The 72,089-nt window shown below is 45.0% G+C and overlaps 2 protein-coding genes and 1 long non-coding RNA gene across 4 annotated transcripts; all 3 read left to right on the top strand.

Moving 5' to 3' along the window:
• The first annotated feature begins 54,194 nt into the window (after nt 1–54,194).
• Nucleotides 54,195–55,988, top strand: LOC127333379 (malvidin galactosylase UGT88C3-like). Its single transcript, XM_051359774.1, has one exon. It carries the CDS (start codon nt 54,403–54,405, stop codon nt 55,837–55,839), a length of 1,437 nt encoding a protein of 478 aa, XP_051215734.1. The 5' UTR covers nt 54,195–54,402; the 3' UTR covers nt 55,840–55,988.
• Nucleotides 55,989–63,259: 7,271 nt separating this feature from the next.
• Nucleotides 63,260–64,439, top strand: LOC127330153 (transcription initiation factor IIB-like). Its single transcript, XM_051356474.2, has one exon. It carries the CDS (start codon nt 63,294–63,296, stop codon nt 64,287–64,289), a length of 996 nt encoding a protein of 331 aa, XP_051212434.2. The 5' UTR covers nt 63,260–63,293; the 3' UTR covers nt 64,290–64,439.
• A 1,396-nt stretch (nt 64,440–65,835) lies between these two features.
• On the top strand, nt 65,836–71,142 carry LOC127333378 (uncharacterized). 2 transcript variants are annotated; one of them, XR_007871092.2, is made up of 8 exons: nt 65,836–66,433; nt 66,529–66,894; nt 67,033–67,099; nt 67,572–67,733; nt 69,565–69,657; nt 70,014–70,054; nt 70,185–70,316; nt 70,650–71,142. It is a non-coding gene; the product is annotated as an uncharacterized lncRNA (long non-coding RNA). The 2 variants fall into 2 exon arrangements; XR_007871090.2 differs by having other exon boundaries at nt 70,014–70,090.
• Nucleotides 71,143–72,089: the final 947 nt, after the last annotated feature.

The raw sequence follows: 72,089 nt of genomic DNA, 5'->3' as shown, positions 1-72,089 counted from the left end.
ACTCCCTCCTCATCATGGGAGACAGCAATGGCGATGAAGATGGTGGTGGTGTCTATGAGGATGACTCCGGGGGCAATTCCCCGTCCCGGCGGCGTGCCGGAATAGATATTCTGTCCCCCGAAACTTGTCTTCACGATGGCGGTGGCTACAAAACTCTTCGTGGAATATCGCCGATTGTGGTAGGGTTTTCGCGACGGACAGAATATATAGGCGAAAGGGCGGAGTCGGAGGAGCCAGGGGGTGGCCTCCCCACCTGCTGGCGCGGCCAGGGAGGGGCCTGCGCCCAGGTATGGTGTGGGGCCCCCTTGGCCCCCCTCCGGCCCTTCTCTGGCTCTCCGGGTCCGTCTCGGCAAAATATTGACTTCCGTCTTCGTGGGTCCAATTCCGAGAATATTTCCTGTGTAGAATTTCTGAAACCAAAAACAGCAGAAAACAGGAACTGGCACTTCGGCATCTTGTTAATAGGTTAGTTCCGGAAAATGCATAAAAACGATATAAAGTGTATATCAAACATGTGAATATTTTCATAAAACTAGCATGGAACATAAGAAATTATAGATACGTTTGAGACGTATCAAGCATCCCCAAGCTTAGTTCCTACTCGCCCTCGAGTAGGTAAACGATAACAAGGATAATTTTTGAAGTGACATGCTACTATCATAATCTTGATCAATACTATTGTAAAGCATATGAGATGAATGAAGTGATTCAAAGCAATGGTAAAGATAATGACTAAACAACTGAATCATATAGCAAAAACTTTTCATGAATAGTACTTTCAAGACAAGCATCAATAAGTCTTGCATAAGAGTTAACTCATAAAGCAATAGATTCTTAATAGAAGGTTTTGAAGCAACATAAAGGAAGATTTAAGTTTCAGCAGTTGCTTTCAACTTTCAACATGTATATCTCATAGATAATTGTCAACACAAAGTAATATGATGAGTGCAATAAGCAAGTATGTAAGAATCAATGCATACAGTTGACACAAGTGTTTGCTTCTAAGATAGAAAGAAGTAGGTAAACTGACTCAACATAAAGTAAAAGAAAGGCCATTCGCAGAGGGAAGTAGGGATTACTCATGTGCTAGAGCTTTTTATTTTGAAAACATGGAAACAATTTTGTCAACGGTAGTAATAATTCATATGTGTTATGCATAAAACATCCTATAAGTTGCAAGCCTCATGCGTCGAATACCAATAGTGCTCACACCTTGTCCTAATTAGCTCGGATTTCCATGGATTATCATTGCATTACATATGTTTCAACCAAGTGTCACAAAGGGGTACCTCTAGGTCACCTGTACAAAGGTCCAAGGAGATAGATCGCATTTGATTTCTCGTTTTTGATAGATCTCAACTTGAGGACATCCATACCGGGACAACATAGAAAACAGATAATGGACTCCTCTTTAATGCTTAAGCATTCAACAATAGTTGATATTCTCATAAGAGATTGAGGATTAATGTCCAAGCTGAAACTTCCACCATGATACATGGCTTTGGTTGGCGGCCCAATGTTCTTCTCTAACAATATGCATACTCAAACCATTCAACTCATGGCAAACCTCCCTTACTTCAGACAAGACGAACATGCATAGCAACTCACATGATATTCAACAAAGGTGTAACAGTTGATGGCGTCCCCGGAAACATGGTTACCGCTCAACAAGCAACTTATAAGAAATAAGATACATAAGCGACATATTCTTTACCACAATAGTTTTTAAGCTACTTTCCCATGAGCTATATATTGCAAAGACAAAGAATGAAATTTTAAAGGTAGCACGCAAGCAATTTACTTGGAATGGCAGAGAAATACCACATAGTAGGTAGTTATGGTGGACACAAATGGCATAAGTTTTGGCTCAAGGTTTTGGATGCACGAGAAGCATTCCCTCTCAGTACAAGGCTTTGGCTAGCAAGGTTGTTTGAAGCAAACACAAGTATGAACCGGTACAGCAAAACTTACATAAGAACATATTGCAAGCATTATAAGACTCTACACTGTCTTCCTTGTTGTTCAAACACTTTTACCAGAAAATATCTAGACTTTAGAGAGACCAATCATGCAAACCAAATTTTAACAAGCTCTACAGTAATTCTCCACTAATAGGTTCAAACTACATGATGCAAGAGCTTAAACATGATCTATTTGAGAGCTCAAAACAATTGCCAAGTATCAAATTATTCGAGACCATATGCCAATTACCACATGAAGCATTTTCTGTTTCCAACCAAATAGCAATAAATGCAGTAGCTTTTAACTTTTTCCATGAACATTAAAAGTAAAACTAAGAACACTAGTGTTCAATATGAAAAAGCGGAGCGTGTCTCTCTCCCACATAAGCATGAATTTATTCAGAGAATGAAAATAACAAAAACGAAAATAAAAGCACACAACCGCTCCAAGTAAAGCACATAAAATGTGACGGAATAAAAATATAGTTTCACTAGAGGTGATCTGATAAGTTGTTGATGAAGAAGGGGATGCCTTGGGCATCCCCAAGCTTAGATGCTTGAGTCTTCTTGAAATATGCAGGGATGAACCACGGGGGCATCCCCAAGCTTAGACTTTTCACTCTTCTTGATCATATTATATCATCCTCCTCTCTTGACCCTTGAAAACTTCCTCCACACCAAACACAAAACAATCTCATTAGAGAGTTAGTGCATAATCAAAAATTCACATGTTGAGAGAGGACACAATCATTCCCAACACTTCTGGACATAACCCAAGGTTACTGAAATTTAATGGAGCAAAGTAATCCACTCGAACACAGTAAAAGAGGCAATGTGAAATAAAAGGCAGAATCTGTCAAAACAAAACAGCCCATAAAGACGAATTTTTTCGAGGCACTTAACATGCTCAGATGAAGAAGCTCAAATTGATTGAAAGTTGCGGACATATCTGCGGATCACTCATGAATTTTTGCAGATTTTTTAGACTCTCCTACAGAGAGATCAACTCAAATTCGTGAAAGCTAAAATTCTGTTTCTGCGCAGAAATCCAAATCTAGTATCAAACTTCTATCAAAGACTTTACTTGGCACAACAATGCAATAAAATAAAGATAAGGAGAGGTTGCTACAGTAGTAACAACTTCTAAGATACAACAAAACAGTAGCAAAATAAAACATGGGTTATCTCCCAAGAAGTGCTTTCTTTATAGCCATTAAGATGGGCTCAGTAATTTTAATGATGCTCTCGCAAGAAATAAGAGTTGAAGCAAAAGAGAGCATCAAAAGCAAATAAGATACACTTTTAAGTCTAACCCACTTCCTATGAAAAGGAATCTTGTAAATAAACAAGTCATGTAAGCATAATGCAACAAGCATAGAAAGGCAACACAAGCGCAACTTCAAGATTCTCAACATAAAGAGGGGAAACTTAATATTATTAAGATGCATATAACCATGTTTCCCTCTCTCATAATAACTTTCAGTAGCATCATTGATGAAATCCACAATATAACCATCACTTAAAACATTCTTATCATGGTTCATATGCATAAAAGTATCATTAATTTTGGCATAAGAAGAACTCTTCTCATTAATAGTAATTGGAGCAGGATCATTATCAAGAATTTGAACATGGTAAACAAGTTGCATACTAAGGGAATTGTTTTTGGCAATCCCATCATAACTATGACAAGTTTCATAAGGATAATTATAACCTATGTCATAGCATTCTTTATAATAATTGTCAAAGATTAATTGGAGGCATAGTGTCATCATAAGAAATAGAATAGTTATCTTCCACAGTGTGTTCATCTGTAATCATACCATCATTGTTACTAGAAGGAGATGTATCAAACATATAATCATCAGTAGCAAAAGGATTTTCAAACACCTCATCCCCAAGCTTAGAGCTTTCTATATCATTATGGGAAGAAGCATGGATAGTACTAATACTATGGCAATTATTAACATCATCATTTTCAGAATTAGTTTCCCAGAGATTTTCAATATCAAAAGTAGTGTGCTCTTCTAAATCATGATCACTAACGTAGGTAAAGGGCATAGGAAGATCATTGTACTCAGATTCATTATCATAATAATCATTAGGAGCAACATACTTACGGTTACCTATCGTTATCTCATACACGCGGGGATATGCCGTTACCTCTTTCTTTTTATTCCCCCTCTTCTTCTTCTTCTTCTTCTTCTTCTTCTTCTTCGTTTCCTTCTTCTTCTTATTTTCCTTCTCCTCGTTCCCTTCTTTAGGAGGAAGAGGCTTGAAGGGAGGCTTATCCACATAACCTGATTTATTTCCAGAAACAATAGAAGAAACTTGGGAGGGTTCCTCCTTTTCATTAATAAGTTCAAAGCACACAGCGGTCCTATCATATTTTGGCAAAGTGTCATCTTCTAAAATATTTTGTATGTAAGTATTTGTATGGCAATTATCAATGCAATAAGAAAGACACCCATGCAGGACACTATTAATATCAAGAGCACTCATATCCACCAAAGAAGTTTTTCTCAATAACTCTTCACACTCCAAAAATAATGTAAGTTCATCATGCTGATTATGAATGATTTCATCATCACAATACAAATTTGCAGCACTCATGGGGTTCGAATTATCATTGGAGGAGCATTGAAAATTAAAATGACCCACTCTATGGCAAAGTTCACAAATAAAAGGATAGAGGGCACAAAATTTTTCACCAAGATCATCTAGAGCCCTAGACCACTTTCTAGTTTTTTCATTCCTGTGATGGATACAATATTCTTCTTCAATTTTATTCTTTTCACAAGGTCTATGAACTCCACAAAAATTAACATGCTTATAGGAAATAGCATTCTCAGGAGTTTGAGCATGTTCATTGCAATCATTAACAACAATTTCATTTTCCATGCAAGTGTCTTTAAAAGGTTCATGATACATGTACCAATTTTCTTTAGGAACACTAATATGAGAAGCAAAGGCTCTATAGCAATCGACCATAATTTGAGGATCAAGACCATATTTAGCACTAAGCTCTTGAAAATCTGCGGTTTGAGCGAAAGACTTAATGCATTCATATTCATAGTTTATACCTGATTCTTTACCTTTGTCGTTCTCCCAATCTTCAGTATTCTCTTGAATCCGATCAAGAAGGTCCTATTTAAACTCTTCTTTGTTGCGCGTGAATGATCCAGAACAACTAGTATCCAGCAAGGTTTTATCTTGAAAAGAAATTCTTGCATAGAAATTATCAATGATGATATTACCAGGAAGCTCATGAATGGAGCATTTGAGCATTAAAGACTTCAATCTTCCCCATGCTTGGGCAATACTCTCTCCATCATGAGGCCAGAAATTATATATGCGGTTTCGGTCTTTGTGAATTTCACTTGGAGGATAGAATTTAGAATAAAATAGAGGCATAATATCCTTCCAATCAAGAGAATGCCTATTCTTCAGCAATTTATACCAATGCGTCGCTTTACCAGACAGCGACATAGAGAATAGTTTCTTCCTAACTTCATCCATAGAAATACCTGCACACTTGAATAACCCGCATAATTCATGTAAAAATAGTAAATGATCTCCAGGATGGACAGTTCCATCCCCTTCATAGCGGTTATCCACAACACGTTCAATAATTTTCATAGGTATTTTATATGGAATACTTTCAACAGGTGGATTTGGAATATCACAAGCATCATTCGAATTACCACATGTTGGAGACAAAGCATTATCAAGGCAAAATACTTCTTCCAAAGCTGAGGAGCAAAAAGGATTTTTAGATAAACTAGCTTCCCCAAGCTTGGGTTTTTCCATAGCATTAAAAATAATGGTGTCCAAAGAATTTATACTAATAACATTACTACCACTATTATGCAGACAAACTTCCATAGGTGTTTTAATTTTCTCTTCAAACACCTCAAGTCCTAACTCAAGATAGATACTATAAAGATCTCTAATTTTATTGTTGTTTTCCATTAAGCCTAACTAGTGAAATAAAAACAAGAAACAAAAAGATGCAATTGCAGGATCTAAAGGAAATAGCTTCGAGCACTCACACACCGGCAACAGTGCTAGGAAATAGCTTAGTAGTCGGAGGATGTGAATACCTTTTACCTTACCTCCCCGGCAACGGCGCCGAAAAATAGCTTGATGTCTACGCACGCTTCTATTCCTGTAGACAGTGTTGGGCCTTGATACGTCTCCGACGTATCGATAATTTCTTATGTTCCATGCCACATTATTGATGATATCTACATGTTTTATGCATACTTTATGTCATATTTATGCATTTTCCGGCACTAACCTATTAACGAGATGCCGAAGAGCCAGTTGCTATTTTTGGTTTCAGAAATCCTAGTAAGGAAATATTCTCGGAATTGGACGAAATCAATGCCCAGGGGCCTATTTTGCCACGAAGCTTCCAGAAGACCGAAGAGGAGACGAAGTGGGGCCACGAGGTGGCCAGACAACAGGGCGGCGCGGCCCAGGTCTTGGTCGCGCGGCCCTGGCGTCTGGGCCCCTCGTGACGCCCCCTGACCTGCCCTTCCGCCTACATATAGTCTTCGTCGCGAAATCCCCAGTACCGAGAGCCACGATACGGAAAACCTTCCAGAGACGCCGTCACCGCCAATCCCATCTCCAGACGACAGGCCGGCGGGGCCAGGCCTCCAAGAGCAGAGGTTTGTAGAATAGCAGCAAGTTTCCCTTAAGTGAATCACCCAAGGTTTATCGAACTCAGGGAGGTAGAGGTCAAAGATATCCCTCTCAAGCAACCCTGCAATTAAGATACAGGAAGTCTCTTGTGTCCCCAACACACCTAATAACTTGTCAGATGTATAGGTGCACTAGTTCGGCGAAGAGATAGTGAAATACAAGTAATATGGATGATTGTAAGTAGTAATTGTAACCTGAAATAAATATGGCACCAAGCAAACATGTAGCATAACTTGTTGGAAACGGTGTTTCAATGCTTAGAAATAAGGCCTAGGAATCATACTTTCACTAGTGGACACTCTCAACAATGATCACATAACTGAATAAATAAATGCTACTCTTAAACACTCTCTTGTTGGATAACTGTAACATCCCAAGTTTCAACAAAATGAACAAGAGAGAATTCAAGAATCCAAAATTTGGGGCCAACAAAAAATTTTTCTCATCATATAGGTTTATGCATATAGATCACCTTATTAATTATTTTGAGTGTGCAATTGCCATGATGTTGCTTATGTGTTCTCTCTCACTCTAAAACCCTAACAATGATCACTTGATCACCCTTAGCCAATAAAAATTGAAATATAAAAGAAATCCCAAAAATCCATTTCACTCTCACATAAGGCCTATGCCATTTTTGCAAATACTTAATCTAGGCCAATTTGGTTTGCACCATTACTTGTAATTGGTTACTAAACACTTTCTAACACCTTTGGAATCAAGCCAACTCTTTTCAAACCAAAATCAAACTCAAATTCCAAGTCACATGCAATATGGTCACTTGTGCCATTTTTAGTCTGATGGCCACTTTGAGCCCCTGGTTCTCTTCTTTCCACTTCTAAACTTTGTCAAACCTTTTCGCCTCATCCAAGACAACATCAAGCACTACAACTTTTCCCAAAACCACCACCCCAAATTCATCACCAATTTCAAATGACAAGCAAGCAAAGTCAGGACTTTGAAACAAATTTAAGATCATATGCAAAATGTGATTTTGCATCCCAACTCCATTTTGACCACCACCACCACCAAAATGCTCCCTCTAATATATGTTTCCAACCCACCAAAAAGAATTTCAAAATTCAAAAATAATTTTCTTTCGGGCATTTCCACAAACACTTGGCAGGCAGGGTATCAATTGGAGCCCATACTGCATTTTCTACTTGGACTTGGTCCAACTTTGACCTCTCTGCACCCTGGAGCCTCCCTCTCACCTCACCACACCATCACCACCACTTGCACTGACCAGGGTTTGGTTAAATCAACAAAAACATGCCATGCCGTGGCATGGCATGGCCACTTCATGCCATCTCCTCACCTGGTCACCTCTGGACTACACCACCATGTCCACTAGCTCCTTCACACTCACCTGAGCAAGACCCAACCCTGCCTCGACGAAAAATGTTAACGCAACGGGTAGAAAACGTCGCGCCCAGACGCGCCCAGGCACGCCCATGCCGCGCCAGAGCGCGCATGGCGCCAGCGCTGGACGCGCCAGAGCGTCAGCCACCTCGCGCCCCTGCGTCACCTCCGCCCTCACGCTCACCGCCAGTAGACGCACCACGGCGCCCTGCACCGCCTGGACACGGCCACTTGCCCGCGGGAACGCCGCAGGCGACGACCGCGTCCACGACCGTCCGCCACAGTGCCCACGGACGCGTGACGCGCGCCACTGTGCTTGACCACCGAACGCTGTTCCGAGTACACCGTGACGCTCCCTGAGTCTGCCTAGACACGACGACACCCTCGCCCACGCCGTTGATCGCCTGCAGCCCTGCCTCGCCACCGTCACCATGACCGCCCGCCCTGGCTCGGAGCCGCTATAAAAGGAGCACGCCGCGCCCCAAATTGAGCACGCCAATCGCCTCCACACATCCTCAGAACTCCCCCTGCCACCTCAATTTCATAGATACGCCGCGGAGACCGCCAATCGCAAGATCGACGCCGCCGCCGGAGCAGGAGGCCGCCATTGGAGACGCCGCTGCTTCCATCTGCTTCACCGTCGTCGACAACGTTGCTGTGCACCTCGCCCTCGACCGCCGGAGCTCCGACGAGCTCGCCGACCCCCTGCCGCCGTCGCGGTGAGTTCCCCCTCTCGCCGGAGACGAAGGCCATCCTCGACCGTGCGATCCAACTCTAATCCTACGGTCCACCTCCCCCGTACCGTTTCGGTGTTTTAAAACACACTGACGTGTGGTCCCCACACTGTCAGGCGGCCCGCTGCGCTGGACGCAGTACTGGGCCGGCCCAAGTTCTTTTCCCGCGCGAAGCCCACCGTTTGAATTCAAATCTGGATTTTTGGATAAATCTTACAATCTGATGCAAACTTTGAAATTCAATTGTGACAAATCTACTCAGCCAAATTTTGCAAACTTTATATTTTTAGAAACCTTATGAAATTATCTACACAATGCCACTGACTAGAACCCTAGATCTTTGGTAGAAATGAAATGACAAAATAAACAAAGCAGGGACTTTTCTGCCTTGTAATAATTCTTAAAAATCAACCATAAATGCTTTTCAGTTAATTCCACCTCCAATAATTCACTTTTCACTTATACTAATTGTTTCTACAAAAATATGCCATGCTTACTTTGTATGATCATGGTTTAGTTGATTTAAATGCCCTTATGGCTATTTTCTAGTCAAAGATATTGTCCAAAACTATTAATAAATCTTATGTGGGAGTTTCCCTCATTTAAATCTTGTCACCACCAATTCCAAATGAAGTGGAGACTCTGGTTATTTAGGTCCCATAGGAATTGTTGGTGATATTAAAATCTTTGTTATGCTAGAATTAAATTGTATGAGGTGCTCACCTCATTTAAATCATTTTCTCAAAATGATAAGTGTGAAGAGGTTGACTTGGGTCAACCTAGGTCACATATTATGCATAAGAGAAATTAAATCTTAATAAGATAATGAGAGGAAATTATTTCTCTAAATAATTCAAAGTAACATTTAAGTTTAGTATGAGAGGAAATTATTTCTCTTAAATAATAAGAAAAACACCTCCACCCACTTAATAGTAAATGGTGATGCTAGTTTAAGTGTGAACCATGTTTGTGCATTAGTTTAGTAGATTAGTTTGGTGTGATGATTGTGTACCCCGTATTCGTATTTTAGACGCTAGTACCGAGGAGTACCAGGAGGAGGAGGAGGTCTACTTCCAGGAAGAAGAAGACCACTTTGACCAGTTTCCCAACCAAGGCAAGATAATACTCTTGCAAAGTGCAAAGCTCACCCTGAGCAAGGCATTACCCCATTTACTTTATGCTTATGATCATATTCTCCCAGTTTTTACTTTACAAGCTTTACTTACTTTCGTTTTATCAAAGTACTTTTTGATTTATGATTTACTAGATTAGTATGGAGTTAGTACAAGAGTATCAAACTTAGCCTAGAAGCAAATACTTAGCACCCCTCACACATAGTGGCTAGTGCTAATTTTAAAATGACTACTATAGATGGGAACATGTGTTGATGAGATGATGATGGTGAAAACCTTGGAATGATTAGTCATTTCCATTGAAAGATTTTGAAGGTGAATATGACACTGAAGTTGACTTGGTGACTTTGGTTAAAAACTGATGATTGATTGGATGCGATACCATTCCAATCTTTGAGTACCCCCACAATACCTGATTATGGGTAGGGCTTAGCTGGAAATTTATGTGTCTTAGTATGGGTTCCCTCTGAACACACATCATAGGGGTTATGCTTGAGGCTGCCTCCGTTGTTGAGAAATGATGTGAATTGAAGGTGAATTGTACGGCCAAGCCCTGTGCAGTTCCCGGGTTAACAGTTGGTTTTCACCGGGAGGCCAAGCTCATGGGGAGAGGTGCCTATACTAGGGTATGTAAGTGAAAGGTTAACGGTTGATGATCCGCGTACTGAGTTACGATTATTCAGGGTTTTATCCCTGACGGATGTAATCAAATGTTGTGGCACAAGTGTGCGACCTCTGCAGAGTGTAGAACTATTCGAATAGCCGCGTCCGCGGATATGGACAATTGGAAAGGCCATTCTGTTTCCATCATCAGAATTTATATCCTTGTGACTGGTGTTTTGAACTTGAACTGGGAAGGTGACTTTGACTTTGAATTACAACAAAGTTGTGGGAATGACACTAATGTTCCCACTTGAGTTAGTTAGCACTTGAGGAGTTGTTTACAAAAGTGTTTATGAAATAAAATTGGCTATATGCAAATAAACTTAGAGCTTAGAACACCTTGATGTCAATGCTAGTACTTACTTTAGTATTAGATTGCGAGTACTTAAAGTACTCACGGCTTTGTCCCTGGCTATTCAAATGGCCAGAATATGAAGCCGAGCAGCAGTACGAGGAGGACGATCAGCAGGACGTCTACCACAACTAGGAGCTTCTAACGTCAAGCGTTGGCCTGTGGACTAGAGAGTCCTTGTATCTTACGCTTCCGCTATGAACTTGTGTTTGTTCGTTGATCATTAGATCAACTATTTGTGTAATATGGATCATGTGATTCCAAGTTGTAAGACATTATGGTTTGTAATGAATGATGACTGTGATACTTAACTATTATGCCTCGCAACAACAATTTCCTGGGATTGCGATGTATGACATAATAGGCATCCGGACTTTAAAAATACGGGTGTTGACAAGTTGGTATCAGAGCCATTGTTTGACCTTAGGAGACCCTAGTTAGAAATGGACGTTCTGAAAAATTGAGTTTCAAAAAGGAATGAAGTATTTCTGAAAATTTTAATCCTTGTCTTCTCCTTGAGCTCTTTGGAAAAACAAGAAGTCATGCTCTTCCTTAGAAATATAACTAAAATTTTGCCACACTTGTTCACTTCTCTAACTTAATCCTTTACTTCACTTTCAGATGGAGCCCGTGAACACGAAGTTTTACCAGCTTGGGAATGGGGGAAGCTTGATCTTCGAGCACGACCTCAACGCCCTGTCCGACCACCTTGGTCGCCCGCACCCAGAGTTCCACGGATCGCAGATTGTGAACCAGCCAGGAGGCGAGCTGCAGTGGATCATCACCGCTGACTTGAGGGGCAAGATGGAGCCTCCCACTTCTGAGAGGATCCTCTTCTCCTTCATGGAGAGCAACTGGCTGGACGGACTCGCTCGCGGACTTCAGGAGGGACTCGCACGCCTGTGCGGGATGAGCGGGGAGGCACTTAAGCACCCTCGCTTTTCGCACCTTGCGAGGCGTAACTCTGCTGGAGAGCCCATGGACATGACCTCCCACCCGGAGCTGAAGCACCATGTGGAGCATCTCGACTTCATGCTGTACCACACTCAGCAGGATCTCGACCACTCCCGTGAGTACGCCAACCAGACTCACGCCCGCATCATCGAGCAAGGCGACTGCATCAAGATGCTCGCCAAGGACCGCAGGACTCTCCGCCAGCAGCGCGCAAAGAAGGATGCCACTATCACCCGCCTCCGCGCAAAGATAGCCGCACTCGAGGCCACTGTCAAGGCCCAGGAGGAGCAGATGAAGAAGATGGAGGAAGATGGAGAAGACATTCAGGGAGGAAGCAACTACCTGAGTGACGACAACGACTTCGAGGAGGATGAGAACACCGAGGGGGAAGACTACGACTTCCTGGACGACGAGGATGATGACCACACCCCCATCGATGTTGATGAGGAGGAGGAGTAGTTCACTTATGCACTATCGTAGGTGTGAGTTGTATCCCGCCCCATGTATCGTAGCTTGGAGAAGAAGGGTTCTTAAAACCCTTAGTGTGTTAGCTTGTAATGTGTGTTGTTTGCTATGAATGAATGTATGTTGTGTCATCATGAAAAGACTTCAAGTTTTAAACTTTTGAACTCAAACACAAAACAAGCCATAGAAAATTTCCCTCTTATCTCATGATCTATCTCAATACTCAGATGGCCCCTCCAACTCGCAACACGAACCAAGACGCTATGATGCAGATGTTGCAAGTTATGCTGGAAGATAGAGAAGCAGAAAGAGCTGAAAGGCAAGCCAACATTGCAGCACTCCAACAGCTTGTCAACAACAATCAAGGCCACCATGATCATCCAGGATCCAAGCTCAAGAACTTCCAGAATACCAACCCGCCAGTTTTCAGCAAGACTGAGGAACCACTTGATGCAGATGATTGGCTCCAAACTATGGAGAACAATCTAGAAGTAGCTGGAGTGGAAGAGAATGAGAAAGTGCTGTTTGCAACGCACTACTTAGCAGGACCCGCAAGAGCTTGGTGGACAAGCACCCGTGCCATGAACGCGGGATAGTTCATGACTTGGACTGATTTCAAGCTCAAGTTCAGCAAGTACCATGTGCCCCCGGGTCTGATAAAGAAGATGAGGGATGAATTCCGTGAACTGAAGCAAGGCCGGATGTCCGTGGTGGAATACCGCGACAAGTTTCTCACACTGTCAAGGTACGCCCCGGATGAGACCGACACTACTGAAAAGAGGAAGGAAAGGTTCCTAAACGGACTGCATGATGAGATGCAGACTGTGTTGATCAACATCCCCTTTGCCGACCTCGAAGCCCTCGTTGACTCCGCCATCCAGATGGAAGGCAAACTGCACCAAGCCAGCGAGAACCGCAAGCGCCGCATGATGAATCAGAGTGGGCCTAGCAATGCCCCAAGGTACCGCCCCAACTCAGGCGGAGGCTTCAGGACCAACAAGCCCAATGCACAGATGTCACGTCCGGTTTATCAGAACCGGAGTGGAGGAAACCCCAGGCCAGGAGGCCACTACAACAACCACACCAACAACAACACCAACAACAACTTCAACCGCGCTCCGCCGAGAGCCCCCAACAACAACAACAGCAACAACAACACCAACACCGCACCAAGGACCGGGAGCAATGCAATCCCCGTCGCGAACAAGCAGGACAAGACCACCATCACTTGCTATGAGTGTGGTGTAGTGGGGCATTACTCAAATGAGTGTCCCAAGAGGCTCGCCAAGCTCGCAGGCAACCCCGCCCCACCAGCTCAGCAGCAACGCCGTGTCTCCACCGGCAAAAAGTTCGCCCCCAACAACCCGAACAACCGCGGAGGTCGCCTCTACCACATGAATGCTGAGGAAGCCCAGGAAGCACCTGACGTGGTGCTGGGTATGTTCTCTGTTAACTCAATACCAGCAAGAGTGTTGTTTGATTCTGGAGCATCGCATTCGTTCGTTACAGAAGATTTTGTGTGCACGAGTAAGATTCCACCAATCAGCTTGAAACATGTCATGGTAGTTCAAATACCTGGATCAACAACTAAAGCTAGAAAATTTTGCAAAGATGTACCCATCAGAATCCATGAAATAGACTTTTATGCAAACTTGATTGTTCTGGGAACAAAAGGATTGGAAGTAGTCCTGGGTATGGACTGGATGGCGAAACATCATGGATTGATAGACTGCGCCAAGAAGGCCATCACCATGACAAGTAGCACCGGAATAATAATCGAACACCTATCTGAAAAACTACCAAGAAAATTCACCTGCAATCAAAGTGTAGCAAAGCCAACTCTGGATCAAATCAGGGTCGTTTGTCGATACCCTGATGTGTTTCCGGATGATCTACCCGGTATGCCCCCGGATCGGGATATCGAGTTTATCATCGAGTTAATCCCTGGAACAGGACCTATAGCCCAGAGAGCCTATAGCATGAACCCCGCAGAATTGATGGAACTGAAAAAGCAACTGGATGATATGCTGTACAAAGGTCTGATTCGACCAAGTGCGTCGCCTTGGAGATCACCCGTTTTGTTTGTGGATAAAAAGGACGGTGCCACTCGTTTGGTTACGGATTATCGTAAGCTTAACGATGTCACCATCAAGAACAAATATCCCTTGCCAAAGATAGAAGACCTGTTTGACCAGCTGACCGGTGCCCAAGTTTTCTCAAAGATTGATCTGAGGACAGGTTACCATCAACTGAAGATCCGAGCAACAGATATTCCAAAGACTGCCTTTACCACCAGATATGGACTGTATGAGTACAATGTCATGTCCTTTGGACTGACCAATGCCCCCGCTTACTTCATGAATCTCATGAACAAGATCTTTATGGAATTCCTGGATAAGTTTGTCGTTGTCTTCATCGACGACATCCTTATCTACTCCAAATCAGAAGAAGAACATGAGCAACATTTGGAAGTGGTTCTAGAAACCCTTAGACAGCATCAGTTGTACGCCAAGTTTAGCAAATGTGAGTTTTGGTTAAGAGAAGTGGGATTCCTGGGACACATCTTGTCTGCAGGAGGAATTGCTGTAGATCCCGCAAAAATCAAAACAGTTGAGGAATGGAAGGCCCCAACCACCCAGACTGAAGTCAGAGCATTTCTAGGATTGGCGGGATATTACCGCCGATTCGTTGAAGGATTTTCCAGCATCGCAAGACCAATGACTCAACTGCTGAAGAAGGACCGAAAATTTGACTGGAATGACAAATGTGAAGAAAGCTTTCAGCTACTCAAGCTCAGATTGACCACAGCCCCAATACTGATCATGCCCGATGTCACCAAGCCATTTGATGTCTATTGTGATGCATCCAAGACTGGACTTGGATGTGTGTTGATGCAAGAAGGCAAAGTGATATCTTACCTATCAAGGCAACTGAAGCAACATGAACAGAACTATCCAACCCACGACTTGGAGTTAGCAGCCGTAGTGTTAGCCCTGAAGGTTTGGCGTCATTACCTCATGGGTAATCGATGCGAGATATATTCCGATCACAAGAGCCTGAAGTACATTTTCACCCAGAAAGAGCTGAACATGAGACAGCGCAGATGGATAGAGTTAATCAAGGATTACGACATGGAAATTCACTACCACCCCGGCAAGGCCAATGTGGTAGCGGATGCCTTGAGCAGACTGCCGTGTCAGTTAAACTCCATGATCGCAATAGAGCAACCAAGCCTGTACCAAGAGTTTGAACAATTCGGACTAGAGCTAGTGAGCGAAGGATTCCTCGCCAGCATTGAACTCCAACCTACTTTGATGAGCCAGATAAAAGAAGCCCAGAAGGGAAATGCCAGCATTGACGGAATAAAGAGTCAGATAGCTGCAGGAAAGGCACCAGGATTCACCATAGACGAAGCCGGAGTTCTTTGGTACAAAGAACGTCTCTGCGTACCATCGGACTCTGACTTGAAACAAGTCATTCTGCAAGAAGCCCATGACACCCTTTATTCAATCCACCCCGGAGGTACCAAGATGTACCAAGACCTGAAGGAACAATTCTGGTGGCACGGAATGAAGCGAGAGATAGGAAGCTACATCGCCAAGTGTGATATCTGTCAGCGAGTCAAAGCAGAACATCAACGACCCGCAGGACTGTTGCAACCTTTACAGATTCCTGAGTGGAAGTGGGATTCTGTCGGTATGGACTTTATCACAGGATTGCCCAAATCTAGCAGAGGAAATGACTCCATTTGGGTGGTCATCGATAGGTTAACCAAGGTTGCACATTTCATCCCTGTCAAGACCACATACCAAGGCCCAAAGCTAGCTGAGTTATACATATCCAGAATAGTCAGCCTGCACGGAACACCGAAGTCAATTGTGTCAGATAGAGGATCACAATTCACCTCAAGATTCTGGCAGAAAGTGCATGAAGGACTAGGAACCCGTCTGAATTTCAGCACAGCCTACCACCCGCAGACTGACGGACAGACTGAGAGAGTCAACCAGATCCTAGAAGATATGTTGAGAGCCTGTGTGCTAGAGTACGGATCCAAATGGGAAGACTGCTTACCATATGCAGAATTCTCATACAACAATAGCTATCAAGCCAGCTTACAGATGGCCCCCTTTGAAGCCCTGTACGGAAGGAAATGCCGTACCCCTCTGAACTGGTCGGAAGTCGGAGATAGTCAAGTCTTCGGCCCCGACGTTCTCCGCGAAGCCGAAGAAAAGGTGCACAAGATCCGCGAGTACCTCAAGACCGCCCAATCCAGACAAAAGAGCTACGCCGACAAGAGACGCCGAGAGATAACATTCGAGATCGGAGATTTTGTGTATCTCAAGGTCTCACCCCTCAAAGGAATGCAGAGATTCCAACTTAAAGGAAAGCTCGCCCCCAGATATGTCGGACCATTCAAGATTCTGGATCGCCGAGGAGAAGTCTCATATCAGTTGGAACTACCAGAAGAAATGTCCGCCGTACACAATGTGTTTCACATCTCACTACTTCGGAAGTGCCTAGAAGTGCCTGAGAAGACCGAAGTATTCAAGAACATCGACCACAGAGCCATTGATATCAACAAGGACCTAACCTACCGCGAAGTGCCTATTCGCATCCTGGAAGAAGCATTCAGGACAACCCGCACCAGAAGTATCAAGTTCCTGAAGATACAATGGAGTAACCACACTGAAGAAGAAGCAACTTGGGAACGCGAGGAAGATATGAAGAAGGAATACCCAGATCTCTTTAGTACCTAGTTTTCTCTAGATCTCGGGACGAGATCTTTTGTAAGGGGGAAGGGTTTGTAACATCCCAAGTTTCAACAAAATGAACAAGAGAGAATTCAAGAATCCAAAATTTGGGGCCAACAAAATTTTTTTCTCATCATATAGGTTTATGCATATAGATCACCTTATTAATTATTTTGAGTGTGCAATTGCCATGATGTTGCTTATGTGTTCTCTCTCACTCTAAAACCCTAACAATGATCACTTGATCACCCTTAGCCAATAAAAATTGAAATATAAAAGAAATCCCAAAAATCCATTTCACTCTCACATAAGGCCTATGCCATTTTTGCAAATACTTAATCTAGGCCAATTTGGTTTGCACCATTACTTGTAATTGGTTACTAAACACTTTCTAACACCTTTGGAATCAAGCCAACTCTTTTCAAACCAAAATCAAACTCAAATTCCAAGTCACATGCAATATGGTCACTTGTGCCATTTTTAGTCTGATGGCCACTTTGAGCCCCTGGTTCTCTTCTTTCCACTTCTAAACTTTGTCAAACCTTTTCGCCTCATCCAAGACAACATCAAGCACTACAACTTTGCCCAAAACCACCACCCCAAATTCATCACCAATTTCAAATGACAAGCAAGCAAAGTCAGGACTTTGAAACAAATTTAAGATCATATGCAAAATGTGATTTTGCATCCCAACTCCATTTTGACCACCACCACCACCAAAATGCTCCCTCTAATATATGTTTCCAACCCACCAAAAAGAATTTCAAAATTCAAAAATAATTTTCTTTCGGGCATTTCCACAAACACTTGGCAGGCAGGGTATCAATTGGAGCCCATATCGCATTTTCTACTTGGACTTGGTCCAACTTTGACCTCTCTCGCACCTGGAGCCTCCCTCTCACCTCACCACACCATCACCACCACTTGCACTGACCAGGGTTTGGTTAAATCAACAAAAACATGCCATGCCGTGGCATGGCATGGCCACTTCATGCCATCTCCTCACCTGGTCACCTCTGGACTACACCACCATGTCCACTAGCTCCTTCACACTCACCTGAGCAAGACCCAACCCTGCCTCGACGAAAAATGTTAACGCAACGGGTAGAAAACGTCGCGCCCAGACGCGCCCAGGCACGCCCATGCCGCGCCAGAGCGCGCATGGCGCCAGCGCTGGACGCGCCAGAGCGTCAGCCACCTCGCGCCCCTGCGTCACCTCCGCCCTCACGCTCACCGCCAGTAGACGCACCACGGCGCCCTGCACCGCCTGGACACGGCCACTTGCCCGCGGGAACGCCGCAGGCGACGACCGCGTCCACGACCGTCCGCCACAGTGCCCACGGACGCGTGACGCGCGCCACTGTGCTTGACCACCGAACGCTGTTCCGAGTACACCGTGACGCTCCCTGAGTCTGCCTAGACACGACGACACCCTCGCCCACGCCGTTGATCGCCTGCAGCCCTGCCTCGCCACCGTCACCATGACCGCCCGCCCTGGCTCGGAGCCGCTATAAAAGGAGCACGCCGCGCCCCAAATTGAGCACGCCAATCGCCTCCACACATCCTCAGAACTCCCCCTGCCACCTCAATTTCATAGATACGCCGCCGGAGACCGCCAATCGCAAGATCGACGCCGCCGCCGGAGCAGGAGGCCGCCATTGGAGACGCCGCTGCTTCCATCTGCTTCACCGTCGTCGACAACGTTGCTGTGCACCTCGCCCTCGACCGCCGGAGCTCCGACGAGCTCGCCGACCCCCTGCCGCCGTCGCGGTGAGTTCCCCCTCTCGCCGGAGACGAAGGCCATCCTCGACCGTGCGATCCAACTCTAATCCTACGGTCCACCTCCCCCGTACCGTTTCGGTGTTTTAAAACACACTGACGTGTGGTCCCCACACTGTCAGGCGGCCCGCTGCGCTGGACGCAGTACTGGGCCGGCCCAAGTTCTTTTCCCGCGCGAAGCCCACCGTTTGAATTCAAATCTGGATTTTTGGATAAATCTTACAATCTGATGCAAACTTTGAAATTCAATTGTGACAAATCTACTCAGCCAAATTTTGCAAACTTTATATTTTTAGAAACCTTATGAAATTATCTACACAATGCCACTGACTAGAACCCTAGATCTTTGGTAGAAATGAAATGACAAAATAAACAAAGCAGGGACTTTTCTGCCTTGTAATAATTCTTAAAAATCAACCATAAATGCTTTTCAGTTAATTCCACCTCCAATAATTCACTTTTCACTTATACTAATTGTTTCTACAAAAATATGCCATGCTTACTTTGTATGATCATGGTTTAGTTGATTTAAATGCCCTTATGGCTATTTTCTAGTCAAAGATATTGTCCAAAACTATTAATAAATCTTATGTGGGAGTTTCCCTCATTTAAATCTTGTCACCACCAATTCCAAATGAAGTGGAGACTCTGGTTATTTAGGTCCCATAGGAATTGTTGGTGATATTAAAATCTTTGTTATGCTAGAATTAAATTGTATGAGGTGCTCACCTCATTTAAATCATTTTCTCAAAATGATAAGTGTGAAGAGGTTGACTTGGGTCAACCTAGGTCACATATTATGCATAAGAGAAATTAAATCTTAATAAGATAATGAGAGGAAATTATTTCTCTAAATAATTCAAAGTAACATTTAAGTTTAGTATGAGAGGAAATTATTTCTCTTAAATAATAAGAAAAACACCTCCACCCACTTAATAGTAAATGGTGATGCTAGTTTAAGTGTGAACCATGTTTGTGCATTAGTTTAGTAGATTAGTTTGGTGTGATGATTGTGTACCCCGTATTCGTATTTTAGACGCTAGTACCGAGGAGTACCAGGAGGAGGAGGAGGTCTACTTCCAGGAAGAAGAAGACCACTTTGACCAGTTTCCCAACCAAGGCAAGATAATACTCTTGCAAAGTGCAAAGCTCACCCTGAGCAAGGCATTACCCCATTTACTTTATGCTTATGATCATATTCTCCCAGTTTTTACTTTACAAGCTTTACTTACTTTCGTTTTATCAAAGTACTTTTTGATTTATGATTTACTAGATTAGTATGGAGTTAGTACAAGAGTATCAAACTTAGCCTAGAAGCAAATACTTAGCACCCCTCACACATAGTGGCTAGTGCTAATTTTAAAATGACTACTATAGATGGGAACATGTGTTGATGAGATGATGATGGTGAAAACCTTGGAATGATTAGTCATTTCCATTGAAAGATTTTGAAGGTGAATATGACACTGAAGTTGACTTGGTGACTTTGGTTAAAAACTGATGATTGATTGGATGCGATACCATTCCAATCTTTGAGTACCCCCACAATACCTGATTATGGGTAGGGCTTAGCTGGAAATTTATGTGTCTTAGTATGGGTTCTGTCAACACCCGGATTTTTAAGTCCGAATGCCTATTATGTCATACATCGCAATCCCAGGAATATTGTTGTTGCGAGGCATAATAGTTAAGTATCACAGTCATCATTCATTACAACCCATAAGTCTTACAAATTGGAATCACATGATCCATATTACACGAATAGTTGATCTTTTGATCAACGAACAAACACAAGTTCATAGTTCAACATAGCGGAAGCGTAAGATACAAGGACTCTCTAGTCCACAGGCCAACGCTTGACGTCGGAAGGCGCTTAGTTGTCGTAGGCATCCTGCTGGTCATCTCCTTGTTCATCTTCATACTCTGGCCATTTGAATAGCCAGGGACAAAGCCGTGAGTACGTTGAGTACTCGCAAACTAATTCAAGAAAAAGTGCTAGACATTCTAGTAGGGTTTGCTAAGCTCTAGTTTATTTGCATAAAGCTAGTTTTGGTTCACAAAGTTTTAAAAAAAAAAACTTATTCAAGTGCTAACTAACCCAAGTGGGAACATTAGTGTCATTCCCACCATTCAAGTGGTGATTTCAATTCAATCCACCACAAGTCATTTCACCATCACCTTTCAACATCATTTTCAAAGATATGACATCGGAAACTGTATGGCCTTTCCAACCGTCCGTAACCGTGGACGCGGCTATTCGAATAGGTTTACACTCTGCAGAGGTTGCACACTTGTGCCACAACATTTGATTTCATCCGTCGGGATTTCCCCGAATAATCGTAACACAGTACGCGGATCATCAACCATAACCTTTCACTTACGAATCCTAGTATGAGCACCTCCCCCCATGAGCTTGGCCTCCCAGTGAAGACCAACTGTCAACCTGGGAACTGCACAGGGCTTGGGCCGGACATTCACCTCATTTCGCATCATATCGTATCGTTTCTTTTGTGGTAGAGGCAGCTTTCGGCATAACCCCGATGACGCTTGTTTAGAGGGAACCCATACTAAGACGCATAAACTTCCAGTTAAGCCCTACCCATAATCAGGTATTGTGGGGGTACTTGAGAATTGGAAAGGTATCGCATTCAAACCAACATCATGTTTTATCAAAAATCACCATCTTCTCTTGGTCATATTCACCTTCAACATTCATTCAATGGAAGGCATCTTCATTCCAAGGTTTTCAAAATCCTTTCAAAATCACAAAGTTCCCATCTAGAGTAGTCAAGTTTAGTTCATTAGCACTAGCTCTAATTCATGAGAGGTGCTACCTTGCTTTGCTTGAAAAGGCTAACTCACTACTCTAAAAACCACTTGTATTTTGACCAAAGTTAACTATAAAAGGAAAAATCATTTGGAAAACAAGTAAAAACTTGGGATGGGTTCACATAAGAAAAGGTAAGACATGGTGCCTTGCCCCAAAGGGCTTTGCACTTGGCAAGAATAAAAGCTTGCATAGTAATTTAGCTTGCCTTGGTAGTTCTCAAACTGTTCCTCTTCCTCCTCCTGGTAGCAACCTTCTTCTTCGGCGTACTCTCCGGTGTTACCGTCTAAATTTGAATACGAGTATAATTACTCACTAATTCAATGGCTATTCCACACATCACAAATAAACACACAAACTACTCTATGCACACACATAAATAAACTAGGGTGCATGGGTTGTGGGATTTAAATAGGATTTGTATTCTAAATGTAAAAGATAGTTTCCATAGGGTTCTTGAGAAATAATTTCCTCTCATTGAAATCTTCTTAAGATTTAATTTCTCCAACAATCATGGATGAACTCATCTTGACCTAGATCAAATGTTCATCATCATCATCATTTGGTAGAATGATTTAAATGAGGTGGAACACCTCATTCCATTTAAATAACACTATATTTGATTTAAATCTCAAGAAATTCATATAAGAGAGTTTGGAACCAGGGGTCCAAACATCCCATGAATTCATGTGAGACAAGTTTAAATGAAGTGTAAGACTTCACACAATTTAACTTTAATAGTTTTGGATAATATCAACTAGTTAAACTAGTCAAAATATCCATTCATTAAACCATGGCATGATCATGCAAAGTGACCACACCATTTTATTGCATAAACAATTAGTGTAAGTCAAAAGTGAGCTATTAGAGTTGGAATTAACTTAATATCTATTTTGGTTGATTTTTAAGAATTATTTGAATAGGGAAAAGTCCCTGGCTTGTTATTTTTGTCACATTAATTCTACAAAGAATTTGACCAAGAGGCCAGTGGCATTGGATAGAGAATTTCAGTGGCTTTCCAACAATGTCAAATTCACTAAATTTGGTTTAGCCAATTGGAAACTATTTAATTTCAAAGTTTGGGCAGTATTGAAAATGTTTGGAAAATGTTTAAAACGAATTTGAATTAAACAGGCCGGCGGGAAAAGCTAATGGGCTGAAATGGTTTAAACAGGCCCAAGGCCAGCCCACCACGCGTCTGTGCCCGCGTGGGCTGCCTGACAGGGGGTCCCGCATGTCAGCGGCGTTTAAACGCCGAAGCGGTACGGGGCGATGTGGAGCGTAGGATTAGAGAGGGATCTAACGGCTGAGGTGCATCGTCTCGCCGGCGAGAGAGAGGTTCGCCGGCGGCTCGGGTAGGGGTGGGAGAGCTAACCAGGGCTCCGCGGTGGCTGGCAGTGTGCGTGATGTCGATGTGGACGACGGCGAAGCTCCCGGCACCGGCGGCGTCTCTGGATCGGCTCCAATCGACGGCGGCGAGGTGCGGATCGGCGGGCTCCGACCTTCCAATTGGAGCAACTCCGGTGACAATCGAGTGAGTGGTTGGGTGGAGGAGAAGCAGTGGAGGATGGTGAACGTGGTGGTGTGCTCAGCTTCGTCCAGGGAACGCGGTATTTATAGATGGCCAAGGGTGCGGCTTGGCCGTGAAGAAGTCGACCGAGGTGCGGCGGTTCCGGCGAGGTGTTGGGCTAGGCGAGGGTGCTACGGTGTTCTCCTCGTCCGTGCGAATCCGTAGGTGGCGATGGCGCGGTCGGGCGGCGTCTGTGGGCGAGGCATTGTTTCCGTGTCTGCCGTGCTGGTCGCGGGATCGCGTTGTCGTCTCCGGCGACGGCGGGCACGGGTCGGGGTCGAGGGCATGTCTAGTGACTGCGTGGCGACGCGGCGATGCTCAACGGCTGGTCAGCGAGTCCAGGGCGTGCTCGTGGTGACGGCGCGGCGCGTGGCCAGTGTGTGCCCGCGGCGTGCACACGCGCGACGTGCGCGGCGTCCAGGGCGTCGTGGACGCGCGCTGGTCTGGGCGTTGTCGAGCTCCTCCTCGACCAGGGCTGGGCTAGGGCTTGCTAGGGGGCGCGTTGGCGCACGGTGGCGAGGGGGCCAGGGCGGTGAAGCAATGGAGAGAGGGGGAGGTGGTCGGGCTCGGGCGACATGGCCGGCATGGCCATGTCTAGCCTTGCTCCTCCTCTCCCTAGGGTTTACAAGTTGCCATTCAAGATGAGAGGGGGCAGGGGAACCATTTGGTGCAAGTTGGGGTAGATTTTCTTGAGTAGATCACTATTTGCTATAGTGTATGCATAGTGTTCAAATTTGGAAAATTCAAAAATATCAAAAATGGAAATAAGTCAAATGGTGAATGTTTTTGAAAAGTGAAAGTTGAGATAAGTTGTATTTGACCAGAGATGAGTTGAGATGGTGGTGGAAAAATTGGATTTCAAAAATGGCCCAAAATGGCTAAGTGAAGATTGTTGAACTTATTATAAAGTTGCAACTTTGGGTGAGCATAGCTAGTGATCAAAGATGAATTTGGCAGGGTGGTCTTCATCAAAGTTGTTCACCTTGATGTTGAATTTGAAATGGTGCAAGGAGTTAGCAAAGAATGGTTTGGGAAAATTGAATTGCAGGGGCTCAAAGTGGTGATCAGACTGAAATTGGCAGATTTGGTCATCATCACATGTGATTGGGAAAAGTGTTGGAAATTCATTTGAATGGTGAACCCTTGATTCCAAAAGTTGTAATAAGTGTTTCACAACATTATTCAACTAATGGTGAAGACCAAATAGGTCTAGGGTTAAAATTTATAAAAATGCCATAGGGCATATGTGAGGGTTTTTAGGGTTTTTCAATTATGGGAATTTCTTCCACTTTGATTTATTTGGTTGGTGATCTTCACATGATCACTCTAGGGTTTTAGAGCATAACAAATACAAGTAATAACAATCATCATGGCATATCACTCAAATGCACAAGTCCTATGCATGGTACTATATGCCAAAGAAAAGTTTTTGTTGGTTTGAAATTTTGTATTTCTTGAATTCTCTAACTTTCTTTTTCATTGAAATTTGGGGTGTTACAAACCCTTCCCCCTTACAAAAGATCTCGTCCCGAGATCAAAAAGAAAGTTAGGTACTAAAGAGATCTGGGTACTCCTTCTTCATGAAATCTTCGCGTTCCCAGGTGGCTTCATCCTCGGTATGATTGCTCCATTGGATCTTTAGAAACTTGATGCTTCGGGTGCGGGTGGTTCTGTATGCTTCTTCTAGGATGCGAATCGGCACTTCGCGGTAAGTCAGATCCTTGTTGATATCCACCGATCGGTGATCGATGTTCTTGAACACTTCGGTCTTCTCAGGGACTTCAAGACCATTACGGAGAAGTGAGATGTGAAAAACGTCGTGCACAGCCGACATTTCTTCAGGCAACTCCAGTTGATAAGATACTTCACCTCGGCGGCTGAGGACTTGGAAAGGTCCCACGTAGCGAGGTGCAAGCTTTCCTTTCAGCTGAAACCTTTGCATCCCTTTCAAGGGGGATACTTTGAGATAGACAAAATCTCCGATCTCAAAGGTCATCTCCCGACGTCTCTTGTCGGCGTAGCTCTTCTGTCTGGATTGCGCAGTCTTGAGGTACTCACGGATCTTGTGAACCTTCTCTTCGGCTTCACGAAGAACGTCTGGGCCGAAAACTTGACTCTCTCCGACTTCTGACCAGTTCAGGGGGGTACGGCACTTCCTTCCGTACAAGGCTTCAAAGGGGGCCATCTGTAGGCTGGCTTGATAACTATTGTTGTATGAGAATTCTGCGTAAGGTAGGCAGTCTTCCCACTTGGATCCGTATTCCAGTACGCATGCTCTAAGCATGTCTTCCAGTATCTGGTTTACTCTCTCAGTCTGTCCGTCGGTCTGAGGGTGATAGGCGGTGCTGAAATTTAGGCGAGTGCCTAGTCCTTCATGCACCTTCTGCCAGAACCTTGAGGTGAACTGTGATCCTCTATCTGACACTATCGATTTGGGGGTTCCATGCAAAGCGACTATTCTGGAGATGTAGAGTTCAGCTAACTTGGGGCCTTGATAGGTGGTTTTGACGGCGATGAAATGGGCGACTTTGGTCAATCTATCGACCACTACCCATATGGAATCATTGCCTTTGCTGGATTTGGGCAGTCCGGTGATAAAGTCCATTCCTACGGAGTCCCATTTCCATTCTGGAATCTGAAGGGGTTGCAACAGTCCGGCGGGTCTCTGGTGTTCCGCCTTAACTCGCTGGCAGATGTCACACTTAGCGATATAGCTACCGATCTCTCTCTTCATTCCGTGCCACCAAAATTGTTCTTTCAGGTCCTGGTACATCTTGGTACCTCCGGGGTGGATTGAGTAAAGGGTGTCATGGGCTTCTTGCAGGATGACTTGTTTCAGGTCAGAGTCCGATGGTACGCAGAGGCGTTCTTTGTACCAAAGCACTCCGGCTTCGTCAATGGTGAATCCGGGGGCTTTTCCTGCGGCTATCTGTTTCTTGATTCCATCAATGCTAGCGTTGTCCTGCAGGGGCTTCCTTGATCTGACCAATCAAGGTGGGTTGCAGTTCGATGCTGGCTAGGAATCCTTCACTTACAAGTTCAAGTCTGAACTGTTCAAACTCTTGGTGCAAACTAGGCTGTTCGGTTGCGAGCATGGAGTTCAACTGGCACGGCAGTCGACTCAAAGCATCCGCTACCACATTGGCCTTGCCGGGGTGGTAGTGAATCTCCATGTCGTAATCCTTGATCAATTCGATCCATCGGCGTTGTCTCATGTTTAACTCCTTCTGGGTGAAAATGTATTTGAGGCTTTTGTGGTCGGAATAAATCTCGCATCGATTACCCATGAGGTAATGACGCCAAACTTTCAAGGCTAAGACCACGGCTGCAAGCTCGAGGTCGTGGGTTGGGTAGTTCTGCTCATGTTGCTTGAGTTGTCTAGAAAGGTAGGATACAACCTTTCCTTCTTGCATAAGCACGCATCCAAGTCCAGTCTTGGAGGCGTCGCAATATACGTCAAAGGGCTTTGCGATATCTGGCATGATCAGGATTGGGGCTGTTGTCAGTCTACTCTTGAGCTGTTGAAAGCTCTCTTCACACTTGTCGGTCCACTCAAACTTTCTGTCCTTTTTCAGCAGTTGGGTCATTGGTCGAGCGATGCTCGAAAAACCTTCTACAAATCTGCGGTAATATCCGGCTAATCCAAGAAAAGCACGGACCTCAGTTTGTGTGGTCGGAGCTTTCCATTCCATAACAGTTTTGATCTTGGCGGGATCTACGGCAATTCCTCCTGCAGACAAGATGTGTCCGAGGAATCCAACTTCTTCCAGCCAAAACTCACACTTGCTAAACTTGGCGTACAACTGGTGCTGTCTCAGGGTTTCTAGAACAATCTCCAGATGCTGTTCATGTTCTTCTTCGGACTTGGAGTAGACCAAAATGTCGTCGATGAAAACAACGACAAATTTGTCCAAGAAGTTCATGAAGATCTTATTCATGAGATTCATGAAATAAGCGGGAGCATTGGTCAGTCCAAAGGACATGACGTTGTACTCATACAACCCATATCTGGTGGTAAAGGCAGTTTTTGGAATATCGGTGGCTCGGATTTTCAGTTGGTGGTATCCAGTTCTAAGATCAATTTTCGAGAAAACTCGGGATCCGGTGAGTTGGTCGAACAAGTCTTCGATCTTGGGTAAGGGGTATTTGTTTTTGATGGTGACATCGTTAAGCTTACGATAGTCGGTGCATAAACGATTTGCACCATCCTTCTTGTCGACAAACAAGACGGGGGATCTCCAGGGGGATGCACTTGGTCTGATCAAACCTTTGGCTAACATGTCATCTATTTGCTTCTTCAGCTCCACAAGCTCGGCTGCGTTCATGCTGTAGGCTCTCTGGGCGATGGGTCCAGTTCCGGGGATTAACTCGATGATAAACTCGATATCCCGGTCCGGGGGCATACCGGGTAGATCATCCGGAAACACATCAGGGTAGCGACAAACGACCCTGATTTGATCCAGAGTAGGCTTGGATACACTTTGGTTGCAGGTAAATTTTCTGGGTAGTTTTTCAGAGACGTGCTCAACTACGATTCCGGTGCTGCTAGTCATGGTTATGGCTTTCTTGGCGCAGTCTATCAATCCATTGTGCTTGGACATCCAGTCCATTCCTAGGACAACTTCCAAACCTTTGGTTCCAAGTATGATGAGATTTGCAAAGAAATCAACATCATGGATTTTGATTGGCACATTTTTACAAAATTTTCTGGCTTTGGTGGTTGATCCGGGGATTTGAACTATCATAACATGCTTCAAACTGAGGGGTTGAATTTTACTTGTTGATGCAAAATCTTCGGTGACAAAGGAATGCGATGCTCCGGAATCAAACAACACTCTAGCAGGGGTGTGGTTGACAGAAAACATACCCAGTACCACATCTGGGGCTTCCTGGGCTTCTTCGGCGTTCATGTGGTAGAGGCGGCCGTTGCGGTTGTTGGGGTTGTTGGGGGCGAACTTCTTGCCGGTGGAGACACGGCGTTGCTGCTGAGCAGGAGCAGCGGTGTTGCCGGCGAGCTTGGCAAGACGCTTTGGACACTCGTTGGAGTAGTGCCCCACTACACCACACTCATAACAAGTGATAGTGCTCTTGTCCTGCTTGTTCGCAACGGGAATGGCATTGCTCCCGGTTCTGGGGTTGGTGTTGGTGTTGGTGTTGTTGGTGTTCGGGGCTCGAGGGGGAGCGCGGTTGTAGTAGTTGTTGTTGTAGTTGGGGTTGTAGCCTCCTGGCTTGGAGTTTCCTCCACTTCGGTTCTGATAACCGGGGCGAGAGTTCTGCATCGGGGGTTTGTTATGTCTCGGATTGAAACCTCCGCTTGAGCTAGGGCGAAACTTTTGGGGGTGGCTTGATCCACTCTGATTTGCCATGCGGCGCTTGCGGTTCTCATTGGCTTGGTTCAACTTGCCCTCCATCTGGATGGCGGAGTCAACAAGGGCTTCGAGGTCGGCGAAGGGGATGTTGACGAGGACAGTCTGCATCTCATCATGCAGCCCGTTCAGGAATCTCTCCTTCCTCTTTTCAACGGTGTCCGTCTCATCAGGGGCATACCTTGACAAGGTGAGAAACTTGTCGCGGTACTCAACCACCGTCATGCGACCTTGTTTCAGTTGACGGAACTCATCCCTCATCTTCTTGATAAGACCCGGGGGTACATGGTACTTGCTGAACTTGAGTTTGAAATCCTCCCAAGTCATGAATTGACCTCCGTTCATGGCACGGGTACTTGTCCACCAAGCGCGAGCTGGTCCAGCGAGGTAGTGAGTGGCGAACAACACCTTCTCGTTGGCTTCCACTCCAGCTACTTCCAGATTGTTCTCCATAGTCTGGAGCCAATCGTCGGCGTCGAGGGGCTCCTCGGTCTTGCTAAACACCGGAGGGTTGGTGTTCTGGAAGTTCTTGAGCTTGGATCCGGGGTGGTCATGATTTCCATGGCCTTGGGCGATGTTCTGCAAGGCGATGATGTTGGCTTGGCGCTCGGCTCTCTCGGTTTCCCGGTCTGCAAGCAGGGTTTGCAGAAGCTGCATCATCGCGTCGTTGGTGCGATTCGGAGGGGCCATCTGAAGGTATAGAAGATCATGAGATAAGAGGGAACATTCTAGGGTTCATTTAAGTTTGAAAAACATTTGAAAACTTGTAATCTTTTCATGACACACATAACATTCATTCATTCATGCAACACATAGTACAAACTACACACATACTCCAATGGTTTTAAGAACCATTCTCATGCTACGATACAAAGGACGGGATACAACTCACACCTACTATAAGTGAAACTAGTGCAACTACTCCTCATCGTCGATATCAATCGGGACGTAGTCATCCTGTCCGGCCTCCAGGAACTCGTAGTCCTCCTCCTCGGTGTTCTCGTCCTCCTCAAAGTCATCGTCATCGCTCAGAAAGGCGTCTCCTCCCTGAATATCGATGCCTTCATCGTCCTCCTCCATGTGACGAATCTGATCCTCCTGGGCCGTGACAGTGGCCTCAAGTGACGCGATCCGGTCGCGAAGGCGGCGAATCGTAGCGTCCTTCTTGGCACGCTGCTGGCGAAGGTTCCTGCGGTCGTTGTTGAGTAGCTTGATCGCCTCACCCTGCTCGATGATGTGAGCATGGGTCTGGTTCGCGTAAGCGCGAGAGGCGTCGAGGTCCCTCTGAGTCTGGTAGAGCATGAAGTCCAAGTGATCCACATGGTGCCTCAACTGGGGGTGGAGTGGCACATCCATGGGTCTTCCGTCAGAGTTACGCCGTGCGAGATGCGCAAAGCGTTCCTCACGAAGGGCTTCGGTATTCTGTCCGCACAGACGAGCAAGTGCTTCCTGAAGAGCACGTGCAAGCCCGTCGAGCCAGTTGCTTTCCCTGAAAGAGAAAAGGATCCTCTCCGAGGTGGGAGGCTCCAGCTTGCCCCTCAAGTCGGCAGTGATAATCCACTGCAGTTCCCCTCCCGGCTGGTCGTCCACCTGAATCCCGTGAAACTCGGGGTGTGGGCGGCCAAGGTGATCCGACAGGGAGTCGAGGTCATGCTCGAAGATCAAGCTTCCTCCGTTTCCAAGCTGATAGAACTTGGGGTTGAGGGGTTCATTCGGCTCCATCTGAAAGAGAATTGGATGAGTAAGTTAGAGAGTGCAAAGTGTGGCAAGGTTTTAAGTTGATTTAAATAAGATAGACATGATCAAATTTTGGCAAAGTCTCAAAGACAAGAGTGTAGTAAATTTTCACAAATAAGTCCTTTCATTTGATTTCAAAGTTAAATTTTTCAGAACGCCCATTCTAACTAAGGTCTTCTAAGGTCAAACAATGGCTCTGATACCAACTTGTCAACACCCGGATTTTTAAGTCCGAATGCCTATTATGTCATACATCGCAATCCCAGGAATATTGTTGTTGCGAGGCATAATAGTTAAGTATCACAGTCATCATTCATTACAACCCATAAGTCTTACAAATTGGAATCACATGATCCATATTACACGAATAGTTGATCTTTTGATCAACGAACAAACACAAGTTCATAGTTCAACATAGCGGAAGCGTAAGATACAAGGACTCTCTAGTCCACAGGCCAACGCTTGACGTCGGAAGGCGCTTAGTTGTCGTAGGCATCCTGCTGGTCATCTCCTTGTTCATCTTCATACTCTGGCCATTTGAATAGCCAGGGACAAAGCCGTGAGTACGTTGAGTACTCGCAAACTAATTCAAGAAAAAGTGCTAGACATTCTAGTAGGGTTTGCTAAGCTCTAGTTTATTTGCATAAAGCTAGTTTTGGTTCACAAAGTTTTAAAAAAAAAAACTTATTCAAGTGCTAACTAACCCAAGTGGGAACATTAGTGTCATTCCCACCATTCAAGTGGTGATTTCAATTCAATCCACCACAAGTCATTTCACCATCACCTTTCAACATCATTTTCAAAGATATGACATCGGAAACTGTATGGCCTTTCCAACCGTCCGTAACCGTGGACGCGGCTATTCGAATAGGTTTACACTCTGCAGAGGTTGCACACTTGTGCCACAACATTTGATTTCATCCGTCGGGATTTCCCCGAATAATCGTAACACAAAGCACGCGGATCATCAACCATAACCTTTCACTTACGAATCCTAGTATGAGCACCTCCCCCCATGAGCTTGGCCTCCCAGTGAAGACCAACTGTCAACCTGGGAACTGCACAGGGCTTGGGCCGGACATTCACCTCATTTCGCATCATATCGTATCGTTTCTTTTGTGGTAGAGGCAGCTTTCGGCATAACCCCGATGACGCTTGTTTAGAGGGAACCCATACTAAGACGCATAAACTTCAGTTAAGCCCTACCCATAATCAGGTATTGTGGGGGTACTTGAGAATTGGAAAGGTATCGCATTCAAACCAACATCATGTTTTATCAAAAATCACCATCTTCTCTTGGTCATATTCACCTTCAACATTCATTCAATGGAAGGCATCTTCATTCCAAGGTTTTCAAAATCCTTTCAAAATCACAAAGTTCCCATCTAGAGTAGTCAAGTTTAGTTCATTAGCACTAGCTCTAATTCATGAGAGGTGCTACCTTGCTTTGCTTGAAAAGGCTAACTCACTACTCTAAAAACCACTTGTATTTTGACCAAAGTTAACTATAAAAGGAAAAATCATTTGGAAAACAAGTAAAAACTTGGGATGGGTTCACATAAGAAAAGGTAAGACATGGTGCCTTGCCCCAAAGGGCTTTGCACTTGGCAAGAATAAAAGCTTGCATAGTAATTTAGCTTGCCTTGGTAGTTCTCAAACTGTTCCTCTTCCTCCTCCTGGTAGCAACCTTCTTCTTCGGCGTACTCTCCGGTGTTACCGTCTAAATTTGAATACGAGTATAATTACTCACTAATTCAATGGCTATTCCACACATCACAAATAAACACACAAACTACTCTATGCACACACATAAATAAACTAGGGTGCATGGGTTGTGGGATTTAAATAGGATTTGTATTCTAAATGTAAAAGATAGTTTCCATAGGGTTCTTGAGAAATAATTTCCTCTCATTGAAATCTTCTTAAGATTTAATTTCTCCAACAATCATGGATGAACTCATCTTGACCTAGATCAAATGTTCATCATCATCATCATTTGGTAGAATGATTTAAATGAGGTGGAACACCTCATTCCATTTAAATAACACTATATTTGATTTAAATCTCAAGAAATTCATATAAGAGAGTTTGGAACCAGGGGTCCAAACATCCCATGAATTCATGTGAGACAAGTTTAAATGAAGTGTAAGACTTCACACAATTTAACTTTAATAGTTTTGGATAATATCAACTAGTTAAACTAGTCAAAATATCCATTCATTAAACCATGGCATGATCATGCAAAGTGACCACACCATTTTATTGCATAAACAATTAGTGTAAGTCAAAAGTGAGCTATTAGAGTTGGAATTAACTTAATATCTATTTTGGTTGATTTTTAAGAATTATTTGAATAGGGAAAAGTCCCTGGCTTGTTATTTTTGTCACATTAATTCTACAAAGAATTTGACCAAGAGGCCAGTGGCATTGGATAGAGAATTTCAGTGGCTTTCCAACAATGTCAAATTCACTAAATTTGGTTTAGCCAATTGGAAACTATTTAATTTCAAAGTTTGGGCAGTATTGAAAATGTTTGGAAAATGTTTAAAACGAATTTGAATTAAACAGGCCGGCGGGAAAAGCTAATGGGCTGAAATGGTTTAAACAGGCCCAAGGCCAGCCCACCACGCGTCTGTGCCCGCGTGGGCTGCCTGACAGGGGGTCCCGCATGTCAGCGGCGTTTAAACGCCGAAGCGGTACGGGGCGATGTGGAGCGTAGGATTAGAGAGGGATCTAACGGCTGAGGTGCATCGTCTCGCCGGCGAGAGAGAGGTTCGCCGGCGGCTCGGGTAGGGGGTGGGAGAGCTAACCAGGGCTCCCGCGGTGGCTGGCAGTGTGCGTGATGTCGATGTGGACGACGGCGAAGCTCCTGGCACCGGCGGCGTCTCCTGGATCGGCTCCAATCGACGGCGGCGAGGTGCGGTACTGGCGGGCTCCGACCTTCCAATTGGAGCAACTCCGGTGACAATCGAGTGAGTGGTTGGGTGGAGGAGAAGCAGTGGAGGATGGTGAACGTGGTGGTGTGCTCAGCTTCGTCCAGGGAACGCGGTATTTATAGATGGCCAAGGGTGCGGCTTGGCCGTGAAGAAGTCGACCGAGGTGCGGCGGTTCCGGCGAGGTGTTGGGCTAGGCGAGGGTGCTACGGTGTTCTCCTCGTCCAGGCGAATCCGTAGGTGGCGATGGCGCGGTCGGGCGGCGTCTGTGGGCGAGGCATTGTTTCCGTGTCTGCCGTGCTGGTCGCGGGATCGCGTTGTCGTCTCCGGCGACGGCAGGCACGGGTCGGGGTCGAGGGCATGTCTAGTGACTGCGTGGCGACGCGGCGATGCTCAACGGCTGGTCAGCGAGTCCAGGGCGTGCTCGTGGTGACGGCGCGGCGCGTGGCCAGTGTGTGCCCGCGGCGTGCACACGCGCGACGTGCGCGGCGTCCAGGGCGTCGTGGACGCGCGCTGGTCTGGGCGTTGTCGAGCTCCTCCTCGACCAGGGCTGGGCTAGGGCTTGCTAGGGGGCGCGTTGGCGCACGGTGGCGAGGGGGCCACGGCGGTGAAGCAATGGAGAGAGGGGGAGGTGGTCGGGCTCGGGCGACATGGCCGGCATGGCCATGTCTAGCCTTGCTCCTCCTCTCCCTAGGGTTTACAAGTTGCCATTCAAGATGAGAGGGGGCAGGGGAACCATTTGGTGCAAGTTGGGGTAGATTTTCTTGAGTAGATCACTATTTGCTATAGTGTATGCATAGTGTTCAAATTTGGAAAATTCAAAAATATCAAAAATGGAAATAAGTCAAATGGTGAATGTTTTTGAAAAGTGAAAGTTGAGATAAGTTGTATTTGACCAGAGATGAGTTGAGATGGTGGTGGAAAAATTGGATTTCAAAAATGGCCCAAAATGGCTAAGTGAAGATTGTTGAACTTATTATAAAGTTGCAACTTTGGGTGAGCATAGCTAGTGATCAAAGATGAATTTGGCAGGGTGGTCTTCATCAAAGTTGTTCACCTTGATGTTGAATTTGAAATGGTGCAAGGAGTTAGCAAAGAATGGTTTGGGAAAATTGAATTGCAGGGGCTCAAAGTGGTGATCAGACTGAAATTGGCAGATTTGGTCATCATCACATGTGATTGGGAAAAGTGTTGGAAATTCATTTGAATGGTGAACCCTTGATTCCAAAAGTTGTAATAAGTGTTTCACAACATTATTCAACTAATGGTGAAGACCAAATAGGTCTAGGGTTAAAATTTATAAAAATGCCATAGGGCATATGTGAGGGTTTTTAGGGTTTTTCAATTATGGGAATTTCTTCCACTTTGATTTATTTGGTTGGTGATCTTCACATGATCACTCTAGGGTTTTAGAGCATAACAAATACAAGTAATAACAATCATCATGGCATATCACTCAAATGCACAAGTCCTATGCATGGTACTATATGCCAAAGAAAAGTTTTTGTTGGTTTGAAATTTTGTATTTCTTGAATTCTCTAACTTTCTTTTTCATTGAAATTTGGGGTGTTACAGGTTCCCTCTGAACACACATCATAGGGGTTATGCTTGAGGCTGCCTCCGTTGTTGAGAAATGATGTGAATTGAAGGTGAATTGTACGGCCAAGCCCTGTGCAGTTCCCGGGTTAACAGTTGGTTTTCACCGGGAGGCCAAGCTCATGGGGAGAGGTGCCTATACTAGGGTATGTAAGTGAAAGGTTAACGGTTGATGATCCGCGTACTGAGTTACGATTATTCAGGGTTTTATCCCTGACGGATGTAATCAAATGTTGTGGCACAAGTGTGCGACCTCTGCAGAGTGTAGAACTATTCGAATAGCCGCGTCCGCGGATATGGACAATTGGAAAGGCCATTCTGTTTCCATCATCAGAATTTATATCCTTGTGACTGGTGTTTTGAACTTGAACTGGGAAGGTGACTTTGACTTTGAATTACAACAAAGTTGTGGGAATGACACTAATGTTCCCACTTGAGTTAGTTAGCACTTGAGGAGTTGTTTACAAAAGTGTTTATGAAATAAAATTGGCTATATGCAAATAAACTTAGAGCTTAGAACACCTTGATGTCAATGCTAGTACTTACTTTAGTATTAGATTGCGAGTACTTAAAGTACTCACGGCTTTGTCCCTGGCTATTCAAATGGCCAGAATATGAAGCCGAGCAGCAGTACGAGGAGGACGATCAGCAGGACGTCTACCACAACTAGGAGCTTCTAACGTCAAGCGTTGGCCTGTGGACTAGAGAGTCCTTGTATCTTACGCTTCCGCTATGAACTTGTGTTTGTTCGTTGATCATTAGATCAACTATTTGTGTAATATGGATCATGTGATTCCAAGTTGTAAGACATTATGGTTTGTAATGAATGATGACTGTGATACTTAACTATTATGCCTCGCAACAACAATTTCCTGGGATTGCGATGTATGACATAATAGGCATCCGGACTTTAAAAATCCGGGTGTTGACAATAACAAACACCATTCATTGTGTAGGGCTACAAAAGCACACATCAAGCTGGAGTAAACAAGCTCCACAACTTCCGGAGTTCATATTAAAGTAACCTCTAGAGTGCGTAATAGACCGTTGCAATTTAGACCGAGTACTAACATAGCATACACACTGTCACCAATAGCTATGAAAGGGGAATAGATCACATCAATACTATCATAGTAATAGTTAACTTCATAATCCACAAGAGATTACAATCATAACCTATGCCAAGTACTACATGATGCACACACTGTCAACTTTACATCATGCAGGAGGAATAGACTACTTTAATAACATCACTAGAGTAGCACATAGATTAATAGTGATACAAAGCTCATGATCACATAAAGATCACACCATGGGAGAGAGAGATGAACCACATAGCTACCGGTAGAGCCCTCAGCCTCGGGGGAGAACTACTCCCTCCTCATCATGGGAGACAGCAATTGACGTGGGCATTACCCTTCAGGTAACCGACATTGCCCTATCCCGTATTGTCTAGTTGGAGGCCCATGAAGACACTTGAAGGCAAGATGGGCCACCAGGATGGCGCACCAGAAGAATCCTTGACGGGCAAGGCAAGGAAGCAGGCGAACAAGGAAAGATTAGATTCAAACTATTGTAAACTTAGTCGTACTCGGTTTGACCTCTTGAGACCTGGCCTCCTATATAAAGGCCAGGAGAGGGGCTGCCGAGGGACACAATCAATCTTAGCAGCCTTAGCCACCAAAAGTCTGGAGCTAGGTCGCCGCATCGCTTAGCCTCTCGACGAGATCTCAGCCAAACTATTCGGCACCCCATTGTAACCCATTATCTTCATAATCAAGAACAGACAGGCAGTACGTAAGGGTTTTACCTCATCGAGGGCCCCGAACCTGGGTAAATCGCTCTCCCCGCTTGTCTGTGAACCGATATCTCGTGTCAGCTTGCAGGATTCCATCAACCCTAAGCCCCAATCGGAGGGCATTGCCAAGGAGTACCCTCGACAATTGGCACCGTCTGTGGGAAGCCTGTCGGCACAAGATCGGACATCGACAGAGCCCATCATGTCATCAGCGACTTCATCAACACCATCATCGCCAAACTTGGGAAGCCCGATTCGCTTCGGCTCCCACGAATTCACCCCGCACAGCGACTCGTCTCGCTCGACCTTCTCTGATCTGCAAGGCAACATGGAGATGACCTTCGGGAGCGTCCACTACAACGTCAACTCGGGAGGAATCCTTCGGCTGCTGGAATCGCCCACTTCCAGATCGACGAGTCCATGCGCGTCATCATCACTCGACCTTTCGGCTGGTCTGACAGGCTCGACGAGTTCGCCCGCGCCCTCGACTCCTCGTTCGGCGTCTTCCATGTCGGTTGGATCCGACAATCCCGCATCTTCGGAGCTAACCTCGTACTACTGCTTGAACTGCGACACAAGGCACGGGCTGGGATCAAGCGACAGACCGTTCATCTGCAACGCCCAATATTCATCGGGAGAAGACAGTGTCGACAGCATCGTCCAAGGTGTCACCCGAGGAGCGGCGCACCACCAAGTTTATGTTGCCAACAGGGGAGACGGAGATCGCACCCCCCGTTCCAGCAGGCGAGCTAGTTTCGAGAACAGCGCCAGCAACAACAACATCGACCACACCATCGCAGAGGAGGAGTGGGCAGCAGCCAAGGCAGCCGTGCTTAACAACACATCGCTCCCGGCAGGAACCACGGTTGGCACCCTCAACACTTACCGCTCCATATTGGAGAAAAACCGGGAACGACTATCCAAAGAACAAGCCACCCTCGAGAGACGCCTATCCGCGGCAGACCGATCCAGCGAACGACGAAGAGCCTCGCAAGGAAGCGCCTCTCGAAGTACTCAGGGGGCAGGAAAACACCGATCAAGGCTGTCCAGGCTCTCGGAAGACGATGCTATAGAAATAACATCGAATCTGACCAAGTCCTTTATGACCACGGACACCGCGGGCATGCCACGGCCAAAAACCGTCACGGGAGCAACCGCCAACCTCGCTGCATACCTCATCAATCAGCGCCCTGAAGGTTCCATGGCTCAAGCCCACCGAGGTGCCCTAGAAAGTCTCGCTATATTAGGAGACAATCTGGTCCCGCGAAAGGAAAAGACCACGTTGCAGGCTAGTGGTTCAAAGCATCATGCGAGAGATGCTCGGGACGAAATCACCCAGAGCAGGATCAACAAAGCAAGGCGATGACGCGCCGCTAGGGAGGAATATGACAGTGATTCTTCAGATGAAAGCCAGGAGAACGACGGCGAGCTCAGGGGACCCAATTGTTTGAGCTACAAAATTCGTGAGGCGATGCCTCCCAGAGAGTTCAAACCCACCCCTACTGACGCTGCCAAATACGATGGGCAGTAGGAGCCAAGGTCCTTGATAGACGACTATCTGCAGACTATGATTCTGCATAAGGGGAACCAGATAGCAGCGATGCAATGCTTGCAGCTTTACCTAAAGGATTCAGCGCGAGCCTGGTTAAGGGGTCTGCCGAAGGGTTCCATCAAATCATGGGATGACCTAGTCGATGCTTTCGTTGCCAATTTCCAAGCAACGTACAAAAGGCCCGTCGGGATTGAAGAGTTGCGGCATTGCCAGCAAAAGCAGAAGGAATCGATGCGCTCATAAATCGGGAGATTCACCAAGCTCCTAAACGCTGTCGAGGATGTATCTGTCGACAGAGCAATCGACGCCTTCAGCGATGGCATCCGACGTGAAAGCTACATAGAAGAACTCGGGCATAAAAAGCCGAAAACCATAACCAAGTTAATGGAAATCGCCAACAGCTGGGCTGCTGGCGAGGACAACGTGCGAAAGCCGCGACAGCGCAGTGACGATGAAGACGACGACCAGCCGAAGCACGACTCGGGTGGTCGAAGGGATCATCACAAGAGAAAGAAGAACCGCAGCTATGACGACAACAACCTGGTAGCCGCAGGGTACTCCGATCGGCAGGACGATCGATATGACGATAGAAGAGACGATCGGCAGGACAGTAATCGGAACAACTCTGGGAACCGTGGCAATTATAAACCACGGCAGCAGAGGACTCCCGAACTGCCCTACGCTGAGCAGATCAACGCTCCCTGTTACCTGCACTCGTATGTCGACTCTAAGGACGGCAAAACAAAGTCAAGCCACCTGCTCAGGGACTGTCGGCAGTTCATCGACATGCACAAACTCATCCAGCAGGCAGGCCAGCAGCAGCCACCACCGCCACCACCACCACCTCCACTGCAGCATCAGGTCCAGCAGGCACAACCTCATCAACCCAACGAGGCTTTTCCACCACCACGTGGGCAGATGAGCATGATCCACAGGACAGGTGTTTCAAGAAGAGAAATGAAGAAGCTCACTCGAGAAATCGACATGGCAGAAAGCATCATGGCAAACATCCCTGAGTATATCGAGTGGTCGTCTCAGAATATCACGTTCAGCCGAGCAGATCACCCGATGACCATACCGAAACCAGGACACGCTGCCCTAGTAGTTCAGGCGCAGGTTGGAGGATTCAAGATGAGCAAAGTCTTCATGGATGGTGGAAGTGGACTAAATCTGATATTCCTCGACACAATCAAGAGTATGGGGATCACCATGAGAATGCTAGAAGAATCGGACACCCGCTTTCATGGAATTCTCCCCACTTCACCGGCGTACTCTCTTGGCAAAGTTTACCTGAACGTCATCTTTGGCAAACCCGACAACTTCAGGAAGGAGAAGATCGAGTTCGAAGTCGTGAACTGGGAGTCGCAGTATCACGCTATACTCGGGAGACCAGCTTATGCCAAGTTCATGGCTGTACCGCACTACGCATACCTCAAGCTAAAAATGCCTGGGAGCAACGGGACAAACATTACAGTCTATGGAAGTTTCTCAGGCTCGAACAATTGTGATCGAGACTTTCAGAGGATTGCTGCTAAGTTTGGTCTGAGGCAGGAAATTATTGACCTTCCTTCGAAGACATCGTCCCGCGATAATAAGGAAGAAGAACGCATCAGAGGAGCAAAGAAGAAGCCAGCCGACCTCGCCCTTGAAGCTTCGGCAGCGAAAGCTTCGGCAGTTGATGTTGCAGAAGACATAGGAGGCAGCAAGACACTGGCAATCGCTGCCCAGACCTCTGGAGAAATCACCGACGCTTCGAAAAACACCAACACGGTGAACAAGCCAGAAGATGAGAAGAACCCCTTCAATGCTTAAGCAATCTACTAGTGTTTAGATTCCCTTTCCTTTTCAAGCAGGGCTCTCCCTTTTTCGCCCTTTAGTCCCGCGTTTTTTATTATTAATGAGAACTTAAGTTTTGATTCCTTGAAAAGCATTACAGTTGACCAGAGCACCTAAACCGCATCATTGTAAACCTTGCCCACGCCCAGTGGCGAACGATGGTACAACATAGTGCGCGGCAAAGGATCGTGCTCCGAAAAAAGCCTCTACGAGAGCTATAGGATGCAAAATAAACAAGGAAGCAAGAGTCCGGAAGTACACATGAACACAACCCACGTTCGATATTTTACTTATGGAAATATCAAAGAACAACGGGCTCATCGGCAGACTCATTGCACCCGAAATATTCGGGAGTGACTGTCGAAGCATACATCGGTTGAAAGCAAAGTTGCGCATACAACGGGTTTAGCAAAACCCGCAACACGAGCTGATCACTCAAATGATTTGCTGACCAACGAATACACATACACCTAAACGGGCAATTAAGATTTGCTCCTTCAAAATTTGCCAACGGCATCAACACGGTAAAAGTACATATACATGTATCTACCGAATAAAAAAGTCTCGGCTAAACAATCCTAACACTTGGATGAAATAGCCAAAAGACCTATTTACAAAACAACCTTAATCCCTGAAATCACCCTTGCGGAGTCTCTTTTTCCTCAGGTACCTTTGAATCCTTTTCAAGCTTGTCGACAATCATATTGGCGGGCAACAACACCTTCGGATACAGCGTCTCCAAATCACCAGTTGCGTTGGTGATAGACAGCAAATTTGCTGAGGGATAACGCGCAAGGACAAGGCCAAGTGTAAACCTTGCCCCTGCAAAGACCTGAGCTCGCACCAAGTCTCGAATCTTCTTGGTGTTTCCAAATTCAGACATCAGAGTTAACAGCGTAGGAGGAATCCTGTTCAAGGGGAACATCGTCCTCCAAACTACCCTCAGGGCTTTGTAGCACTTGTCGAAGAAATGGTGGACTTGTTGGACCCGATCCTGGAATTGTGCAACAGCCGAAGCCTTCGAGTGCTCCCGCCAGAAAATTTCTTCGGCTGATGATAACTGGGTCAACGCGTGTACACGCTCGTGAATCCGCTTGTTCTCTTCCACACGGTTCAAAGATATGACTGGTAGAGCAATTAACGGAAGATCAGGCAATACATTTTCGACGGAAGAGCAATGAACGGAAGGACAAGGGAACTTACAGTTTAAACTTTCAGTGACTTTATGAAGTTCAGTAAGAGCATAACGCTCTACGTCAGCCGCAATCTCGCCCTTCTTATTGATGATAGCAGCCAAGGCATAGGTGCTGCGCAGATCCTTTTCCAACTGCGTGATCCGATCCTTCATACGATGGATCCGATCATCTTCAGAGAGAGCACCCGAAGAATCTTCGACAAATGCAGGCACGGGGAACACCTGCAAGAAACAGCGTCAAAAGCATGACAGACCGATTCACACCAACATCGGAAGGTACTCCCATCGGGAGAATGTAAGTGACAATATTATAACAAAGAGTGTGCTAGCAACATTGCTAGCACAAAGTTTATTACAAACAGAAGTTATCCAACGGAACAGTGTTTCACATCGGCTCAAATAAAAGTTTGTTACAAAGATCAAAGGGCTTGGGTCTGAGTCGATAAACTAGGGCCAGCCGATGTCTTCCTTGATGAAACCAGCTCGAGGAGCTAGCGTGCACATTTAAGGGCTGACGCCTTGAAGATGCTTAAATCGACAAACCGCCCATCCTGCTCTTTCGGCAACTCCTTGGACATTTCTTCAATGTCGGCCTTAAAGCCGTGATCCATCATAAGTTGGAAGGCAAGGACAGCTGATACGTCTCCGATGTATCGATAATTTCTTATGTTCCATGCCACATTATTGATGATATCTACATGTTTTATGCATACTTTATGTCATATTTATGTATTTTCCGGAACTAACCTATTGACGAGATGCCGAAGTGCCAGTTCCTGTTTTCTGCTGTTTTTGGTTTCAGAAATCCTAGTAAGGAAATATTCTCGGAATTGGACGAAATCAACGCCCAGAGTCTTAGGATTGCATGAAGCTTCCAGAACACCCGAGAGCCGCCAGAGAGGGGCCACAGGGGGCCCACACATGGTGGCGGCGCGGCCCAGGGGGGGCGCCGCCCTAGTGTCTGGTGGCCCCAGACCCCTTCTGACGCCGCCTCTTCGCCTATAAGAAGCCCCTGACCTAAGTCTTCGAGACGAAAAAAGCCACGGTACAAGAAACCATCCAGAGCCGCCGCCATCGCGAAGCCAAGATCTGGGGGACAGAAGTCTCTGTTCCGGCACGCCGCCGGGACGGGGAAGTGCCCCCGGAAGGCTTCTCCATCGACACCGCTGCCATCTCCACCGCCATCTTCATCACCGCTGCTGTCTCCCATGAGGAGGGAGTAGTTCTCCATCGAGGCTAAGGGGTGTACCGGTAGCTATGTGGTTAATCTCTCTTCCATGTACTTCAATACAATGATCTCATGAGCTGCCTTACATGATTGAGATTCATATGAGTTTTGTATCACTATTTATCTATGTGCTACTCTAGTGATGTTATTAAAGTACTCTATTCCTCCTGCACGGTGTAAAGGTGACAGTGTGTGCATCGTGTAGTACTTGGCGTAGGTTATGATTGTAATCTCTTGTAGATTATGAAGTTAACTATTGCTATGATAGTATTGATGTGATCTATGCCTCCTTCATAGTGTGATGGTGACAGTGTGCATGCTATGTTAGTTCTCGGTGTAATTGTGTTGATCTATCTTGCACTCTAAGGTTATTTAAATATGAATATCGAATATTGTGGAGCTTGTTAACTCCGGCATTGAGGGTTCGTGTAATCCTACATAATTAGTGGTGTTCATCATCCAACAAGAGAGTGTAGAGTAGAGCATTTATCTATTTATTCTGTTATGTGATCAATGTTGAGAGTGTCCACTAGTGAAAGTATAATCCCTAGGCCTTGTTCCTAAATACTGCAATTATCGCTGCTTGTTTACTGTTCTACTGCATCTGTACTGTCTGCAATATTACCACCATCAACCACACGCCAGTCCTGGACAGCAAAGCACTTTTTTGGCGCCGTTACTACTGCTCATACTTATTCATACCACCTGTATTTCACTATCTCTTTGCCGAACTAGTGCACCTATTAGGTGTGTTGGGGACACAAGAGACTTCTTGCTTTGTGGTTGCAGGGTTGCATGAGAGGGATATCTTTGACCTCTTCCTCCCTGAGTTCGATAAACCTTGGGTGATCCACTTAAGGGAAACTTGCTGCTGTTCTACAAACCTCTGCTCTTGGAGGCCCAACACTGTCTACAAGAATAGAAGCACCCGTAGACATCAAGCACTTTTCTGGCGCCGTTGCCGGGGAGGAAAGGTAAAAGGTACTCACACTCCGGATCTCGGCTACTAAGCTATTTTCCGCCGTTGTAAGTACTCGAAGCTATTTCCTTTAGATCCTGCAATTGCATCTTTTTGTTTCTTGTTTACACTAGTTAGGCATAATGGAAAACAACAAAAATATGAGAGATCTTTATGAACTTTATCTTGAATTAGGACATGATGTGTTTGAAGAGAGAATTAAAAAACCCATGGAACTTTATATGCATGCTAATGGGAATGTTATTAATATGAATGCTTTGAACACTATTGTTGCTAATGCTATGGAAAATTCTAAGCTTGGGGAAGCTGGCTTTGATGAGCATGATGTTTTTAGTCCCCCAAGCATTGAGGAGAAAATTTACTTTGATGATACTTTACCTCCTATTTATGATGATTATAATGATAGTAGTCTTTTGGTGCCGCCTGTTATGGAGGATAAATTTGATTATGATTACAATATGCCTCCTATATTTGATGATGAGAATAATAATGATAGCTACTTTGTTGAATTTGCTCCCACTATTACTAATAAAATTGATTATGCTTATGTGGAGAGTAATAATTTTATGCATGAGACTCATGATAAGAATGCTTTATGTGATAGTTATATTGTTGAGTTTGCTCATGATGCTACTGGATATTATTATGAGAGAGGAAAATATGGTTGTAGAAATTTTCATGTTACTAAAACACCTCTCTATGTGCTGAAATTTTTGAAGCTACACTTGTTCTATCTTCCTATGCTTGTTACTTTGCTCTTCATGAACTTGTTTATTTACAAGATTCCTTTTCATAGGAAGCATGCTAGGCTTAAAGTTGTTTTGAATTTGCCTCTTGATGCTCTCTTTCGCTTCAAATACTATTTCTTGCGAGTGCATCATTAAAACTGCTGAGCCCATCTTAATGGCTATAAAGAAAGAACTTCTTGGGAGATAACCCATGTGTTTATTTTACTACAGCAATTTTGTTTTATATTTGTGTCTTGGAAGTTGTTACTACTGTAGAAACCTCTCCTTATCTTATTTTATTGCATTGTTGTGCCAAGTAAAGTCTTTGATAGTAAGGTTCATACTAGATTTGGATTACTGCGCAGAAACAGATTTCTTGCTGTCACGAATCTCTCTGTAGGTAACTCAGAAAATTATGCCAATTTACGTGAGTGATCCTCAGATATGTACGCAACTTTCATACAATTTGAGCATTTTCATTTGAGCAAGTCTGGTGCCTCAATAAAATTCGTCTTTACGGACTGTTCTGTTTTGACAGATTCTGCCTTTTATTTCGCATTGCCTCTTTTGCTATGTGGGATGGATTTCTTTGTTCCATTGACTTCCAGTAGCTTTGAGCAATGTCCAGAAGTGTTAAGAATGATTGTGTCACCTCTGAACAGGTGAATTTTGATTATGCACTAACCCTCTAATGAGTTTGTTTCGAGTTTGGTGTGGAGGAAGTTTTCAAGGATCAAGAGAGGAGGATGATACAATATGATCAAGGAGAGTGAAAGCTCTAAGCTTGGGGATGCCCCGGTGGTTCATCCCTGCATATTTCAAGAAGACTCAAGCGTCTAAGCTTGGGGATGCCCAAGGCATCCCCTTCTTCATCGACAACATTATCAGGTTCCTCTAGTGAAACTATATTTTTATTCCATCACATCTTATGCACTTTGCTTGGAGCGTCGGTTTGTTTTTATTTTTGTTTTTGTTTGAATAAATTCATGCTTGTGTGGGAGAGAGACATGCTCCGCTGGTTCGTATGAACACATGTGTTCTTAGCTTTTAATTTTCATGGCGAAGGTTGAAACTACTTCGTTAATTGTTATATGGTTGGAAACAGAAAATGCTACATGTGGTAATTGGTATGATGTCTTGAATAATTTGATACTTGGCAATTGTTGTGCTCATGTTTAAGCTCTTGCATCATATACTTTGCACCTATTAATGAAGAAATACATAGAGCTTGCTAAAATTTGGTTTGCATAATTGGTCTCTCTAAGGTCTAGATAATTTCTAGTAAGTGTTTGAACAACAAGGAAGACGGTGTAGAGTCTTATAATGTTTACAATATGTCTTTTATGTGAGTTTTGCTGCACCGCTTCATCCTTCTGTTTGTTTCAAATAGCCTTGCTAGCCTAAACCTTGTATCGAGAGGGAATACTTCTCATGCATCCAAAATCCTTGAGCCAACCACTATGCCACTTGTGTCCACCATACATACCTACTACATGGTATTTCTCCGCCATTCCAAAGTAAATTGCTTGAGTGCTACCTTTAAACAATTCAAAATTTATCACCTCTGATTTGTGTCAATGTTTTATAGCTCATGAGGAAGTATGTGGTGTTTATCTTTCAATCTTGTTGGGCAACTTTCACCAATGGACTAGTGGCTTCATCCGCTTATCCAATAATTTTGCAAAAAGAGCTGGCAATGGGATTCCCAGTCCCAAATTAATTAACAAAAAATAGACACTCCTCCATGGTATGTGATTGTTGGACGGCACCCGAAGGATTCGGTTAGCCATGGCTTGAGAAAGCAAAGGTGGCGAGGAGTGTCATCATAACAAAACTAAAATAAAAAGGCACTCCTTCATGGTATAAGATTGTTGGCAGGCACCCGAAGGATTCGGTTAGCCATGGTTTGTGAAAGAAAGGTTGGAAGGAGTGCCACCCAAAAATAAAAATAAAATGGGAGCCGCTCTTTGAAGGTTTGTCTGGCAAGGGGGTTAGAGTGCCCACTACCATTCGTTGACAACAACAAACACCTCTCAAAACTTTACTTTTATGCTCTCTTTATTGTTTTCAAAACCAAAGCTCTAGCACAAATATAGCAATCAATGCTTCCCTCTACGAAGGGCCATTCTTCTACTTTATATGTTGAGTCAGTTCACCTATTTCTCTCCATCTCAAGAAGCAAACACTTGTGTGAACTGTGCATTGATTCCTATATACTTGCATATTGCACTTGTTATATTACTTTACATTGACAATATCCATGAGATATACATGTTACAAGTTGAAAGCAACCGCTGAAACTTAATCTTCCTTTGTGTTGCTTCAATACTTCTACTTTGAATTATTGCTTTATGAGTTAACTCTTATGCAAGACTTATTGATGCTTGTCTTGAAAGTACTATTCATGAAAAGTCTTTGCTATATGATTCATTTGTTTACTCATGTCATTTACCATTGCTTTGATCGCTGCATTCATTACATGTGCTTACAATAGTATGATCAAGGTTATGATGGCATGTCACTCCAGAAATTATCTTTGTTATCGTTTACCTGCTCGGGACGAGCAGAAACTAAGCTTGGGGATCCTGATACGTCTCCGACGTATCGATAATTTCTTACGTTCCATGCCACATTATTGATGATATCTACATGTTTTATGCATACTTTATGTCATATTTATGCATTTTCCGGAACTAACCTATTGACGAGATGCCGAAGTGCCAATTCCTGTTTTCTGCTGTTTTTGGTTTCAGAAATCCTAGTAAGGAAATATTCTCGGAATTTGACGAAATCAACGCCCAGAGTCTTAGGATTGCATGAAGCTTCCAGAACACCCGAGAGCCGCCAGAGAGGGGCCACAGGGGGCCCACACATGGTGGCGGCGCGGCCCAGGGGGGGCGCCGCCCTAGTGTCTGGTGGCCCCAGACCCCTTCTGACGCCGCCTCTTCGCCTATAAGAAGCCCCTGACCTAAGTCTTCGAGACGAAAAAAGCCACGGTACGAAAAACCATCCAGAGCCGCCGCCATCGCGAAGCCAAGATCTGGGGGACAGAAGTCTCTGTTCCGGCACGCCGCCGGGACGGGGAAGTGCCCCCGGAAGGCTTCTCCATCGACACCGCTGCCATCTCCACCGCCATCTTCATCACCGCTGCTGTCTCCCATGAGGAGGGAGTAGTTCTCCATCGAGGCTAAGGGGTGTACCGGTAGCTATGTGGTTAATCTCTCTCCCATGTACTTCAATACAATGATCTCATGAGCTGCCTTACATGATTGAGATTCATATGAGTTTTGTATCACTATTTATCTATGTGCTACTCTAGTGATGTTATTAAAGTACTCTATTCCTCCTGCACGGTGTAAAGGTGACAGTGTGTGCATCGTGTAGTACTTGGCGTAGGTTATGATTGTAATCTCTTGTAGATTATGAAGTTAACTATTGCTATGATAGTATTGATGTGATCTATGCCTCCTTCATAGTGTGATGGTGACAGTGTGCATGCTATGTTAGTTCTCGGTGTAATTGTGTTGATCTATCTTGCACTCTAAGGTTATTTAAATATGAATATCGAATATTGTGGAGCTTGTTAACTCCGGCATTGAGGGTTCGTGTAATCCTACATAATTAGTGGTGTTCATCATCCAACAAGAGAGTGTAGAGTAGAGCATTTATCTATTTATTCTGTTATGTGATCAATGTTGAGAGTGTCCACTAGTGAAAGTATAATCCCTAGGCCTTGTTCCTAAATACTGCAATTATCGCTGCTTGTTTACTGTTCTACTGCATCTGTACTGTCTGCAATATTACCACCATCAACCACACGCCAGTCCTGGACAGCAAAGCACTTTTCTGGCGCCGTTACTACTGCTCATACTTATTCATACCACCTGTATTTCACTATCTCTTCGCCGAACTAGTGCACCTATTAGGTGTGTTGGGGACACAAGAGACTTCTTGCTTTGTGGTTGCAGGGTTGCATGAGAGGGATATCTTTGACCTCTTCCTCCCTGAGTTCGATAAACCTTGGGTGATCCACTTAAGGGAAACTTGCTGCTGTTCTACAAACCTCTGCTCTTGGAGGCCCAACACTGTCTACAAGAATAGAAGCACCCATAGACATCAACAGCGCCATAGGTACGCGAAGTGCGTTTGAATACCTCGATAACCTCCTTGGTGTCAACCGCGAAGGCGTCGATCAACTGCCCCAGAGTTTTGTCTTGGCCGATCTTGGGGAAGATCATCGAGTGTATCCGCAACATGGCACCCTTTCTCTTTTCAAGAAGCTCCCGCATAAGCTGATGGGAGGCGAGAGTCATCGACACGCCGTTTGCCGGAGAGTTGTTTGGATTTTTATCCAGGGCATCGGCAGGGATGTTGGCGGCCTCTGCAAAAGAATGAAATGGAAAAGGTCATTGACAAAGGATCGAATCCACAAGTGCAATAATCAACAGAGGTGTGCAAAAGAAATTACCCAGTAAAGCCAAGGAAGACTGACGAAGGAGTTCATCCTTTTTAACTGCCCGAGCCTCAGCAGCCAGCCTAGATGCTTCCTCCTCTTTCAGCTTCTCCCTTAGCTTGCCCAGTTCCTCCTTCAGGGAGTCGACTTCTTGGCAAGCTTCGTCAGCTATCTTGACTGCGCCATCCAACTTCGAGGAGGAAGATTTAACTTCCTTTTGCAGCCGAACCTTCTCCGCCTCCAGAGAAGTGAATTGAGAGGCGAAGGCCTCTAAAGAGGATATAACGCCTCGAAGGTCCTAAAGGAAAGAGGATGTTTGACGAAAAATCATCAAACAAGGTACAAACTAGGGAATTCGCGTTGTAATTAAGAAGGACTTACAGAAGGAGGAGTCGTGGCGGCGGCAGTTGAAGGAGCGTCTTTCCCCTTAGAAAGGGAGGAAGCTGTCGATACCTGAGCTGCGGGGGCTGCCTTAGGAGCCGAAGCTTCGGAAGCAGCAACGTCCGGTGGAGCAGCTCCGTATTTGGCTTTCTTAGACGGAGGCTCAACAAAACCTTCGTCACTGCGAAAGGGAATGATTGACAAAAATTATGAAAGAAATGCGAGAAATAAAAGGAAAAAAATACGGTTTCAGGGAAGAAGGTGCTTACATATCGAAGAGATCGTCTTCATCGGCAAAGTCGCCGGTCGATCTCTTCATGGGTGAAGCCCTGGTCTCCTCCACAGCTGCATCAACAAAGGCATCACGATCAGCGTCATCATCACGCACTGATCCCTCTGTGTCGCAAGCATCGTCGGCTGAGGAAGGAGGATTGGCATGAGCAGCTTCAGAGTCTATCGGGTCATCGTGTTCACCCTTCGGGTCTATGTGTTCGGTAGTATGAAAATCAACCGGGACTGAGGAGCCTCTTCCTTCAGAAGTGTCGTTTGGCGAATCATGCAAGTTTCCAGAAGCTATGGGGATCTGTCGAAGAAAAGAGCAAATAAGAACAATGATAATTATGTCGACTAAGTGGAAGCAGCATAATAAGAGTATGAGAAGGGGAATTACCTCTGATGATGGATGGTCGGCATCAAGAGGAGTGTAAGAAGATATCAATGGGATCGAGTCTTCCTGACTCAAGAGAGTAAGTCGACGGACTTCGTCAAGCAGCTCCTTTTCTGACAGTTCAGCAATGTTTATCCTGGTTTCATCCTTTGGACCCGAATACAACCACATTGGACAAACTTTAGCCATGACTGGTTGGACTCGACGTTTCAAGAACACCGCTGCCACCTCTGTGCCGATCATAGTTTGACCATCGGTCTCTTTGATTCGAAGGAATTTGGCGAATAATTCGTCGGCTGCTGCCCTTTCGTCGGGAGAGAGAATGTTCTTCCAAGAATCTTTCGGCTTGGCTTCGAGGACGTCGGCAAAGCAAGGAAGCTGGGACTCGGTTGTCAAGGAATCCTTGACATAAAACCATTTCAGTCTCCATCCTTGCACAGATTCTCTCATTGGGAAACTGAAATAGTTGACCTCTGAGCGAGCCACGAACCCCACGCCTCCGATGACAAAGGATCCATTGCTACTGATGTACCTCTTAACATAGAAGATCTTCTTCCACAACCCAAAATGAGGCTCAATGCCCAAAAACGCCTCGCAGAGGGTGATAAACACAGCAACGTGAAGGATCGAGTTGGGAGTGAGTTGCCACAGTTGGATTTCATAAGTCCGTAGGAGGCGAAGAAGGAATTCATGGGCAGGAAGCGAGAGACCGCGATACAAGAATGACAAGAACACCACGGTAAAACCAGCAGGGGGATTGGGCCGAGAAATCGCACCTGGAAGGATTACGTTCCCCTCGTCGGAGGAGACTAACCCAAGGCTTCGGGCCCTCTTCTCATCACGTTTCGTGATGGAGGACGCTAGCCAATCCCCTGGTTTGGCTATCGAGCCTGGCGGCGCTGGCGGCGCCGGAGCTGCAGGAGGAGCGTCTGGAGCACTCCTCTTCGGAAGATTAGAGGAAGATTTGGCGGTGGCACCACCGCTCGTGGAACTGGCGGCGGCAGTGAGGATCTTCTTCTTCACCATTGCGAGATCTAGGAAGGATCGGAAAAGCAGGTGGCGGCGGCGCAGCAGTTGCGAAAGGGAGAAGAAGAAGAAGGGCAAGAGAATGCTGTGGCAAATGTGGGAGATTAGGGATTTGCATCCTTTGGACATTTTAAGAGAAGGAGGACTGCGTGGGCACGTGTCGTTGCTGCCAGTGGACCTTTTTTTCGATTGATGGTTGCAGGAATCGAGGAGGCACCTTGGTAACTGTGCGAGAAGGGCGGAAATTGCTTGAAAATAGGGCCAGACAGAGAAAGGATGGGCCCAGCGGGTCGCGTCTTATCAGTCAAAATCAAGATGTCAGTAAAACGTCATCAATGATGTCGTAGAGAACGCTCGAAGCACTCGAAGGAATAAAAAAGGTATCGGATGGGGAACTTGAGTCTATGCACAGATTGCGAAGCATCTGCACTTAGACTCGGGGGCTACTCCCATCGGGAGCGCTGACGCGCACCCGATAGATTGAGAACTCGAAGAAAAATGGTGAAGAAAAAGATGATTGCTTAGCTCAAGTCTGCGCCCAGTTGCAAGCAACCGTGCCCAGACTCGGGGGCTACTCCCATCGGGAGCGCTGGATGCGCATCCGACAGAACTTTTTTGCACTCCAGGATCATGCCCGGGGACTTGATTCTGTGTAGGGTAACGTTGTTTTGTCATCGGCAGTTAACCAACAAAAGTTGGGCACGTTACTCATCATCTCTTGCATGCGGAAAATATATCGGATGACCTATGAAGACCTGCAGAAAACTTCGGCAGAGAAGAATGTTCGAGTGGTACAACTTGAGTCTACGCACGGATTGCAAGCATCCGTACCTAGACTCGGGGGCTACTCCCATCGGGAGCGCTGATGCGCACCCGACAGAAGAAGATGATGCTGATTCAAGATGAACAAGAACAATCAAGGAGAAGAACATCAGAAGAAGACATGCTTCAGTCTCTACCCGAACTATGTTAGGCTAGACACTCGGGGGCTACTGACGTGGGCATTACCCTTCGGGTAACCGACATTGCCCCGAAACTTGTCTTCGCGATGGCGGCGGCTACGGAACTCTTCGTGGAATATCGTCGATTGTGGTAGGGTTTTCGCGACAGACAGAATATATAGGCGAAAGGGCGGAGTCGGAGGAGCCAGGGGGTGGCCTCCCCACCTAGTGGCGCGGCCAGGGAGGGGCCCGCGCCCAGGTATGGTGTGGGCCCCCCTTGGCCCCCCTCCGGCCCTTCTCTGGCTCTCCGGGTCCATCGCGTCAAAATATTGACTTCCATCTTCGTGGGGTCCAATTCCGAGAATATTTCCTGTGTAGAATTTCTGAAACCAAAAAACAACAGAAAACAGGAACTGGCACTTCGGCATCTTGTTAATAGGTTAGTTCCGGAAAATGCATAAAAACGATATAAAGTGTATATAAAACATGTGAGTATTGTCATAAAACTAGCATGGAACATAAGAAATTATAGATACGTTTGAGACGTATCACCCCCCACATGCAACTGACAAACATAGAATGCAACGGAAAAAAGAAATCTCAATTGCAGCCGACATGCAACTAAGAGTTTGAAAACCAGTTACGACCCACATGAAACTGAGGTTTAACCATAGAATGCAACAGAAAAAAAATATCAAGTGCAGCCGACATGAAACTGAGGGTTTAAAACCCAGTTACGACGCACATGAAACTAAGGTTTAACCAAACATAGAATGCAACGGAAAAAAGAAATCTCAATTGCAGCCGACATGCAACTGAGAGTTTAAAACTCAGTTACGACCCACATGAAAATGAGAGTTTAACCATAGAATGCAACGGGAAAAAATCTCAATTGTAGCCGACATGCAACTGAGGGTTTAAAACCTAGTTCCGACACACATAAAACTGAGGTTTAACCAAAAAAATAGAATGCAACGGAAAATAAATCTCAATTGCAGCCTACATGCAACTGAGGGTTTAAAGCCTAGTTACGACCCACATGAAACTGAGAGTTTTAAACCGAGATGTAACCCACTTACAAACCCAAAAGTTAGGTTCATCCAAGTTGCTCCATTTACGACCCACATGCAATGCAACTGAAAAAAAACCCTCAGTTGCACCCCCCCACATGCAACTGACAAACATAGAATGCAACGGAAAAAAATATCAAGTGCAGCCGACATGCAACTGAGGGTTTAAACCCCAGTTACGACCCACATGAAACTAAGGTTTCAAACTGAGGTGTAACCCACTTGCAAACCCAAAACTTAGGTTCATCTAAGTTGCGCCATTTACGACCCACATGCAATGCAACTGAAAAAAAACCTCAGTTGCACCCCCCACATGCAACTGACAAAACATAGAATGCAATGGAAAAGAAATCTCAATTGCATCCCCACATTCAACTGACAACATAGAATGCAGCTGAAAAAATCTTAGTTGCAGCACACAAAAATGGAAACCAAAACCTTTCGTGGTTCAAAAACGTGGAATCTCGTCTCAATCATCATTTGTCAGGACTTTCCGGGGTAAGTTCTTTGGCTGGGATAGGACATTTAGTTCATGTTGCTATTCCCGCATACAGAGGGGAGTCCGTTAGATGGAATAATTTCTTAGATGTATTACCCCTATCTCCAGGGGTTGGGACCCCTTTTGACGGGTTAGAAAACCTGATTCGAGTAATCATTTATTTGGTACCCGCTCAAGGAGCGGGAACTGCCATTCTAACTCTTCTTGGGGGATTTCATCCACAAACACAAAGTTTGAGGCTGACCAATATTGCTCACCATCATTTAGCAAATAAATCAAAAAAAAACTAGCAACCTTTAATTTGATTACGATATTTCTTACCATCATCTAGCAATAAAATATAGGGAAAATCCAAAGATTTCATGAGGCAAAAGTAACATGACCACCAAAAAAAGGAATTAAACACCAGCAAAAACAAAACAAAAATCAGACCTGCAGCCCATATGGAAATAAAAGATCCACAACCCATCAGGTACCCCATAAAAAAAAAGCCAGAAAACAAAAAACAGCCCACAAAAAGCGAAAACAACAAAAAGCAGCCCATACTACAGGCCCGACAAAAAAAGCGGCCCGAAACAATAGGCAGCCCGCAACACAGACCCAACAGGCAAAAAAAAAAACAGGCAGCCCATACTACAGGCCCGAGACAGCAGGCAGTCCACAACAGACTCGCGGGCTCGCGGGCTTCATCCGAACGAATCTAACAGCAGACAAATGAACGGTAGGACACGTGACTGAGATCTATTAAAAACCAGGCGACTTGGAATTAGCAAATCCGAAAAAATAATCATTCGATACGGTCAAAGAATTATAACTTGGTACTATGACATCTTGCAAGATTGACCGACTCATAATATAACTAGCCATCCTTCAACAGAGATATATGTTTCTTCTGTATTAAAAACATACACATATCTTGTGAAAAATGAAAAAAAATATCAGGCCAACGCAGGCATAGAGGAATAGCTAGCGTATCCTAACATGTACTCTTATCAATTCCCCATTCACTCGCAATAACTGAGACTTCTTTCGAGTGCAAATCACGAAACCACTCGTTTTCAGGTGCTGCGCTTATCAAACAAGATCCATTCATGCCATTATTTATCATTCAGAAAAAGCAATCAACAAAGAAAGAGTAGCCAGCAGAAGACTGTCAATGGCAAATCCGACCATCGTCCTACTGCCCGTCTGGGGAGTCGGCCACTTCATGCCCATGATCGAGGCCGGCAAGCGGATGGTTCAATGCAGCAGGCGCGCCCCCTCGCTCACGGTGCTTCTCATGCCGGCGCCGACTGCGCAGGCGGCGTCCGACATCGCCGGCCAAGTACGCCGGGAGGAAGGCGGCGACATCGATATCCGTTTCCACCACGTCCCGCACGTTCAGCTCCCGACCGACCACACGGGCATCGAGGAGTTCATCTCCCGCATAGTGCAGCTCCATGTGCCCCACGTCGGGGCTGCCATATCCGGCTTGACGTGTCCGGTGGCCGCTCTCGTCTTCGACATCTTCTGCACGCCGGCGCTCGACGTGTCCCGCGAGCTCGCCGTCCCAGCCTACGTGTACTTCACCTCGAGCGCTGCGATGTTGGCGCTGCTATTGCGCTCGCCGACGCTCCACGGTGAGGTGGAGGTGGAGCTCCAAGAGATGGAAGGCGCGGTGGACGTGCCGGGGCTCCCGCCGGTGCCGCCGTCCTTCCTGCCGCGGACTATGCTGGACAGGAAGATCCCGACGTACACATGGTTCGTAGAAACGGGAAGGCGCTACATGGAAGCCGATGGCATCATCGTCAACACTGCAGCGGAGCTCGAGCCTGGCGTCCTCGCCGCCATGGCCGACGGCCGGTGCACGCGCGGTGTCCACGCGCCCACCGTGTACCCTATCGGGCCAGCAATCTCGATAAGCCCGCCAGCTGAGCCGCGGCACGAGTGCGTGCGGTGGCTCGACTCGCAGCCTCCGGCCTCGGTTCTGTTCCTCTGCTTCGGGAGCAAAGGGTGGTTGTCAACATCGCAGGTGCAGGAGATAGCCCACGGCCTGGAGCGCAGCGGGCACCGCTTCCTGTGGGTGCTGCGTGGTCTGCCGGGGGACACCTCGTACGGCGATCGTGAGCCCACAGATGCGAACGTTGCCGAGGTGCTCCCGGAGGGGTTCTTGGAGAAGACAATGGAGATGGGGCTGGTGTGGCCGCAGAGAGCGCCGCAGAAGGACATACTGGCGCACGCCTCGGTCGGGGGATTCGTCACGCACTGCGGGTGGAACTCCATCCTGGAGAGCCTGTGGTTCGGCGTGCCGATGCTGCCGTGGCCGCTCGACGCCGACCAGCATTTCAACGCGTTCGCGTTAGTTCATGGCATGGGCGTGGCCGTACCGTTAGAGGTGGACAGGAAGCGGGACAATTACGTCGAGGCCGCGGAGCTGGAACGGGCGGTTAGGTCCCTGATGGGCGGTGATGACGAGAGGGGAAACGCGAAGGAGAAGGCCATGGAGATGAAACTCGTGTGCCGGAATGCCGTGGAGCAGAGCGGGTCTTCCTACGCTTCGTTGCTGAAGCTCTCCGAGAAGCTCCTCGGAGGGACGGTGCTACCGAAGAAATGATTTGCAGTTCCACTTGGATGCCATCAACGCAAAATGGTCGAATGCCTCCGATTTAACTGTCATCTGTTTCCCCTTGTGTTTCATACGTATGACTCCAATATGGAGCTGTAAAGTTTATTTTGTCCAACTGTGCGGTGCTTTGCGGAATAAATAAATTTACTTGCATTCATTTTCAGTATCGTTCATGGCAGGGCTGCAAACCAGTCGAGTTCGAGTTAGTTATACCCGGCTCAGCTCAGCTCACACAGATCATGCTACCTGTCAGCTTAGGACATGGTTCATCAATGTTTGAGAACTGAGATCTTCTGTCCAGTGATAGAATAAAAAATAACAAGAGATTTTTTTTTCCCGAAATCCTTGAAAAAAAAAAGAAAATCCCTGAAAAAAATAAGAAATTCTACCTCTTTCTATAAGATTTAATGAAAATTGATAAATCATTTAATATAATTGCTATGCTTAGTGTGTGACTCGTTATTTTTTTTTAAGGCTCAGTGGCAAGGCATGCGAGTGCGCAGCCAGCCCACCCGGGTTCGAATCCCCATTCGCGATGATTTCGCAGCCGGGACGAATAAATCGGGAAAGTCTCATCCTACCTAACAAGTATAGCCAAGGGAGGAATCATTCCCCCGTTGGTCAACGTTTTTTTGTGTACAGCGTTTTTATTCTCCAACCCTCCCTCCCAACGAAACACGTACACTTCGTCCGGTGCCGTGAGTAGAGCAGCGATGCAGCATCTGAATTCTGATGTGCATACTCAATTCGATTCAATTATCAGCACCCCTGCTTTTCCTACACACCTTAAATTGGCATATTGATGGTATATGATGTTGTAAGTCACTTCAGTTTCGAGATGTAAATGTGTGTATGTCTGAATAATTAAAAGTAAGATAAACTAAGGAGCTTAGATGCAAGTTTAAGGAAAAAAAATTGTAGAAGCACCAGTAGCTTGTGCTTTCTAATAGAACTAGGTGATTCCCCGCGCGTTACTGCGGAATGTGCATCTGAATTCTGATGTGCATACTCAGTTCGATTCAATTATCAGCACCCCTGCTTTTCCTATGGTCCAGCTGTTGGCCGTGGGTCTACTGCTAGACTGATAGTTCTCCTCGTCCATATTTTCAATGCCAAAACTAATGTTGTTTCATTCTTTTATTATTATGCCAACTAAAAGGTAGAGTCACACCTTAAATTGGCATATTGATGGTATATGATGTTGTAATTCACTTCAGTTTCGAGATGTAAATATGTGTATGTCTGAATAATTAAAAGTAAGATAAACTAAGGAGCTTAGATGCAAGTTTAAGAAAAAAAAAATGTAGAAGCACCAGTAGCTTGTGCTTTCTAATAGAACTAGGTGATTCCCCGCGCGTTGCTGCGGAATGTTTGGTGGAATAGTTTTGAAGAAATGTATCAACTCTTTTGCGGTTTGCATCGTCTATACACATCCAAGTATTCATAAGAGAAATTTATATTTTAAGGCAAAAAAGGTAAATGAAGGTATGAAATATCGGATGATTCCCTAAACTTACTAACTAAACACCTAAATTGTTACCAAATCTTAATCCATAATCCTTGATAATTTTTTTACATCTTTCACAGATAAAAACTGCACCCACTAATTCAAATAAATTAACATGAAGAAACCAGAAATCATAAATGGTTTCCGGGCTACATATAGCCTGGTATTTTACAAAATTCGGAAACAACAATTTAAGGTTTTAATTTTTCTTGGAAAATTTATAGTCAATGACATATTCCACAAATGTGCAAAATCTCAAAGCAAAATACTCAGTATTAAGGCTACACGAAAATGAAAAAATCTGAGAATCTTGGGACATTTGAAAAGTTGCACTGTTCACTATTTCAGATATACTATTTTGCTAATTTTGCACTGCCCGGAATACAGATTATCTCACACTGGTTTTTGGCACAATGATGGAATAAATCATTGTCTACATCTAGAAGTTTTGTTCATATTTTTTTGAAGTGTTAAATTGTTGATTTCGAATTTTCAAAAAAATTGGGCTGCACGTAGCCCGTCCTACATTTTGCCACTCTCATGAAGAAACGAACAATACACTTTACACATCAATGCCATTATACTTGTCTTACACAAGGATGCAAAGCACTAAGCTGAAACAGATTACGATGCATGTCATACAATGGCAAGTTGACAACCCGCTACTAAATATAGGAAGTGAGGACAAAATACATAGGCAATATGTGACCAACCAATTATGCAATCTCTGACAGAAGTCTCTCCGCCTTAAGTTTATACCATTCAAGTGTTCATATCTTCTGGTAACATGACTTTAGGGATGGTTCTGCTCAGGTTCATTCTTCTTCTTTTTTGCTCTTGTAGAACAAAAATTTAGTACACAAAAAACCATAGTTTATCTTCTGGCAAAATAGATTACCTGCTAGCAGTACCTGCAATACAGAACAGTTAAAAGAGCATTGAAAACCATCTTAGTATGGAGATAAAATAAACTGAGATAGCAGGGTACTGTGTAGTGTAATACCAGCACAAATATTGATTTTTTTTTGCTCTTGTAGAACAAAAATTTAGTACACAAAGAACCATAGTATATCTTCTGGTAAAATAGATTACCTGCTAGTAGTACCTGCAATACAGAACAGTTCAAAGAGCACTGAAAATCATCTTAGTATGGAGATAAAATAAACTGAGATACCAAGGTACTCTGTAGTGTAAAGCTAAGGTGAACTCACATGTCCTGATGTTTATAGTTCCAAGAACACTGAATTTTGGTCCAGCATCATCCGTTCTATGCGCCATGCTGCAGCAGATAGATGGCGAACACCTGAAAATAATGAGAGCGCGTGCACACATGCAAAAGAATAGGCAGCGGAGAAAAACATTAATCATTGTTGAAACTTGTTAGACAGCGAGATCAAGAGACAGGAATAAACCACGAGAGTTAGAGATGGATTTGGGGGAGCGGGTGTGGTTTTTCATTGGGAAACAAAGAAATTGATCAAGACTGCCATTGACCATGGCATATATAGGGCAGTGAAGGTGAAAGGTCCAAGTGGAAGGGCAAGGGATTGGCCATTGACTCATCGCATCCGTGACGCTTCCAGAACTTGAGTTGCTAAAGTCATTTACTCAACCATACAAAAAAACAATACTGTGGGGTGTGACGTGAAGGGAATCCTGAGTGGAGGGTTGCACGTACACAAATGAGTTAGGGGTGATCATCAGATTTCAATCGGACGGATATATATAAATGGAGTGATGTGGATGCACCAGATTTGAGCTTGCAAACATTAAATGATTCTTAGTGGGGATGAACTTTATAGATATTATAGATTCATGTCCTAGTGTTTGGTTATTTTCACGCCATTGCAAATGAGCGGCGTTGCAAATGCGCCATGCCTTGTCTTTGGGCAGGTGATCTTCTACTGAAGGATGTTACTGAGATCTCCGCTCATATTTATACCTTTTAGAAGGACCTCTTCTCGGCAGGATCCATGACAGGGGCCACGCTAGCTACGGACATGTGGACAGGTAGGGCTAGGGTCTCGGCTGATGAGAATGTGGAATTCACCCTCTCTTTTCTATCCAATGAGGTTCAGAAGGCTATTAGCGATATGAAGGCTAATTCGGCGCCTGGGAATGATGAACTACCTATGGTTTTCTTCCAGAAATTCTGCGATAAAATTCAGACGGTGCTCATGCCCATTTTCCAGGAATTCTATATTGCAACCCTAGTTATGTCTCTCCTAAATGTGTTATCACCTCGATTCCTAAGGTTGTAGGGGCCACAGAGATAAGGAAGTTTAGGCCCATAACGGTCGCATCTTATCCAAGGTGTGCGCCGTGAGGCTGGCACCAGTTATGGAGCGATTTACGCATAAGTACCAGTTCGCTTTCCTCAAGAGTCGACATATCCACAATAAAATTCTGGCACTTCATGAGATCATCTATTAGGTAAAGAGTGGCGCTAGAAGGGGGTTTCTTAAAGCTAGATTTCCAAAAGGCATATGGCCGATTGGTTTGGACTTTCCTTCGGCAGGTCCTCGAGCGGCAAACTTTAGTTGTAAGCCAAGCTTTTAGCAGTACTCCTTGAATTTTCCCGAAGTGAAGTTTGAGTCATTGTCCATGATGATAATGCGAGGCACGCCTAAGCGAAACACAATTGACTTCACGAAGTTTACTGCAGTTGCCTCGGCTATTGTTACGGGCTTTGCATCAATCTACTTGATGAATTTGTCGACTGCAACAAGCAGAAAGACATGTCCTCCGGGCAAAGATTTATGTAACTTGCGGACCATATCGAGGCCCCATTCAGCAAAAGGCCAAGCTAGAGGTATAGGCACCATCTCTGCGCTGGTGAGTGAGGTTTCATGGCGAACATTTGGCACCCTTCGCAAGTTTTGACGATCTCCTTGACATCTTGTACAACAATCAACCAATAGAACCCAGCTCTGTAAGCTTTGGCTGTGATTACTCGATAACTTGCATGATGCCCATAGATACCTTCGTGTATGTCCTTGACGATGTCTTGTCCTTCCTCGGGTGTGACGCATCACTGGAGCACACCCAAGATTCTAAGTTTGTATAATTCGCTGTTGACCACCCGAAAAGCTTTAGAACGTCGGATAATTCGTCGGGCCTCGACTTGGTTTTCCGGTAGCTCTTTATTTCTCAGGTATGCTAAGTATGGCTGCATCCAAGTAACTTCTACCATCATGAGTTCGTTTGTTTTTCCTGTTGCTGCGTCCTCTACTTTCATCCCCTCGGGTGCGAGCACAGCCCCCGAGTCCTTTTTTCCCTTTGATGTTTTTGTTTTCTTCTCCACCTCAGGCCGCTTCTTCTCTTTGATGGAACACTCCTTGATTTCCTTCCAGAACACGCCCGGTAGCACTTGTAAACACTAGGACTCGATGTTTGCAAGCATATCGACTTCATCATTGCTTGACCAACTGATATGCGAAGCCTCACACCCGTCGAATAATCCTTCGAGGTTGTTGTACATGTCCCGATACGCTATCATATTGTCGCGTACGACATCACATTGGTTCATGACCTGTTTGATAGCAAGATTGGAGTCCACAAAGATCTTGAGGTGAGTCGCACCGCATGCTTTAGCCATGCACATGTCGTGCAGCAAAGCCTTGTATTCTGCTTCATTGTTGGATGCGTTTGAGAAACTCATCGGTAGAGTGCATCTTGTCTCCTTGCAGCGATATCAACACCACGCCATCTCCTGCACCTTCGAGTCGCTTGGAATTATCAAAGTACATCATCCAGGCTCTCGATAAATCTAGGGGTCCTGTATTTTGGAGCTCCATCCACACTGCTGTGAAATCAGGCAACACTTGCGATTTTATGGCCTTCTTTTCTCATACGTGATGTCCCGAGGGGAAAGCTCGAGTCCTGAAAGGGAGACACATCTTGTTGCTTCAGAATTATTGAGTATATTCGACAAGGGCGCCTCGTTGACCACTATGATTCGGGTGCTCCAAAAATTAGTGTTGTAGCTTCCTTGTTGTCATGAAAACTCCGCACGCGAGTTTTTGATATTCCGGGTATCGTTGCTTGGAGGGCGATAACACTTCGCTCAAAAAGTACACGGGTCTCAATACCCCATGAACTTTTCCTTCTTCAGGGCGCTCGACTACGAGAGTCGTGCTAACCACCCGATTTGTAGCCGATGTGTACAAGTACATGTTTTTTGTTTCTTTGGGTGCGACCAGGACCGGTGGCGTGGAAAGCACCCGCTTCAAATCCTCAAAAGCTGGGTCCGCCTTGTCGGTCCACTCGAATTTCTCCGATTTTTTCATCAAGTGACCAGGACGAACGAAAATTGATTGATCCGAAACGCACCTGATCACCTAATCTAGTCGTGTTGTTGCTTGAAGAAGAAATCGTCGAATCCATGCTACCAACATCCAAGCTTCTCACAGACGACGCCAATTGTCAAGGTGTAACCTTATCAATGCTCATAATGATGGACTTGGGTTTCAAGGAAGGAGAACACTGCTGGATCAAAGACCGATCGGCCAAACTAGGTAGCCGACAAAAAATATGATCAGAGGCAAATCACCGAGATTGTATTATCGAGAATTAGGGTTAAATAGTATTGCGAGTTGTGGAATCCAGATCCCCTCTCGGTGGCTCCTCCTAGCACTTATATAGTAGGCTAGGTCTCAGAGTTCACCTCGAGGTCGGTTAGATCATACTCCCTCCGTCCTCAAATAAGTGGACGTTTAGTCTTAAACTTTATCCATAAAAAAGTACTTCTAGATTCCTAATGCACTTTAAATTAGCAAAATCTGTCTCTAAAAGCACGAAAATCAAATCCAATAATATTTAGCACATGTTATATTTGTTTTCAACATGCGCTTATCGGAGGTGGAAAAATTAAAGAGGAGAGAGATGTTAGTTTCCATCTTTCCAATGCAATTGTCTCTCCATCTGATAATCTCCCTTGAAAAACCCGCACATACACTTATTTGTGGACGGAAGGAGTACATGTCGATTCACTCGATATGGACATAGCTTTCCTATTTATATACGAACTGCACTTCGACTTCATGTCGGTTTCTTCATGGGCCTTCACCTATTCCTTCCTGGACTTTGCACCAGGGATGGTAATAATAAGTACCCGATATGGTATATCCATGTAAGACGCCGCAAGCTCGGCCATGGAATACGACGATTTGTTTGGTCGCGCTTCGTTTTATTTTGGCTTCACCTTACCTCCAGTGATGAGCCCGCTGCTGCAACCGCCCGCCCACCGCAGCTTCCCTCACATGCGGCTGCTGTTTCTGCCCCTCCTACTCTCGCTGGTGACCGCAGCTGCTCCTCCACCACCGGCGGATTTGTTGTCGGCGATCTCAAATCGGGCATGGACAGTCTCCATGGATTTGGTATAGATATATTGGCATCAATGTTACATATGTTATTGTGTAATGCTAGATACATTAGATCAAAATGTTGGATGCATTACAAATAAATGTTGTATACCAATGTCGCCTTTTTGAAAATGTCACATATGCAGGAAAAAGTGATTCGTTCGGGAACTTTTTATACCATTGACAAAAAAAAAGTACCATTATTTTGCGACTAAATAAAAAATGTTGGGAACAAATATTACATAGAATTTTTTTGTTACCCACGAACAAAAAATCGTCGGCTTTGTCCAATCCAAAGGCGGCACTACTGCAGCGACCTTCCCAAATTAATTATGCACTGTGCTAGCACAACACGGCTGCTGGCCGGGCCTAGCCGTAATCGGATAAATGAACTTCCCAAATTACGACGACAACGACGACGACTCCTACTCGGATCTGACCGAAGGAATTCAATCTAGCCCGTGTCCTCCTCCCACCGACCTACTTCTCCATCAATAAAAGGGGCGCCGACCCACATGTTGATCGATGCAACAGAAGCAAAAGCGCGAGACCGAATTCTAACAAGAGCAACAATGAGCGACGCCGCCAGCTGCATGCGCTACTGCCCGGACTGCAATCGCGCGGTCACGGTTCTCCGCCACCGCGCATCCGGCGACACGGTATGCACCCAATGCTCGCGCTTGATCGGCCAGCGCTACGTCGACCAGTCCTCCGAGTGGCGCACCTTCCTCAACGCCGTTGGGGGCATTGACGGCTCCGGCGCCGCCGACCATTCCCTCGCCCACGCCGGCAATATCGCCGCCACCACCACCATCCCCTACCCTGCCTCAGCAGGCAGCGCGCAGTCTGCCGAAGCAAACGACAACGATACACACGGCGGTGCTGCAGGTCCTTCACGAGACGGAGCCATGCCGAAGATGCGCGGCGCGGTATCCGACAAGCCGCTCGCCGACGCGTTCCACTCCATCGACGACATGGCGGCGCGGCTGGGGCTCGCGGCGGCCGTCAGGGACCGCGCCAAGGAAGTCTTCAGGAAACTGGAGTACGCCAAGGTGCTCCCCAGGGGCGGCAAGTGCCGGAACCGGCACGCGCTGTACGCGGCCTGCCTCCATGTCGCCTGCCGCGCCGTGGGCACGCCGCGGACGTTCAAGGAGCTGGCGTCCGTGACGGGCGACAGCGCCACGGCCGGGATCAAGGACATCGGGAGGCTCGTCAAGAGCATCAAGATCCATCTCGGGGAGGAAGACTGTGGGCAGCCGGCGGGGGAGATAACGATGGGCGCCGTGGTGCAGGCGGGCGACTACCTTCGCCGCTTCGGCTCGCTGGTTGGCATAGGTGACCAGGAGATGAACGCGGCGTTGGAGGCGGTGCGGAGGCTGGAGAAGAACCTGGACGTGAGGCGCAACCCCGATTCTATCGCCGCCGCCGTCATCTACATGGCGGTCCAGCGCGCCGGCGCCGGGAAATCCGTCCGTGAAGTGTCCACGGCCACCGGCGTCGGCCAGGTCACCATCAGGGAGGTGTGCTACAAGGACCTCGGCCCACACGCCGAGCTGCTATTTGGCTAAGCACATGTTGATCCTTCGCATATATATGTATGTGGTTAGCATGTACGAATTCAGATTTTCGTTTTCTAGCAAGTCTCATGTATTGGGTAATGAATGCAATGTTTTTTTTGAACAAAATGAATGCAATGTTGGTCTTGTCTTGTGTATCTATGAGCTGCAAGTCAACTATAAAATTAGAGTGTACTTTTTTTCCTTCTTAACAAATTTTTTTGGTACCCATTGCAGTTCCTACTCCGTACCACACTTTTCGGCACAAGACTATATTAATCCAATTTTATATACTCCCTCCGTCACAAAATTTGCTCAAGATTTTTTTTGTATGAATGTATCTAAAGGTATAAACGATGCCCCCCATAGGGGGCTTCACAGCGCTATGATCATGTGCACCGTCCGATTTTTACAGTGTCTGGCCGAAATTCAATCCCAGCCGTCCGTTCTATGGAAGCAGTGGTTGGTACTGTCCATCCTGAGGGCTAGCGAAAGCCATGCAATGGCCATTTTCTACCCGCGTCTGGCTGCGTTTGGGCCCTACGGTCGGTCGGGTCCGCGCGACAGTCGCTGCGGGTCGTTTTGGCTTCCGATCTCCTCGCGCCGGCCGTGCAAAATATCTTCTCCGCGAGCCGAAACCCTAGCTCACCCAATCGCCTCGCACCCAGCTCCTCCCCAATCCCCTCTCGTCGCGTATGGCGGCGCTGCTCCGGCTCCCTGTCTCCCAGCCTTCTCCTTCTTCCACGCCACATCTCCAACCCCCAACCCACAGCCCCGCGCCGCTCTGCCTCCCTGGACGTCTACCGGCCAGCAGGAGCAGCGCACCGCCGCAGGCAAGCAGGAGGGGCTGCTGGAGCTCCGCCCTTGATGGTGATGGCGGACTCGACCTCGCGCCGGCGGCCTCCATAGAGGCAGCGCGGGCGACCTCAACAGGGGCCGGCGCAGAAGGGCGGCGTGGGCGAACTCCGTTACTCCGGCGAGGATGGCGCGGCTGCTGAGGAGTGTAGAAGGATGGCCAGCAGGGGCGGCGCGGGTGAGCTCATCCATGGTGGCGCGGCCGAACACCGGCAGGGCGAGCTCCGGCTAGCTCGGTTGAGCTCAGGCGAGTTTTGGCAAAGGGAGCTCCGGCGCGGGACAGGTTGAGTAGTTAGAGCCCACTTTGCCTCTTATTTTTCAGATTCGTTCTCTCTCTCTCTCAAATACGCTCTCCTATAGGCTCAAGTACTGAACTAAACGTGGAAGCAGATTTCTCTGGTTTTGATTTAGTCCCCTGGACATTTTTTTTTTTTTGGTTTGTGCAGATCCGTTTCTACATGGGTTCATGCTCTCCTATAGGCTGAACTAAAAGTGGAAGGAGACTCTTTTTCTTGATTTAGCCTCCTGAACATTACGTTTTGCCTTTTGCAGATCCGTTTCTACAAGAGGAGGAAAAAATTTGAGTTCATAAGGGACATGCTTACAAGGCCAGTTAATCCTCTAAATATGAATCCTTGCTTTACACATGTGGTTACCTTACATATATTATTAACAGTGATTTGTAGACTTCTATTGGGGTGTACCTACAATCTTCATGCTTTTACACAACAGGTTATTGTAAAAGAGATTTGTGTGTGCATGCTTTGTACATAGATTTATCGTTTATTTGGTTAGAAACCTAATTTTTTTAGATTTATCATTTGTTGTTGTGTTTACAAATCCTATAGCTACACCTGCAGTGAGAACCAAGATGCGAACTTTGTATGGCGGGTTATTTATCTTCTAATGTTTGCCAGAAAAAAACAGTTCTGGTCCAATTGCAACTTGTGTACCAAGCTTGAGGAAATTTAGAAACCAAAGAAATAGAAAATCCAAGAGAACGGAGGATATGAATTTTATTTTTGTAGTTCTCCGTGTAATCCTAACACAAGATGTGAGAATTTCTCACATCATTAGTCATTTCTGCCTTGTTTATTTGTTCATGGTAATAGCACTTTCAATGATTTAAGTTTGGTTAATCTGAGATACTCTTTTTCTTGATTATATAATGTCGTGAAACAGACTGGAGCAACAACTGCTGGTATAACCTGAACGCGGTGGAGGTTATTGGAGAGATGCATGTCCGGGATCCTCTGCTTCCGCCGTACACCACGGTCGGCGTAGGAATTTGCTAACCCCAGGTGAGCCGTTGTCGATTCGCTGTAGTTTTTTCCTGTTCATATTATTATGTGCTTTACTTAATTTATTGATGCTTCGATGGTTTCTCTAATTATAGGTTGCCTTTCAGTGCAAGGTTGCCTTGCATTCTGACCCTATGCTTTACTTAATCCAAGGCGAGCCGTTGTTCATTTCCCAAGCCCTTTGCAAGGTTTGAAGCGTCTGGCAAATTCTGATCCTATGGTCATGTGCTCCATGGAGGAGTGCTGAGCATATTATTGATGGCGCTGGAGAGCTGCACCTTGAAATTCGTTTAAAGGATCTGCAAGAGGACTTCATGGGTGGTGCTGAAATTACTGTTTTTTTCCTCTTGGAATTATGAATGGACGGTGCTATCCCACTTGGAATTTTCTACATCCAAGAAAACTGGAGCTTGATGATTGTGTACCTCAGAAAAGCATCATAGTGAAGTTACTCATTTTAGGTGAGTGCAACAAATATGCGCCATATCTAAATTTCTTACATGTGTTTTAGCTTCTCTGACTGTATAATAATTTGTATCCTTGCAAAGTTTTGCAGACTCTACCAGTTGAGCTAACATAACAGTTTGTCTTATGAATAGGTTGGCACACCGCAGGTTAATTGCTTCGTCAAATGACTCTGGTGTAGATGTAAGGTTCTTTTCTCAGGTACTTTCTTTTTCTCCTGCTCATGTCAATATTTTGCAACCGGTTATATTCTTTTCCATCTCGAGAGACCTAAGAATGTTTGCTACTTCAAGCCTCTTTGGTGTAGCTATTATTGTCCATCTTTATATTTAGTATTTTACATGATCCACATTGATTTACTGAGCTAATAGACTGCAGCTCAAGATTCTGTTTTGCTGCTTTAGATGGTTTATCAAACCATTTCTCTTTGTTCTATAAATTCATATTCTTCCCGGCAATGACACCTTTCATCTATGTTTTCTTTAGTGACTTCAGAAAATATAATTTAAATTTGTTAATTATTTAAACATGGCCAGTGAATAGATTGAGCTTTTTATTTCCTACCTTGGTAGCTTTTCTTGTGTACACGGCATTTGTTGTTAGTGATACCATACCTGTTTCTTTGCTTTTTTGAAGGAACACTTCTCATCTGCTAAAGTAAATATCCCAACAGGTACTGGATAACAGGTGTTTTACTTTTGTACTCACCGCACGCTTGCCGTTGGAGAAGGCACATGAGGGTGTTGTGGCGGAGGCGTTTGGTGTTGCTCTCATGGGTATTGTGGTGGCAATGTCAAGGCATCTCACCACATCCAGACAACAACCTTGATCCACAGTAAGATCATTCCATTCGGCTCCAATCTGTCTACTTGGTTTTTTCTACCACTAGCATAATATCTACTATATTATTGCTATAAAATCAAATTATTCGTGTAAATGTTGCCATATATCCTGGCATATGTAAATTTTCCGTCTTCTCTTGTATGTATGGTGTTCCTATTTGCTCCGTGTAACTTAACATCCTTGCATCATAAATATTGTTGCAACAATGGTTTTCCTTTTCTCACTGCGTAGTCTATAGTGGTACCCTGCAGTACAATGCCATTAAATTTTATTATCATCTTTAGGTTTCTGATCCCATTGGGGTGCACCAATTATTTTAGCTCCAAATGAATTTGATGCTGATATGATATATGTGTGAATTGTCCTTCTCATGATATTTATAATATATACCTATAAGGTTTACTTTTTAGTTCTATAATTTCTGGGCTATGATTGTGGATTTCGTGCAATCGTTCCATTTTTGCAGTGTTGTATTGGGAGTTGGAAGGAATTGCATATAAGACTACCACAGGTGCGACCTAACCGACTTGGATTTCGTTGTTATCATGATCCATTAGATGTCGCCACCGCTGGCTGGACCTTCTGGTGTTTGATAATCTAACCTTTGCAGATTTGTTGTCTTCAAATACGGCTAAATGTGAGCCATACTAACTACCTTTAGTTCTTGAGATTTTTGTTATATCCTGGAGTAACAATCTGCAACTGTGCTCATGGTTTTTACATCTACTATCTAAAATATAAATTTGTTTTTCTCTATGTTGTCTTTGCTGTTGAGGGATCGGTTATTTTTAAATATAGAAAGACGATGCAAAAACTAATTTGTGCCTTCCTATATGTATCTCAGACATTTACTAGAAAAAAACATGCATGATTTTTAACACTGTCTACAAAGTAAATGTATCCTCTTCTTTCATTGGTTCAGATGTATTCTGGAGATAATATCTTCCGTTCTGACTAGATTTTGGGCATGTGAACTGGTGAAGTTTCCTCAGGCCATAATAGTTTTAATTTATCATGAGAGATCTTTGTCAGGCCTTGAGATTCTCGCTGAGATCTCCTTGATGCAATTATTAAGATGGAGTTACAAGACAGGCATGCAGAAATCCATTAGCTGCTCAAATGGACAAATTGCTATACTAATATTTGTTGCTTGCCTTTGTTACTTGACCTTCAGTTTTTGGTTGATCGCTGTTGGCACTATCTCTGAACATTATTGTGGATCATGTTCGATAGTAGTGTTACATTGCCATCAGATTGGATAAGAGCTTGTTTGTATTTATGTTATATATATTCTCGGAAACATTGAAATAGCTACTTATCTGGAATAGTTCTTTTAGAAAAACCATGAGAACTAATATATTCATGCCATTACATAGTAACAATGACTTCTGCAAAACGGATGCAGAGTAACCAACCATCTCATATAACAAAAATAGTATTGTCTGGTTTTTCTACAGAATGAATAAAAATCAAGGTTATGCGCTGGTAAGATTAAAGATATTTTTGGTCCGGTCACAACTTTCTGTAATGGTATGATTTTAGGATTGTGAACTCAAATATATATAATAATGAAGTAATTATATTACTCGATCAAGTAATCATTAAATAAGGATAGTGTTCGTTTTCGGTATGTATTTTACAAATGCATAAGCCGCACTATGAATCAAAGAAAGAGCCTAATTTCGGAAAACTCTCTCATTCCTTTCTTTCCAAGCACCGTAAATGATGTATGTTATGATGCCACCAGCAGCTCCTTTATATCCGTTCGTATATGTCCAGTATAGGTTTCCACCACTTATTGAAAGATTGGCTTGTTGTTGTAGTCGAAGGCACCATGATCTCAAAGCAAGCACTGAGTCTCGAATTGAAGGTGTTTGATGAAAAGGCAAGCAGGTTGCATTGAAATATTAATCCATGTAATATTCATTCTACTCAATATAGCTTCATTTTTTCTGAAATTTAGCTACAGTCAACCAACAAAGAGCTTCCTGGTTCAATGTTTTCCTATCAATCTGTAGAAAAAAATTGCCTCACTTCATTATGTTAATCAGTTGTGCTTGCTATTTATCGCTAAATGGATGACTCATTCATAGAAAAATACATTTGTGCTAGATTGTTTGAGACTCACATATCAGATAATAGTTCTCGGATTTGGATACCTTGCTGCACTCAATTTTGTAGAGATTCATCCTTTGTATACAAATGGCTCAGGTTCAGACTCTAGAGTTTCTAAAAAAAAAAAATTTAAGATCATTCTTGTGATTTTTTTCAGAGTTGCTAAAGAGATGGACGAGATCACAGAGCCAAGGAGAGGTGGTGCCCACTCACCGCGCGCTTGCTACTGAAGATGTGTTATTTGACTTAAACAGTTTTCAGATTTATTTTCTTTGCTTCTTTGATATTTTTCATGTTATGGTTACTGATTGAAACAATCATTTTTCAGCGAGAGGCAATTTCAAATAGATTTCTTCCCCTTCCCCTCATGCACTGTGCGGCAAATTAGTGCGGCTGAACGGACTGCACTACATGGGTTTCAGCTAGGTGGTGCGAGAGGCAATTTTTCAACTGACTCTAGGTACGCAGCAGAACTCATTCACCCCTCCCCTCATGCTTTGTGAGGCCGAACAGATCTTGGTTGCTTGGAGAATCCCAGATTCTTTCCAGTGGCCTGAGCATTTGCATCTATGTGAACAAAAGGAAGCATGGCAGATCGAATCCATTTTCACACAATATATAATTCTAAATTTCTCATACTATGTTAAGAATGGATACTGGAGTAACATGAGAGAAATGTATCCCAGTTTTACATCCACTATATATGTTCCATTTTTTGGTGTTGAGTGCCACAGTATGTATCAATGATTTTCTATTTAAATTTTGATTTTCTATTTTATGCATGTTATCCCAGGTGCTCAAGTGCTCGGTCTTAACAACCGTACTATTATATCTCTTTTTTCGGACTCTCCGGTAACGAGTGAAGGAGAGGTGGTGCAGGGGGGCGTGTGAAGCAACACTGGTGCTGGCTACAGCTCAAGAAAATGAAGAAGAGATATGTCTATGTTAGTGAATGCATGTGTGATCAAAATAATTTACATGAGGTAATCAGTTCCCTGGTTATTGCCGGGTACCCGCCACATAACATGAAGTGCTCTCTCGGGATGACGAGAAGCTATGGCTGTGATAACCGGTGCTCAGAAGACTATCTATACATGTAGGTAGTCATGCTGACGTGCCTTGGTTTGCCTACCATACCTACCAGTTGTTAAGCTTTGTCTTCATAATAGTATATGTACTTTACTGTTTGTTCTTACCATAGTGCGTATGCTCTATACTTCCATGTTTTCGCAATATATATTTGACATTCTGGTGGTTTGTAAATATTAGAGCGAAAGAACTATCTACCCTGGAGACTCATGAATGTAACCTTATGTATGGCTTTAAATTAAAGTGCCAGTATATTTTTTTTTCTTACAATCTTCGCATTTACTTATTTGTTAACTGATTATCGCTGATTTGTATAAAAAATAAATTTGTGTAATACAAATCGTTTACCAGTGTGGTTGTTTTCTCTTTTCTCATATCCTATGCTTATCTGTCATAAAGAAATGATCTATCAAGCGTTGAAAATAGTACCGTTTTATGCAGCACTTCAAGAAATCTGTGGCTCGGTTCAAATTTTACGGGGTCGTGCGCCAAGGCGCACATCATAATCTAGTTTATAACTAAGGGCATGTACAATGATAGGGAAGTCATACTTTTTTTTTTCAAAACACAATACAATCATAGACGCTCACACATATGTCAGATCATCTAGAGAAGGCAATAGCTATAACCGTGTACAATGCGTTATCTCGTATTATCATCATTTACAATTAATGAGAAATAATTAATTTTTTAATAGAAAATCATGTTGATAAGGGAAGACATGTGATACAATAATGGTGAAATTGCTCCTCTCTTATTTTTAAAGTGATCATTGACGAGGTGACTCCTCGACAATGCCCACTATGATGGACTTACGGTTAGCGGAATCCTGCATGTTAGCACGAGACATCGAATACCAGATAAGCGGGGATCGAGATTTACCTAGATTCGGGGCTCTCGATGAGGTAACACCCTTACGTCATGCTTGTCTGATCTTGATTATAGGTGAAATCGATTATAATGAGGCAGCTAAAGGACTGTGTGGTGGTGATCTCGCTGAGAGGCAAGGTTTCTAGGGTTTGGTGTATGCATGATTGTGTGAGCTTATGAGAGAGAACCCGGCAGGCCCTCTCCTGGCCTTTATATAGGAGGCCAGGTCCCGATAGTACTGCACAGGTTCGGCTACAATACAAAGAGATTCGAT

Source organism: Lolium perenne, chromosome 2 (genome assembly GCF_019359855.2).
Source record: "Lolium perenne isolate Kyuss_39 chromosome 2, Kyuss_2.0, whole genome shotgun sequence".
Classification (NCBI taxonomy): Eukaryota; Viridiplantae; Streptophyta; class Magnoliopsida; order Poales; family Poaceae; genus Lolium; species Lolium perenne.
The sequence above is the reverse complement of the archived record's forward strand: the minus strand, read 5'-3'. Positions and strand labels throughout refer to the sequence as shown.

Coding starts and splice junctions, on each gene's coding strand:
- LOC127333379 (XM_051359774.1), top strand. CDS start 54,403: ATGGCAAATCCGACCATCGTCCTACTGCCCGTCTGGGGAGTCGGCCAC.
- LOC127330153 (XM_051356474.2), top strand. CDS start 63,294: ATGAGCGACGCCGCCAGCTGCATGCGCTACTGCCCGGACTGCAATCGC.